Consider the following 72,089-nt stretch of genomic DNA (forward strand, 5'->3'; position numbering starts at 1 on the left):
CCGAAAATGCTTTTTTTCATTTTTAAAAAAGAATTCCAATGAAATTCAAAATGTTGTGAGAAAATTAATAACATTCTCTCATTGATATTTGCCAATATTTCATTAACATGAAATCCCTTTCAGAATACGTCTATAAATAATTTCGTACAATATTTTGGAAACATATTTTGATTTGAGCGGTGTTGAAAAGATGCAAGAATGCATTTCTAGCGGAGAATGGAAATATAGTATCAAAACAATGGTGATGTGAATAAAATGCTGGTAAATACAAATAATTTACGGTATTCACTGGATTCATTAATCAACGTCGACATGTTTAGTTTTGTCAATGTCCGGTTCTGGATATTTTCCGTTGCGCAATCTTAAATAAGATGATCGGAACATTACAAATAATTTGGAGACTGACTTGCTTTAAGAATGTGTCCTGCAATTATTGGCTGGAACTCTTCGTGTCGCTGTCTACCAATAGGGAGCGTCGAGACTGTGAGAGATCGACCCTGCCCACCGTCTGGTAAACACAGAGCACAATTGAAGAAGCAGACGCAGCCTGGGGTTTCACTGATCGCACTGATTCAGGACAGCTACAAAGACATTTTGCTTTCCTCGCTTCAATATTTCTACATTGACGCTGTAAGTTTTGAAGAGTGGAATACATTCGTATATTGAAGCAAATGTACTTGCAGCAAAATGGCGAACGCATTGATGAACGGTGCATCATTCATTTTCCTTCTTTGCGCGTCGACCATGGTTTCGGCAGAGCTTCGCTACTCGATACCCGAGGAAACTGATCTCGGGACGTTTGTCGGGAATATCGCTGAGGATTTAAGATTAAATGTTTGGGAGTTATCGGTTCGGAAATGCAGGTTGGTGTCCGATCAAATGAAGCAATACCTGGAGGTAAATGAGGACAATGGCGATTTATTTGTCAGTGAAAGAATTGACCGAGAGCATCTGTGCAGACAAAGTCTTGCCTGTTCCCTTTCTTGTCAAATTGTGCTCTACGATCCTGAGGAAATGCACAGTGTAACCGTTGAAATCTTGGACATAAACGATAATTCCCCAATCTTTCCGAACGATGAATTCTCCTTGCAGATCAGTGAGCTCAGTACACCGGGTGCGCGCTTCCCGTTGAAGAGCGCGCGCGATCCCGATGTTGGTACAAATACAGTTAACACTTACGAGATCGGTCCAAACAAACACTTTAGTATTAAGGTGCAGTCAAGACGCGGAGGGAGTAAGACTGCCGAGCTGCAATTGGAAAACCCGTTGGACCGTGAACAGCAGGCAACCTTTCAACTCATGTTGACCGCCCATGACGGTGGTACGCCATGCAGATCAGGCACGGTTCTGATTATTATAGCTGTAGTGGACGTGAACGACAATGCTCCTGTATTCGTTCGTGAATCCTACACCGCAAACATAGCAGAGAACGTCCCAAAAGGAACACTGGTCACCACAATCAATGCTAAAGATCTGGACGAAGGCAGCAATGCTGAACTCACCTACAGTTTCACAGATCACGTTCCTCAATTGATTCGAGAGTTGTTCAGACTGGATTCGCAAACCGGACAGATCAGGGTTGAGGGAACGCTAAACTTTGAGAAATCCTCTTATTACGAATTTGATGCGCAGGCAGTGGACAATGGTTCATCTGCTTTGACGGCACACACAAAGGTCATCATCACATTATCTGATGTGAACGACAATGCTCCTGTAATACACGTAATCTCGTTTTCCAGCACTGTTCAAGAAAATGCGCAGCCTGGGACGATGGTTGCTACAATTAGGGTAACCGATTCGGATTCTGGGGAAAATAGCAAGATTCATTGCCAGATACCCAAAGAGTTTCCGTTCACCCTTCAAGCAGCTTCGAGGAATGACTATAGGTTGGTTACTCATGAAGGTTTGGATCGTGAAACAACCGCAAAGTTTAACATCTCTATTTCGGCCTGGGATAACGGTTCGCCTCCTCTTTCAACACAAAGATCTATCTTGATTCTTGTGTCTGATATAAATGACAACGCGCCTCAATTCACACAATCATCATATAACGTGTATGTCACGGAAAACAATGCGCCCGGATCTTCCATATTTTCTGTTTCTGCATTAGATTTGGACATTGATAAAAACGGTGAGGTGATATATACTGTTCAGGAGAGAATGACAGATCAGCGTTCTGCATCCAGATTTGTCACCATTAATGCAAAAAATGGCAACATTTATGCATTGTTTTCTTTTGACTATGAGTATCTGAAACACTTTCAACTCAATGTTCAAGCTCACGACTCTGGATCTCCCCCAATGAATAGTATTGCTACCGTAAACGTAATTATTTTGGACCAAAATGACAACATTCCAATAATTGTTTCACCTCTGATATTGAACGGATCAACATCAGTGGAGATTGTGCCTCAGTCAGTATATCCAGGCTATTTGGTCACCAAGGTAAGCGCGACAGATGCAGATTCTGGTCAAAACGCAAGACTTTCCTATCAGTTACTGGAAATCGCTGATCCCATTCTGTTCACTGTGGGGGTTCTCTCCGGTGAAATCAGAGCAACTCGAAGTTTGAGAGACGAAGAGCTGATCACAAACAGAATAGTCGTCTGTGTGAGTGACAATGGACAACCGAGCCTCTCCAGTACAGCGATAATATTTTTCTCAATTCTGCCCAACAGTACGGTACCACCTTATGAAAGTTCAATCGAGCTGCGAGAATGGAAAGGTATTCCCAACCTTAATCTCTATTTAGTCATAGTCTTGGGTTCCACATCTTTCCTGTTTCTGGCGACTATTATTATTTTGGTGATGCTCAAATGTAAACAAGATAGAAATATTGACGAAGTTTACAGATCGAGATTCTGCTGTTCTGATCCCATGAATTTGGAAAACGCTTTTAATGCGAGTAGTAATGTAACCGAAGATTCAAATCATGTTAGATCTGGTCATTCTGAAGGTTATCGTTACACTGTATGTTTATCACCAGAATCTTCCAAAAGTGATTTTTTATTTTTAAAGCCCTGTCATTCTACCTTGCCTTTCAACGAGCTGAGTGTCTTGCAGAACAGTAGACCATAAGAGTAGAAACAAAAAAAATAGATGCTGGTTTACAACAAAAGACACAAAGGGCTGCAGTAACTCAGCGGTTCAGGCAACACCTCTGGAAAACATGGATAAGTGAACTTCGGGGCCGTGGCGCATCTTCAGACCCAAGAAAATAACAGTTTAAAGTGGCGGAGAATTTACTCTCACTGAGTTCTATTTGTTAATCATCGAATTAATCCGTATGTTTAGCAGGCTTGGCTTAATGACCACGAATTACCTGGTGAACTGTAATTGCTTCATTCTGTTATTGCGATCTGTCAGATATTTGTTTGCCTCATTCTGCCGATTATGATATTGCGCATGCTGTAAATGCTGACAATTTTTGCTTTTTGATACACTTTTCAATACATTCGTGTGTAATCCATTTCTCCTCATGATACACATACACATTAAGTGATAGTGTTGTTATGTCATAGTTTCGTGCACGGATAACTCCAACGTTAACAAAGTATAAGCATGTAAGTGAAAATAAAGCCTACCTTCAAGGTGACACGAGAAAGCTCATTTTTGGGTTTCCTTCGTTTGGTCAGCAGAACATTGAATATTTGAGCATGGAACATTTAAAATAACTACATCCATACCGAACTGTTAAATACTATATAAAAATATTTCCCAGGTACTTTACATATTGAATATGACAGACCAATTAATTCCTCCATAGCTTGATTAGTACACATCACGTTCAATAAATGCACGGTATTCGCTATTCCTGGGGGTGTCTGCAGGTGTGCGGTGTGTTGCATTATTTTTCGTGATCTTACCCGCTAACCCTTTGCTCTCGCAAATAGCCGCAGGATATGAACTTGACAATGGTTGCCTAAAACATTTCCAGAACCTAATTTCTGTTTGGATATCACCATATTTGTTGACTATTGTCTTACTTATGCAGTTATAAAAACATGTCTCAACCATTGGCCGCACCATTCTCTCAATTTTCAACCTAAAATCGCTTCAGGAATTACCCTCATATTTATTTCTATAAGAATATCTCAGTACCTCATGTCTGTCTCGGCACTAAATCTCCCTTGCGACCTCCACTTTTCATCTTCACTCTCTTGCCACAAACTCTTGATGATATTGTTTCTGGTGCCTCGTTTACGTTTTGCATATTGCTGCACCACATGCCCCCAAAGAACAGGTTTATTCTCAATTTGTCAGCGAGTCCTTCGTCGAAGCTTAAAACAGTTTCTTGTTCTGTTATACAAGGACATATTTGCATGACATTGTATCTTCTCAAGGAAGTGCTTGTTCTGCGGTTATATTGGCATATAAGGCATAAAACATAGGAACGGAATTATGCCATGACGCCCATCGAGTCGACTAAGCCACTCAATTATGGCTGATCTATTTTCCCCTCTCAACATCATTCTCACGCCTCCTCCCCGAAACCTTTGGCATCCTTCGTAATCAAGAACATATCCATCTCGGATTTAAAAATACCCAAATGTCGGCCTCCACGGCCGTCTCTGGCAATGAATTCCATAGACTGATGACTTTCTATAGTGTATCATTTTATGCTGAGGCTATGCCCTCTGGTTCTGGACACTCCCATTACCTGAAACATCCTTTCCACGTCCACTCTATCTTGACCTTTCAGTATCCGGTGGATGTCAATGAGACCTACACCCCAATCTACCCATTCCTCTAAACTCCAGCGAGTACAGGCTCGAAGGCTACAAACTCTCCGCATACGTTAAGCCAATCATCCATGGGACAATTTCTTTCTCACTAATACACCACGCTGATTTAATCTCTCGTATTTGCAAATCATGACACGATTTATTGAAAGTACGTATCGTGTGCCTATAGATTCCCGCTGACTGGTTAGCACGCAACAAACGCTTTTCTCTGTCCCTCGGTACATGTGACAGTAAACTAAACTCTATTCAATAGATTTAAGTTTGCATTTTCTAAATCCACTCAGAAAACGAGATTAGGTGAAAACTGACAAAATTCAATTTGCTGGCAACCAAACTGCCTATGTTATTTTGCCAGTGCTGTGTCAAATACTACGTGCAGGTTGCATACACCATCCCGCTGTTTGGTTGTGGTCTGTGATTTGTTAAAATGCAGTATGAGGACAGGAAACAAACAAGAAGTCCGCAAAGCGAATCAAATAATGTCCATCTTATTTGTCCCCCCCCCCCACATTTGTTTTTTGAGCTGGCCGGCTCTGCTGTAATGTTATCTCGGTGTTCCTGCCTCATTTGCCACTCTTCGATCTGCTCTACCTTCCCAACATACTAACTTCGCTCTTCGCCTTAGTTCTTCAAACTTGATTTCATAGCTATTGCGCGCAATTATGTTTTTTACTCTAATGGCCCTCACGAACCTATCAGGCGTCACCTTCTGCCACTTTTTTTTTAGATTTGTGCCTTTCTCCTGAACTCTGCCTCTCCGAATTAAAAGTAAATTATTCTCTCACAAATCCAGTGAAAATCTACCCTAGATCTTGGTGAAAAAGGACGCAATGTACTGGAGTAACTCAGCGGGTCAGGTATCATCTCTGGGCAACATGGAGACTACATACAAGAGATGCGATTGTTTTCCGGATCGTATCTCTTTAGTCGCTCTGCGGCCTAACATCACGGAGCTGGAGGTCTTGCCTGGGACCAACCTTGAGTTCCCGCGGGGGGACATCATCTGAGCCTGCGATCTCTTGCCTGGTGTCGACGCTCCAATGCAGCCTGCGGACTTTAACATCAGGAGCTCGCAGTCTCGGGTTGAGACCGGTCGGGAGCTCCAAAAGCTGCACGAGGTTCGACTGGTCCCGACCGGGGGTAGATCGCCGGCGCGTGGGAGCTGAGATTCCTCCCCGATTAAGGAGCTTGATCGCCCCGACGAGGAAGGCTCGCCGCCGGCTGCGGGAATCAAGATCATTCCGTCAACGGAAGGTTAGAGCCCCCGACCGCTGGAGGGCAAAGAAGGGAGAGATTTAACTATTATTTCACCTTCTATCACAATGAGGAATGTGGAGGAGTCACTGTGGCGGATGTTCATGTTAAAATGTATTTTGTGTGTCCTGTTGCTTTTTATTGTTATGACTACGGCAAATGAAGTTCCTCGTATGTTGCAAAACATACTTGGCTAATAAAGTTTTATTGTGATTTGTGATCAATCGGTCTAAGTTTAATTTCCTGAGATGTAATTACTTCATTGTAACAAAAGGTATTTCCTCTCATGCAACCCTAAATCTATACACCTGAACAAAGTTTTTCCCCCCATCAGAACACAGTTTGATTAAAAAACTGTAAAATGTTATATTGTTCTCACATCATGATAAATAAATATGGGCGGTTGTTGATGTCACGGTTGTAATGATGAGGGCCTAATGATTTTGTCTAAATAAATACAAGCACATTTAGAATAAGGTGAAAATGCAAAACTTCCTCTTGTATGCTCGTGTCTGAAGATTTCCGTTGCACAACTTTAAATATATTTTTTTGCTAGCCATCCAGCTTTAAGACCATTTGCTGCAGTAATTGGTTGGAACACTTTGTGTCGCTGTCTACCAATAAGGGACCGAGACTCTGCAAGAGATCTACCCACCTCTCTCGCGTGATGAGCAGAGTAGCGCCAGAGAGAGAGAGAGAGAGAGAAAGAGGCAGTGCTTGCATTTTCTCCTCGCCTTCAGAAACAAAAAACGCTGGCTGAAATCTATGTTTCGATTTGGAGTTGTATTTTCACGGATAACCGGCGTGTCATCTTCGAAACACAAATCGCTGCCATTCAATTGCCGGTATTTACATTTTTTTATAGCAAACGTATTGTACAAAAATGGCGTACACATTCTGTTGCGGGTCGTCTTTTGCTTTCCTGCTTTATGCGTTGGACCTGGTTGCAGGACAAATACGCTACTCCATTCCAGAGGAGCTGGATATCGGGGCCTTTGTTGGTAATGTCGCAGAAGATTTAAGCCTAAACGTCGGTGAATTATCGGCTCGCGGGTGTCGACTGGTCTCCGATGAGAAGATTCAATTAATTAAGGTTAATCAGGAAAATGGCAATTTATTTGTTTCTGAGAGAATCGACAGGGAACAGCTATGCGGCCGTAGCTCTACTTGCTCTCTTTCTTTTCAAATAACGCTCGATCATCCTGTGGAAATTCACCGCGTTCAGCTGGAAATAATTGACGAAAATGACCATTCACCTACTTTTGCAAAGGGTGAATATGCTCTCCGGATTATTGAGGTAATTGCGCCCGGGGCACGTTTTCCTCTCGTGAGTGCGCACGACCCAGACGTGGGGAGAAATAGAATCACCGCTTACGAGATCAGTCCCAATGAGCACTTTACTCTCAAACTGCATACAAGGCGGGATGGCAGTAAGGTTGCTGAGCTGATACTCGTGAAACAATTGGACCGTGAGCAACAGTCAGTGTTTCATCTTGTACTGACGGCGATTGATGGTGGTACTCCGCCGAGATCCGGCACTGCTCAAGTTACAGTGACTGTTATGGACGCAAATGATAACGCACCTGTATTTGATCACGAAATATACAAGACTAATATAGGGGAAAACGCACCTAATGGAAGGCTCGTGATACAGATACATGCCGGCGATTTAGATGAAGGCATAAATGCTCAGCTGACGTATTCATTCACGAGCCACACTTCACCAACGGCTCGAGATTTGTTTAAATTGGATCCGATAACAGGAGAGATCAAAGTTCATGGAGTCCTCGACTTCGAAAAATCAGATATATTTGAACTTGATGTCGAAGCTGTGGATCAAGGTGCATATGCAATGACCGGTCGTACACAAATTATCGTGGAGCTAATTGATATGAATGATAACAGCCCTGAGATTGAGATAACGTCAATATCCAGTGCCGTCCCCGAAGATGCACTGATTGGGACCCTGATAGCTGGAATCAGCGTAAGAGACGCCGACGTTGAACAAAACGCGCAAATTTGGTGTGAGGTTAATACGGATATATCTTTTAAGCTTCAAATGACTTCAACTGATAGCTATAAATTGATTACAAACGGCCCTTTGGATCGGGAGTTTATTGCGCTTTACAACTTATCCATTTCGGCACGTGACAGAGGTTCTCCTCCTCTTGAAACAACCAAAAATATATTAGTTTCAATTTCTGACATAAATGATAACGCGCCAAGGTTTACGCAGTCTTCGTATAACGTGTTTGTGACGGAGAACAACATTCCTGGTGTTTCCATATTTGTGATTACAGCTTTGGACCCAGATATTGATCAGAATGGTGACGTCTCCTATACGCTGCTGGAATATCAGGCAATAGAAACTCCAGTGCCTTCTTTAGTTATGATTAACTCGAAGAGTGGGAATATATATGCGCTACGTTCCTTTGATTATGAACAACTGAAGAATTTCAGGATAATTATTCAAGGTCAGGATGCAGGATCACCTACCCTGAGCAGCAATACCACCGTTAATATAATAATCCTGGACCAAAATGACAACGCTCCGATCATTATTTCTCCCTTCGCAGGCAATTCGTCGCCCTTGGAGATCACGCATCACTCTTTATGTTCAGAGTGTGTGGTTGCTAAGGTAATCGCAACTGATGCCGATTCTGGCCAGAACATGCGGCTTTCCTATCATTTGTTACACGCCAGTGATCCTGGTCTGTTTAATGTGGGGCTGCTCTCCGGAGACATCAGAACAACCAGGAGTTTCAACGATCAAGATAGTACGATGCAAAATGTTGTCGTCATGGTAAAGGACAATGGAGAGCCGAGCCTCTCCAGTACAGCTACTATATTATTTACTATCTTGGCGAATGCCACTGACTCAAGCGCACATTCATTTCTAGGTAACCAATCCAGAAACCCTTCACATCTTTCGAACTTGAATGGGTATTTGATCATCATTTTTGGATCCACGTCCATTATATTTCTCGCGACCATTAGTCTTCTCCTGGCATTGAAATGCAAACAGGACAGAAACTCGGGTTTTAAATCTTTCTGCGGACGGAGGAATGCAAGCGAAGTGCTTCGAAAGAGAACTACCCAAAGTGAATTTATCGGTCATTGTGAAGGCAGTCGGACCCTTCCCATTTCTGAGGCATATCACTATACTGTCTGCCTGTCACCGGAATCATCCAAAAGTGATTTTTTGTTTCTAAAACCTTGCAATGCATCCTTGCCTCTCGATGAATTCAGTGCCCGCGAAACTAATGTAAGAATATAGCAAACATTGAAGATAACACTGACATACGTCAAAATTTTCTGTAATCGCTGCTCACTGTCATTCTGTTTACCTATGCGCATGATAAGCCCACACGGATATCGGTAGTAAAACTGATTGCTGCTTGCTATATGTTAGTGTCCTGGACTTTGTACGACAAATATTGTTCCCATACATGGCTGTCTGCTTAATGGTATTCATGCTTTGCCAATCTTCACTCTTATCCAGAACCAGTTTATCGCAATATTCGCACGTGTAGCCAATGCCAATATTAAAACGTGTATGTGCGCATAAAGCTATTTAAGTAATATGCTCAAGTTTTTGGTATGAACTTGGCATTTGTCATCTGATGTGTATTATTAGCATGTTGTGTGCATGTCTCAGCGAAACAGATCTGTACGGGATAGATAGAATTGAAGCAAGAATTAATTGCGATTTTTATTTCTGGATGCAAGAATGAGCATGAATTGGTCAATATTTATATTACTAGGCCTACCTTATGTTTTATATAGCCGCTAGCATTGTCAAGATTAAGAAAACATCTAAAAGTAATGTAACCATAATCCTTTGGTTCGTGTAAATGACAGTTGTTCTAGATACTTGAAAAATAAAATGTTAAAATGTTTCATAGATGTAGCGGTTCGATGTCGGTGCTGTCAGATACTGTCATATACCAACACATAATACATTGTTACGTTTTGTCGTCGGAAACGAATGGGCAGAGATCATATCGATGAAATAATCATAAATTATTTTAAATGTCAATGCCCAATTCGTAAAATAAAACCTTTAATCGATGAATCAAAAGATGCATCGTAGAGTCTTCGGTGAGGATCTCTGACTGACGTCCTCATCCAAGAAACCATCGATCTGCATCTCAATCCTTGACATCTCACCTTCCTTTGCGTTTACAATTATTCTTGATTGATTCTGTGAAAGGTTTTCGATTTGTAATTTTTAGAACAGTTGATTTGACATTATGGCACATTGGTCGATCTAGGTAACACCCAACGTGAAGGAGAATTAATGCTGATAATTGATAGTCCAAGATGGAAATGCACCAATGAAGTATAAATAACGTGAATGTTGTTTACTAAAGAAGTTATATTTCAACTGTAATACTAAATGTAGTTGGAAGAATGGCCATATTGCTGGAATTATGACGGACTGAAAGAAATGCAACATTTTGGAAAATAGCAAAGCATAATAAATAGTTGCAAAAGTACGCAAAATGCAAATAATTCTTAGTGTTACGACAAAAAGACTATTAGCAGAAATCAACGTTAAAAGGTTAAATGTAACGGCATAGGCATCGTTCTGCCATAGATCAATACCATAACTTTACGCTGTTCGGCGTTGCCTTTAACTTTATTTTAGTTTGCCTATATGGATGGACTACAAATAGAAACATGGATGAGGCTTTAAGATAGGCACGCAGACATGCAGGGAATTGAGTGACATGGATCACATGCAGGGTGATGAGATTAATTTCCTTTGGCATCATGTATAGCAGTAACACTATGGTCCAAGACTGCTGTTCTCTATTCTATTTAAATATGGTAAGAAAACACTTTGTTGTCCCCTTTGTCCATGTGTAAGACGTGTGACATTACCGGCCATTGTGATGGAGACATGAACTCGAATCCCAAAACAATTTAAAGTAATTTGTATTCAATTAGGTAAATATGGAATAAAACTGACATCAGTATTTAAAAAAAAAAAGATAATGGATTGTCGTAAAAGGCCACTTGCTTCATTAACAGGCATCACTTGCAGAATTCAGCCCAGGGGTATTATTGATTATTATGTGTGAGCCATTCTTAGGGGGTGGTGGGGGGGAGGGGTGGGAGTGGTGGGAGGGGAGAGGGGGTATCGGGGTTGACGTCTGTATTAGAAACGCGATAAATTATTTAAACTGTTCGTATGTATTTGTAAACACTGGTGTAACGAACACCATTGTCTTCAAAAATTTCAGGCTACTGATTTATATGGGAGACCAACTAAGAGGTAATGACAAGTCATCTTTTCTATTGATACTTGTACGAAAATACAATGTTAAATAATGTAACTGAATTGCGCCGAAACCAGCCATAAAGCGTAGGACGTCCTCAGTGTTGTACCATTTAAAAACACATGGTGGAACAATAGTTAAATGTTATATTAAGATTAACGGAAGATTGCATGGAACTCCCAGGATGAGATCAGAGGATGGATCCAAAATGGCCCTCCTGCAAATAAAACGATGGGCACATTTCTATTGCCAATCATATTGAAAGAGTAGGACTGTGAGATCTGGTCCACCAAAGAAGCTATTTGAATATTTAGTGTTGGACGTGAGCTGTCAAAATTATTGATTGTGCAAATCAAACATTCAAGCCTCACTACTTCAATGAAACATCCAACAACTGGCGAACATCCTTCTGTTCCATTCCCGAACCGATGCTATACCTTGATCACTTGATTTTTTTGTATTGCATTACCGGGCAATGTTGCCGCTTTGCAATAATAATAATTACTTCCTGGAACGCATTTTTTTTTACAACGGTTTGCTTCCAACTACGATTGGGTAATGCGTGTCTGTGGATTTGGATAACGCCACGGTCTGTGACGAGTGGCTCTTAATAATGCGTAAACATCACCCAGCCACCTTGCGACCTGGGAGACAGAAGCAACTGCATATATTGGAATCTTAAGTAAAACAGAAAGAAATTGAGTAACTCAGTTGGTCAGGCAGCATCTATGGAAGGAATGGATAGTTGACGTTACGGGTCGGGGCATTTTTAGAGGGGGAAAATCGGAAAAGAGAGGTGGGGGCGGAATAAAGCCTGGCAAGGGATAGGTGGACATAATTGTGGGGAGAGGCGTAGTGATCTAGTGAAATTTCTGATTCAAAGACCTCCTTATAAAGAAAAGTACATCATCCCACCCGGGTTGTCCATCCCTGTGTATTCCACGAAGGCCAATATTCATATTCTACTTCCTCCAGGAATTCCAAATTACAGTTCTGAAATTGCACTTGAGTTCCTCCAGTAGATGTTCCATTTCTCCTTTAACAATGCAGTATCTCTCACTATTTGCCTATGCTGATTCCTTCAACTCCAGTGCCAATACGTCCAAATCTCCCTCGTCACTTTACTCTTTGGCTATTCGCTTTGTACTAATCTGCGTATGCTCACCTAGCGAACATCCCCCATTTATACGGAGTTGCTCAGATCCTTGACGAATTCGCCCTTTTTAATGTTTAATACTCCTATCTGCGTTTCGTCCAGCTGTCCCACGGCTGCGCCTTATGTCTACCTGCCTTAGTTCGCAAATTGCTTATCCTTTCTCGGTTTCAGTTATTTTTCTTCTGTACTCCTGGCTGACACCTTCATGTCCGCTTGCAAGTATTCCCATGTCAATTCTAGTAAGAAATACAAGTCAAAGAAGCTAAAGAAATACAATATTACGAGCACGCGTATTTACCTTGTGCCTCTGCAAAGGCTTTCCTCCACATTCCCGCATTGCTCTGGCATTCGAAACCATACACCCCTCTCCCCCACCCCCACCCCCCACCCACCCCCCGTCAAAAATATACTTAAATATACTAAAATATACTAAATATTTACATATACTTCGCCAATCTCCGTCGTTTTCTGTGATGCTTCGTAATCCTGTCGTCATTGCCCAATTTGTTCACCTAATTTGACTGCTGAGCTTGCTGCGTTCGTAATGTGTCATTGTCGAATACCGGACGATTCCCCAACACTTGTGACTGGCAATACATTAACAACATTGCCATCTTCCTGACAATTTTGCACTGCATGTCCTCAAACGTCGCAGAAATCCAACAGGCAAATTCGTACCCGTGCAAATCAAGAAAGAGATCTAATGTGATGCTCCATTATCAGCAATGTGATCGAAATTGCGGCCGCCAATACGATTGAATGGCATTAACTCAACATCATCCTGAACACATGCCTGGTTTGGATGTTGACAGGTGCACCGTACTCTAGATTTCATCACAACAGCTGCACTGGGGGTGGACATCCTGAAAGGCTAATCCAGTGGCACAATGTAAGCAGAGTTCACAAATAAGAAATATGGTATTAGTGCGATGCTGCTGGACAATGGGTTGTCAGGTAGCACGCAAAAAGGAGTAAAACACCATTTGTAGGTCCTGAAAGATTTCCCAGCAACAAAGTTTTGTTGTAAGTGACTTTAATTCTCCCAATATTGCCCGTGTTCGCAGCATCCGGGGGGGATTATTGATAGTCGAACCAGGTAAGGGACCATGCTAGACGTTTAATTGACAAATGTGGCTGGAGGGGTTGGGGAGGGGAGGTGATTACAGGTTCAGAGGGAGATCGTTTAGGCAACAGTGATCATAAATCGGTACATTCCCTGGTAGTTATGGATAAAGATAAGAATGGAAATCGGGGGGAACTGCTAGATTGGGATGTGACTGCTCACAATAGTTTTGTTTTGAGAATCGTTGGAGCGTCGATTAAGGTGTCGCGGTTTCTAGGTAAGTTCATATTTGACACATTGGAATTCTTCAAATGCCAGCAGGTCAGAATTGGGGCAAAAAATGTTCATGCGAAGAAAGAAAAGGAAGATAAAGTGCAAAAAAAGTGGTTAACAGCAGGTGATATACATTCACTGCCGAGGGGAAAACATATGTAAGAGCTGGGAAGCTAAACTTGGAAGGGCCTTTGCAAAATATAAACATAGATCGGGAATCAGAAGGAATAAAATAGGCTACGAAATGGCCTTCGCTGGGAGGATCAAGGGCAATTCCGAAGCATTGTATGGATACATTACACAAGAGCTAGTTAAAGGGTGCACCACAGAAGGGCGAATAATATAAATTGTGTTTCCAGCCGGAGGAAGTAGGAAATCATCCTCTCCTTCAATGTCTGTAAGACGGAATGAGGTAGTTATGGACTTCAGGGAGCGTGGTGGAGCACATGCCCGAATCGGCATCAATGGCGCCGATGTGGAAAGCTTGAGAGCTTCAAGTACATTGGTGTTAATATTACCATCGATCCGTGATGGGCCAACCACTTTGAAGAGACAGCCACGAAGGCACTTCAATATGTCTACTGCCTTAGTAGACTGAAGATATTCGGCATGTTTCCAATGACTCTTACAAACTTCTACAGATGCGCATAGCCATGCTCACTATCCATAATGGGCTTTATCAGATGTGTGTAAATTCACCGCCGCGAAATGTCGCTAACACTGATAGATTGTTCACAGCTGAGATTATCATTGATAACATGAATGATAATAAACCGATATCTAATTGTGCGCTTTACTTAAAAACGCCCGCAAACCTGCAATGCTGATAACGATCAATGCGGATGATGTTAAGGAAAGCACTAATAATAATAATAATAATAATAATAATAATAATAATAATAATAATAATAATAATAATAATAATAATAATAATAATAATAATAATAATAATTATAATAATAATTATAATAATAATTATAATTATAATAATAATAATAATAATAATAATAATAATAATAATAATAATAATAATAATAATAATAATAATAATAATAATAATAATAATAATAATAATAATAATAATAATAATAATAATAATAATAATAATAATAATAATAATAATAATAATAATAATAATAATAATAATAATAATAATAATTACTTTATTCGTCCCACACGGGGAAATTTGCAGGGTTAAAGCAGCAAAGTGGATAGCAAAAATAAATAAGCATTCATTAAAAAAATAAAATAATGGTAATTATCTTTATTTACTAGTCTGCTGGGAGCAGTGCTGATCGTGCAGTCTGACGGCAGCAGGAAGGAAGGACCTTCGATATCTCTCCTTCACACACTTGCGGTGAAGACGTCTATCACTGAAAGAGCTGCTCAGTGCAGTGACAGTGTCCTGCATGGGGTGGGCGAAGTCGTCCAGCAGTGATGATAGCTTTGCCATCATCCTCCTCTCTCCCACCGCCTGCACTGAGTCGAGGGGGCATCCCAGGACATAGCTGGCCTTCTTGACCAGTTTATCCAGTCTCTTCCTGTCAGCTGTTGAGATGCTGCTGCTCCAGCAGACCACTCCTTAGAAAACGGCTGATGCCACCACAATGTCGAAGAAGCTCCTCAGGAGTGCCCCCTGCACTCCAAAGGACCTGAGTCTCCTCAGCAGGTACAGTCTGCTCTGGCCTTTCTTATACAGTACATTACTATTATCAGTCCAGTCCAGTTTATTGTTCAGATAAACACCCAGGTACCTTTAAGAGTCCACTCTCTCAATGTCCATTCCCTGGATGTTCACCGGTGTCGAGGGGGCGTGGCTACGCCTGCGGAAGTCCACCACCACCTCCCTGGTTTTCCCCGCGTTGATCTGGAGGCGGTTCCGCTGGCACCAGTCCACAAAGTCCTGGGTGAATTCTCCGTACACCCTCTCATCGTCATCTGTGATGAGGCCGACGATGGCAGAGTCGTCAGAGAACCTTTGCAGATAACAGTTGGCTGAGCTGTGCATGAAGTCCGCAGTGTAAAGGGTGAACAGGAAAGGAGCCAAAACTGTTCCCTGTGGAGCCCCTGTGCTGCAGACCATATTGAGATAAAACATATTTTTGCATGGCACATGTCTCAAAGAGTTCCGGAATTGATCTGATTTAATTAAAAACCTTGAAAGGAACAAGTTAAAGCGTAGAACGCTGATTAGCTGGATTAGGTCCATATAAGATTACAGAATACGTTAATGTTTATACTGATACATGTATTGGAAAGGCTAAAAGAAAGTAAAACATAGTTGACATGGAGGAGTTGGGACCAGAGCTCAGTATCTTGTTCTCTGTGACTCTAATTTCTTGGGGAATATTCCTTTTTGGTTAGGAAGGCAGTGAAAAAGATAGCTTATTAGCAAAGTTACTCACTTTTTAATGTTAAATCATGTACAATGCTACAATATGTGATAAATCCAAACCAGAAAAAAAAACGTTCCTCTTTAATGCCGATGCATAGTGTTCTGGCTATTTGATGAAATCATTGCGTAAAAATGAAATCAGTGCGTAATTGTTGATGGAATGAAATATTACTCGTCGTGCCAACTATATGGAGGCCTCGGGGTACTGCTTTTAATCAGTGCACCCGATACAGAAAGTGCGCGTTTTTACATTGTGGCTTTGGGCACATTACAATTGCAATTACTAGTCACCAGCGTCAACAGAGAAATAGGAGATTAAAACCAGTGGAGGTGCTGCAGAATCACAAGTAGCACCATAACTGTGGGTTGAATGTTAAATTAACTCAGAAAATATAAGATGACATTATATCTTCTGACGCGCTGACCGGTTTGAAGAACGGTCTTGACCCGAGAGGTCTCAATCCTTCTCTCCTTAGATGCTGCCTGTCCCGCTGAGTTACACCAGCATTTTGTGTCTATCTTCGGTTTAAACCAGCATCTGTATTTCCTTCCTACACATTACACATTAACGGTCAGGTGCCTAGACGAAAAGGTTATTCAAGTCTTTAAATAATCCGCTTTTCGTTTCTAAAGATGTTGTTTTATTTTATTTGTAATACAAAGTAAGGATACAGATAAAAATGATAAGAATGATCAGAGAACACTTTGCACCAAGGTAACCATTGGTATTCTATTTAATCCACAGAATAGAGCACGATGGGGTAAACAATTCAATTATTTGCAGTCGCTTTTTGAAGAGTTTTCCAGTCAAAATTTCACGTATTTTCTGTAATGGGATAATAAACCTGGCCAGTGATATATAGTTTAATTATCAATAGTAAGAATAAACTGCTTTTCTAAAACCATTTAGCTGTCAATCTTTCTTCATAAAATTCAACAGCACAGATCATTGTTTGTGCCAACTATTTGTTGCAAATTCTTGCACATTTTAAAATCGCTCAAGGAAGACAACATATTAGGTAAATTTACATCAGATAACGAACCGTCTTATGGGTGAACTTCAAGAATGTAATTAAACTGTTTTACCAATTAACTGGTTACTGCCACTGTTTTAATCTACTCTTGGAAATTAACCCCTATAGTTTGACTATCCGCCTCGATAACCATCTCTGCCTTTAAAACAAAAACGAAGGTAATTGTATAAATTGCGCAAAAATAACGACATAATTTAATATACCTATCATTTAACGAAAACCGAGTATGTTTAACATGTGGCTGGTAATATATTGTTCAGTTCATGAAATTAGCGGCTACGCAAAATATACTAAGTCTCGTTGGAATAAAAGAGTACAACGCTATGTCTTTTCAATTGTTATATCTCCCAGAATCTGCAATTAACGGCAAGCATATTCAAGGTAAAAGAATGAAGCAGATGCAATAAATGTCTGGGACAGCTCGCAGAGTTGTATTGCGACGGCAGATGAATGTAAAAATAGGACGTTGCACATCGGTTATGTGGGACACTGGTGAGAGAAAGTCGGTAGGGCAGTGTTTACTGTTGGTTTCTATGTTTGGTGAATGTTAATGCACAGAAAGCAGTTCAAGGAAGGCTTTCGGGCCGTATACCTGGAATAGGCTGGACATTTGAGGAAATGTTATACATCTAGACACACAAGACGCCGAAGGGGTGAAGGTGGAGCGGCGGAGGGGGGGGGGGGGTGAGGATGAGTGTCTCGACAATATAGATATGAATATGATGTTTAATAATGTATGAGACTCCGTAACTGGGAGTCATTGCGCAGAGCTGAACACTCGTGTAGAAATGAAAACAATTTACTTTCTCTCAAGTATTCGCGAGTCCTTAGAATTCCTTCCGTAAAACTGGAAGAGATAAGTAGGTTATGGATAAGCAAGGGCGTTAATATGTAATGACCGTAGACAGGAATGCGTGGTTGAAGCGGCAAACTAGCCAGCCATGATTTTATTAAAAACGTAGTAGCTCTACAGTCCGGGGGCCTACTCCCTGTATTTCATATTCATAAGCAACAAACACGTTCCCGGGTGCATTGCTGAATGGCTGAAGATTTAGTCTAAATTAGATTTTTCTGGGTATCATTCTCATCTTTTTTGCAAACTTCACGTGTCGCACCACTTGAGAAGACCTAGGCCATGACATCGTGTCAACTAATAATTGGCATATGGTACATGTGCAATCCTGTATAAAGCGTCTGTTTGCCTTTCTTTTGTATCATATCTTATTCACTCTCAATTGAATTTGATTCAGTGAACTGTTTCTATTTGTCTGCAATTGTAGATAAAATGCATGTAAATATTTATGGAACAGGCCAGCTTTAAGATCAGTTGTTGCAGTTATTTGGGCGGAACACTTTGTGTCGCTGTCCACCAATAAGACGTCGAGTCGCTTTGAGTGATCTACCCCTTTCTTTTAGCAGGGAGACGCAGGAGAATCGAAGAGAGACATGGCTGTGTATACGTCTAAGCATTGAGAACATGTTCTGAATAACACTCTGGTTGCGTTTTAGTGTCTCGGCGCATTGGCATTTATTTGAACGTACGACTTATTTGACTCGGAGTACAGAATAATCTTACTGGTTGGTACAATTTTTATTCATTATAAAGCAAATTTCATCCTAGAACAATGGCGACTGCAGCCAGCGGCGCGGTGAATTTTATCTCTCTGCTCATTGTGTCGGGCCATGTTGCGGGACGAATTCGCTACTCTATTCAAGAGGAGCTGGAGCAAGGGGCATTTATTGGTAATATCGCCGAGGATTTAAACATTGGGATTTCGGATTTGTGGACAAGAACGTTCCGTCTGATTTCCGATGACACGAAAACATATCTGGCTCTAAACCTGGAGAATGGAATTTTATTTGTTCGTGAGCGAATTGACAGGGAACAGGTTTGTGGCAAAAACTTTCTTTGTTCCCTTGCCTACAAAATATCGCTGATTAATCCTCCGGAAATGCACAGTGTTGCCGTGGAAATAATTGATGTAAATGACAATCCACCTCGCTTTTCTAAAGGCGAATTTTCCTTACGGATTAGTGAATTACTTGCACCAGGAGCGCGCTTCCCACTTGAGAGCGCGCACGATCCGGATGTGGGCACAAACTCTATCAGCACTTACCAGATTAGTCCAAATGAATACTTTGATCTCAACGTGCAGAAAAGAAGTAATGGAGACTTAATCGCCGAATTATCATTGGAAAAATTGCTGGACCGTGAAGAACAGCCCGCCTTCTATCTTGTACTAACGGCCATTGATGGTGGGATTCCCCAGAGAACTGGCACTGCTCAAATTATCATCACTGTTGTGGATGTGAATGATAATGCCCCTGTATTTGACCATGAATTATACAGAGCTAACATACGAGAAAACACTCCCAAGGGTACGTTGGTGACGAAGGTGAGTGCTGTTGATTTAGACGAAGGTACAAATGGTGATCTCGTGTATTCTTTCACCAGCCACACGTCACCATCGACTCGAGAATTGTTCAACTTAGATCCTGTAACTGGAGAGATCAGAGTTGATGAAATAGTAGATTTTGAAAAGGCACATATTTATGAACTTGGTGTTGAAGCTACGGATAAAGGCCCATCCGCACTAGTAGGGCATACTATTATTATGGTTCGATTAATTGATATGAATGATAATCCACCCGAGATAGAGGTAACGTCTTCATCCAATACGGTTCCTGAAGATGCGCAAATTGGAACAATGTTAGCCGAAATCAGTATAAGTGATCCTGATTCTGGCGAAAACGGGCAAGTACAGTGCGGGGTTGATAAAAACATACCATTTAAACTTCAAAAGGGTTCAAGCAGCAACTATAATTTGGTGACGAGTGATACTTTGGATCGAGAAATGGTCTCAGTTTATAACATCTCAATTTCCTCCTGGGACTTAGGTTCTCCTCCCCTTTCATCAAGTAAGCATATACTAATCACCGTTTCCGACGTAAATGATAATGCACCGAGGTTTACCCAATCCACATACAACGTGTTCCTAATGGAGAATAACAGACCTGGTGCTTCCATATTTTCTGTTACTGCATTAGATGCAGATTTCGATCTGAATGGCATGTTAACGTATTCGATGATCGATAGCGCGATTCAAGATGTTTCAGCAACACATATTGTTACAATTAACTCAAAGAGTGGAATTATTTTCGCAGCGCGTTCTTTTGACTACGAAAACCTGAAGCAATTCAAGATCAAAGTTAAAGCTCAAGATGCTGGATTCCCCAGGCTGAGCAGCACAGCCATTGTAAATGTTATTATTTTGGATCGAAATGACAATGCACCAGTGATTGTTTCACCTTTAATGTGGAACAATACAGCATCATTGGAGATTGCTCGTCAATCGTTATATCCAGGATACTTGGTCACGAAGATAATCGCAAGTGATGCGGATTCAGGGCAGAATATGCGCCTTTCCTTTCAAATTTTGGAGGCCACCGACAAAAGCCTATTCAATATTGGACTACACTCTGGGGAAATTAAGACTGTGAGAAATTTTAAGATTGACGACGCTACCAATCAAAGGATGGTAATTCAGGTCAGGGACAACGGACAGCCGCGCCTCACTTGCACAGCCACAATCATTGTATCAGTTTTGGCGAATATTACTGAAAAAATGTCCTCAGAATTGCACCAACGTAGGAATGTTAATCAATTTTCCGGACCGAATGTTTCTTTAATCATCATATTTGGATCAACTTGCTTTATCTTTCTTGCCATCATAATTTTGCTGCTTCTACTAAAATGCAAGCAAAACAGGACCAACAACGTGGATGAGACCAGATGCTGCTTTCCCTGCAGAAAGTGGCACTCGACTGATGCTTTTAATCAGAGAGCGGTTCTTCGTGAAGGGTTACATTATAGTGGAGCTGCTCCAACTCTTCCCATATCTGGAACTTATCACTACGCAGTTGGCCTATCTTCTGAATCTTCTAAATGTGATTTCTTATTCCTCAAACCTACTTTGAATTCCAATGACGTGAATACTCGTAGTACCATCGGAAGAGAATGACATACATCACGGTTTGTACTGCGAGTAGGTTAGAAAATTTATGTATCCTGCAATTCTAACCAGGCTTCACCGATTCAAATAATATGACAGAAATACTTTCTATATAGCATAATGACAATGACTATGGGTGACTTAACCAACATAGCAAATAAATGCAGAGTAGGAATATGTCAGCAAATGCAAACTTTTAAATCGTCATTCTGACAAGCTTCACTCAATAACCCTTGCAAACTGATTTTCAGCAATCCCAAAGGAATGAATCTACATTGAAGACAGCATTGCAATATAAATGTTTTTAAAACTAGTGATCCTGATCAATGAGGGAGATGGGGTGTGACAGTGAGCGAGGATTGTGTCAGTGAGAGGGGTGGCGTGCGTTAGTGCGTGAGTGTTAGAGAGAGAGAGAGAGAGAGAGAGAGAGAGAGAGAGAGAGAGAGAGAGAGAGAGAGAGAGAGGAGTGGGGTTCAGAGTTTTGTGATCAAGAAATATCTTGAACACATTACTGGATCGGTGCTAATACTAAACTATTTGGTAAGAGTGTCACTAAATACAGAGATGATACATAATTACAGGAACTAGAAATTGGGGAAGATATATTAGACGTTCTAATCTCCCTGTCTCTCACTGACATATTCCAATTTCTTTGTCACTCAATTTTGCTCTATCTATCTCGCGTTGTTACACTCCACTTATCTCACACTGACACACTCCATCTCACTGTCACTGACACCCTCCATCTCCCTCCCACTGTCATAACCTATTTCTCTCCTTCAACGCTCTAGATGATGCCATCTCTATCATTCACTGACACACTCCAACCCCCTCTCTCAGTGATACATTTCTTTTTTCTCACTCTCTCTTTCTATCTTTTCTCTCTCTCGCTGTCTCTGTCTCCGTCTCTCTCTCTCTCTCTCTCTCCTCTCTCTCTCTCTCTCTCTCTCTCTCTCTCTCTCTCTCTCTCTCTCTCTCTCTCTCTCTCTCTCTCTCTCTCTCTCTCTCTCTCTCTCTCTCTCTCTCTCTCTCTCTCTCTCTCTCTCTCTCTCTCTCTCTCTCCCTCTCTCTCTATCTCTATCTATCTCTCTCAATAACGTACTCCACGTCTCTGTTATTGACATTCTACATCTCTTAATGACATAATCCATCTTTCACTGTAACAACATCTCTGTCTCTCACAGACACACCCCATCTCTCTCACTGACACGCTACACGTCTCTCTCACTGACACTATCTCTCCTTCATTGACACAATCCTTTTCTTCCCCATCGACACAATCATTCGATGTTGGATTGCAAAATATGTCATCGTCCGTAAGCAGGTGCAGTGTATTTTTAGAGTATTACTTCCTGCGGCCAATATGGTACCAGAGATTCATGCTAAATGTGATTGTTAGGATACAAAATCAGTAGGAAGCTTCGTTCTAATGTCGATTTATTTTTAGAGTTGTTGGCACATCCAGAAACCTGCAGGGACATTGTTCCAGCTCATTGCGGAAGAGTCATAGATGTCATGGGGACATAGAGTCCTACAGCGTGGAAACAAACCCTTCGGCTCAACTTGCTCACACCGACCAACATATCCAATCTACAATTGTCCCATCTGCCTGCGTTTGCCTCATATCCCTCCACTATTGTCCCATCCATGTACCTGTCTCAATGTTTCTTAAGCGTCGCGATGGTCCCTGCCTCAACTACTTCACCCGGCAGCTCGTTCCATACACCTACCACCCTATGTGTGAAAAAGTTACCCCTCAGGTTCCTATTAAATCTTTCCCCCTCTCACCTTAGACCTATGTTCCCTGGTTCTGGAATCCCATACTCTGGGTCAGATCTATTTGCCTCATGATTTTGTACACTTCTTTTTGCAACTTAGTTACAGTAAAGGATTTAGCGCATCAGTAGATCACCCATTTGTTGTGGGATGGCTAGCTTGCTCTTTTAGTCATGCAATTTACGTGACTGGACCAGATGTTTCTGATCAGTGGCGGTCACCTAGATGTCAACCCATGGAAATTTTCGTGATGTCTCTGTTATTGAATGTTGCACGTAAATGGCTAAATGATAGACACAAAATGCTGGAGTAACTCAGCAGGACAGGCAGCATCTCTGGAGAGAAGGAATGGCTAAATGATTTCTGATTAAGGATGGCCTTTTTTTAGTAGAAGCAAGGAACTGCAGACGTTAGTTCATTCAATATATAGACACAATATACTGGAATAACTCAGCAGGTAAGGCAACAGCACTGGAGAAAAAGTTTATAAAAGATAAAAAGTGGGAACAGCACCTTGTATTTCGCATGGTTAGCTTCCAAACCAGTCGTATGAACGTTGAAATGTCAATTTTTAAGTAAACTATACTAAAACTCCCCTCCCCTTTGCCCTCTTCGTCCACCGTCGTCTTTAAGCAGTTCCACTGTTCACCACATTGTATCCCTCTTGAGATCACAGCTCCCAGAGCCAACAATGGGTCTACCAGGGCTCCATCCTGCCCTAGGTAATTTGTTCCTGGCCTAGATTGGGCCTGCACTTTTCTTGCCTCCAGCTGTTCATTCCCAACATCGCCCCCCCCCCACCTCCCTACTTTCAGTCTGAAGAAATCTTGCGACCCGAATTTTGCACATTTGCTCTTTCCCCAGAGATTTTGCCTGACCCGCTGAGTTACTCCAGCACTTTGTGTTCACCTGACATTTTTAATGCTTTTTAATACAGTGTTGCTTAATTCTCTGTCAACCATTTTTGAAATTTATTTTGAAATTGCGGGAATGCTAGCACATACTGTTCCAGCGATTGAGCGATATTGCCCAGAATTGACAATTGTGCACTGGCCAGGGAACCTACCCTTCATTTTATAATGGAAGGAAGGTTGTCAGTCAAGAAGCCGGAGATGCCTGGGCCATGTACACAATCGCACGGGGAGTTTCGATGATTTAGCGACCTGGATGATTAACCTTTGATACAAGTATTGCCGTATTACATTACGCAAGTATTGGCTCCAACGACGGGAACATTTGCCCTTGATTATCTTGACTTCAGTTTACCGGGGGCTCTTTATACTGCACCCAATACAGTAATGCTTTGATGTCAAGAGCCGTTAGTTCAACATCTTCTCTGGAACTCCAATTTGGGGTGCAATTCCTAATGAGGACTGCAGTCTAGTTGTTCTGATACATGCTGGGTATCGGTGGTCAGGATATTATTGAGTAAATTTTTTTAATAGTGATGTCAATGACATTTTCCATCCGTTTGGTGATGATTGGGAGTGAGCTCATTGAGTAGTAATTATCCAGATCGGATTTTCCCTGTTTTTTTTTATCACGAAATATCTTGGCAAATGTCCGCATTATCGGACAGATTGCAATATTGCAGCTACAAGGGAACAGCGTGGCGAAAGATGCAGCTTGTTCCAAAGTACAGGAACTATTTGCGACATCGTCCGCCCTATTTCTAGGATCGGGCTTGGTTCCACGCCTTTTGCAATATCCTGTCTTCTTCGCCATTTCTTGATACTGCATAGATTGAATCGCATTGCCAGAAGATGGTCCCTGCATGATGGGTAACTCAGCAGATGTCTAAGGTATACACATGTTAATTACTTCTGGCTGAGCAACATTTCAACTTGCGTCAAAATAAGTGTGTTTTAATAAATTTATGTTTCTCAGTTAGTTATTAGTTTAGATTGTTTTAGAAATGTAAAATGTAAGGAAAGGAAGGCCTAGATATATGCATGCACATTGTTAGTGTCAAAAACATTGATAGTTTAGTTTATATCCTGTTCTGAATGCTGAGATACATTGATTGGTATATAGGTTCAAGAAGAAAGGGGTTATTTTAATTATTTATAATTCACTCACATTTAACGTTCGATATTGCCATCTTGTCTGGTACACCACATTTAAGGAAGAATGTAAAAGACCTACGTATGGTGCGACATTTACGAGAAGGGCCCCAGAGAATATACATTTAATTGTCAAGTTTTCACCGGATTAAATTAAATCTCCCTCTATTCAATAAAAGGATGGTGTATGATTTAATAGCAGGTTTATGGAGAGGACAATCCAATTCAGGAAACGGGGCTTCCCCTCTTCCATTATAGATGAGGCTCTCACTAGGGTCTCTTCTGCATCCCGCAGCTCCGCTCTTGCTCCCCTCCCCCCATTCTTAACAAGGACAGAATCCCCCTCGTTCTCACCTTCCACCCCATCAGCCAGCGTATCCAACAAATCATCGTCCAACATTTCCGTCACCTACAACGGGACCCCACTAGTGGCCATATCTTCCCATCCCCTCCCCTTTCTGCGTTCCGCAGAGACCGTTCCCTCCATAACTCCCTGGTCCACTCGTCCCTTCCTAACCAAACCACCCCATCCCTGGGCACTTTCCCCTGTAACCACAGGAGATGCAACACCTGTCCCTTTACCTCCCCCTCAACTCCATACAAGGACCCAAACAGTCCTTCCAGGTGAAACAGAGGTTCACCTGCACCTCCTCCAACTTCATCTATTGTATCTGCTGCTCTAGATGTCAACTTCTTTACATCGCAAAACCAAACGCAGGCTCGGCAATCGGTTCGCTCAACACCTTCGCTCAGTCCACCTTAACCAACCTGATCTCCCGGTGGCTGAGCACTTCAACTTCCCCTCCGACTCCCCGTCTGACCTTTCTGTCCTGGGTCTCCTCCAGTGCCATAGTGAGGCCCAACGGAAATTGGAGGAACAGCACCTCATATTTCGCTTGGGCAGTTTGCAGCCCAGCGGTATGAACATTGACTTCTCCAACTTTAAATAGTTCCTCTGTCCCTCTCTTCCCTCCCCCTTCCCAGTTCTCCCTCCATCTTCCTGTCTCCACCTATATCCTTCCTTTGTCCCGCCCCCTGACATCAGTCTGAAGAAGGGTCTCGTCCTGAAACGTCACCCATTCCTTCTCTCCTGAGATGCTGCGTGATCTGCTGAGTTACTCCAGCATTTTGTGAATAAATACCTTCGATTTGTACCAGCATCTGCAGTTATTTTCTTACACAATCCAATTGGAGATACTTCACGAAATATAATAGCAGATTCCACGTATAGCTAACTATTCAAGGGTAGGGGAATGTTGGGAAAACAATTTACCCAATGAGCGATTATATGCTGACTGCAATTCACTAACAGTGGGGCATATTGCGTCACCTATGGAGTTTGGGTTGAAAATAATGGGCATGATTGTGGGGAAGTGCATGAGATAGAAATAACTGCTTTGCTCGGCAGGGAAGCAATTCATATGTCGAATTAAATCCATCTGTACCTCAGTATGTCTTCGTCCTCTGATTCGAATTTAAGCAATATATTCTTCTTAGATTTTATTTTCGTTTGGTGGAGTGAGAGCACAATTGAAACTGATTGGACAGCTGCTTGGAGATTGGAGGCAAAGATGAAACAGGCGAGACTCCGGGATGGTGTGCTGCCTCCTTGGTGCCAGGGTCCTTGACGTCTCGGAGAGGCTGCACGGCGTTCTAGAGAGGGAGGGGGAGCATCCGGAGGTTGTTGTGCATGTTGGCACAAATGATATAGTTAGGACCGTAGCAAGACGAAGGAGGTTCTGCAACACGAGTTTAAGGAATTAGGTAAATGGCTGAAAAGAAGGACCTCCATGATAGTTATCTCTGGTTCGCTTCCAGTACCTCGCTCTAGTGAAGGAAAGAACAGCAAGATAGGCGGAATGAATGTGTGGTTGAGGAGTTGGTATAGGGGGCAGGGATTTAGGTATCTGGACCACTGGGATTTCTTCCGGGGCACGGGTGATCTGTACAAAAGGGACGTTAACTGGAGGGGTACCAACATACTGGCGGGCAGGTTTGCTAATGCTACACTGGTGGGTTTAATCTAGATTGGCAGGGGGGTGGGATCTCTTACAGGACAGAGGCAGGTGAGAGATTGGAAGTTGGTATGGAGGGTGGTGAGGGAAAGGTTAGAGGACAGAATATCAGGTGAAAGGCGGAGAGCGAGAAAGGAGGGTTGGTTTAAACTGCACATATTTCAATGCAAGGGAACTGACGGATAAGGCAGATGGGCTTATGGCATGGATAGGTACGAGCGACTGGGATGTTGTAGCCATGACTGAAACCTGGTTAAGGGAGCTGGCAGCTCAATGATCCGGGGTACTCGAGCTTCAAGAGAGACTGATGTGAGGGAAAAAGAGCAGAGGGCTTGCATTGCTTTACCCCAGTTGCTCTTCCCAATCACGTGAGTATTTAACACTGGATCTAGTCTTGGGTGATTGGGCAGGGCCATTTAATGAAGTGTTTGTGGAAGTGCCTTTTGGGACCAGTGACCACAGTTCGATTAGGTTTAAGATATTCATGGATAGGGACAGAGGGGGGCCACGTGTTAAAATGCTCAACTGGGGTAAAGCCAAGTTTGAGGGTATGAGAGAAGGTCTCGCTCAAGTTGACTGGAGCAGGTTATTTGAGGGGAACGAAACATCAGCCAAGTGGGATGTTTTTTAAAAGTGTGCTGACAAAAGCTCAGGATATGTGCGTCCCTGTTAGAGTGAAGGGCAAAGCAAGCAAACGTAAGGAAGCTTGGCTGACGAGGGAATCGAGGCATTTGTCAAAAACAAGAAGGGTGCATGGGACAGGTATAGGCAGCTGGGATCAAGCGCATCCCTGGAGGAGTTTCGGGAACTAAGCAGTAAACTGAAAAAGGAAATCAGAAGGGCAAAAAGGTGCCAGGAGATAGCTCTGGCGGGTAGCATTAAGGACAATCCCAAAAGATTTTTTTAATGCATAAGGGGGGAAAGGGTAACTAGAGAGAAAGTGGGACCTCTCAGGAATTAAAGCGGTCATCTCCGTATGGAGCCACAGGAGATGGGCAAGGTCCTCAATGAGTCTTTCCACTGTATTTAACGTGGAGAAAGACAGTGCGACGGAGGAATTCGTGCAGTCACTGGAAGTCTCTTGAGAGCAGTCAGTGTTACCGTCGAAGAAGTACTGAAGGTGCTATCATGTACGAAGGTACACAAATCTCCAAATTTGCGCAATAAGTATATATCAGCTTGAGCACCATAATGTTTGGAACACATGGCTACACAGGTGTTTGTAATTGCTCGGTGTGTTTAATTGCCTCCTTCATGCAGGTATAAGAGAGCCCTTAGCACCTATTCTTTCCTCCAGTCTGTCCATCACCTTTGGAAACATTTATTGCTGTTTATCAGCATGAGGATCAAAATTGTGCCAATGAAAGTCAACAAAGCCGTTATGAAACTGAGAACCAAGAATACAACTGTTAGAGACATCAGTGAACCCTTGGCCTTACCCAAATCAACTGATTGGAACATAATTAAGAAGAAAGAGAGCACTGGCGAGTATACTAATCACAAAGGGACTGGCAGGCCAAAGAAGACCTCCACAGCTGATGACAGAAGAAATTTCTCTATAATAAAGAAAAATCCCCAAACACCTGTCTGACAGATCAGAAACACTCTTCAGGAGTCAATTGTGAATTTATCAATGACCACTGTCCGCAGAAGGCTTCGTGAACAGAAATACAGAGGCTACACTGCAAGATGCAAACCACTGGTTAGCCGCAAAAATAGGATGGCCAGGTTACCGTTTGCCAAGAAGTTCTGGAATGAATATATTAGAGTGACGGCAAGAGCAAAGTATGGAGGAGAGAAGGAACTGCCCAAGATTCAAAGCATACCACCTCATGTGTGAAACATAGTGGTGGGGGTGTGATGGCCTAGACATGTCTGGCTGCTGAAGGAGCTGGCTCACTTATCATCATTGATGATACAACTGCTGCTGGCAGTAGCATAATGAATTCTGAAGTGTATAGACGCGTCCTATCTGCTCACGTTCAAACAAATGCCTCAAAACTCATTGGCCGGCGGTTCATTTTACAGCAAGACAATGATCCCAAACGTACTGCAAAGCATCAAAGCTAAAAAATGGTCAATTCTTGAGTGGTCAACCCGATCTGAACCTAATTGAGCATGTCTTTTATATGCTGAAGAAAAAACTGAATGGGACTAGCCCCCAAAACAAGCATAAGCTGAAGATGGCTGCAATACAGGTCTGTCAGAGCATCACCAGATAAGACACTCAGCAACTGGTGATGTCATCATCATATATATACAGCCGGAAACAGGCCTTTTCGGCCCTCCAAGTCCGTGCCGCCCAGTGTCCATGAATCGCAAACTTCCAGCAGTCATTGCATGCAAAGGATATGCAACAAAATACTAAATATGACTACTTTCATTTACATGACAATGCTGGGTCCCAAACATTATGGTGCCCTGAAATGGGGGGCTATGTATAAATACTGCTGTAATTTCTACATGGTGAAACCAAAATGTATAGAAATGGCCTTTATTAAAATCTGACAATGTGCACTTTAACCACGTATGATTTTTTCTATTACAAACCTCAAATTGTGGAGTCCGAAGCAAATAAATAAATGATGGGTCTTTGTCCAAAATATTATGGAGGGCACTGCATGGCAACATCTTGGAGTGATGTTAGGGAGAGCAAACCGAGAAGAAAACCTGGCCAAAGCACTGAAGAAGATGAAGGGAACTGAAAACGAATGCCGGGGAATTTAAAAAAAAGAAAAATAGAATGATGTTTTAGCAAGAAATGAACAGGTTCATATTGCAAAGTATATAACGATTTTAAAAAGAGCGGCGCTTTGTGTCTGAAAGTGAAGAGTGTTCACAATGAGATGCATTAAATAAGCAAACGTAGATGTAAATGGCTGTGGTATTGCAGCGATTACAGAGGCATGTTTAACAATTGACAATCGGTGACAAATGATCATCAAGGGATATCCAATAACATGGCAGGCAGAATATGAAAAAAGTAGGTAAAATAACACAGAGTTACGCTAGTCGGAGAATCTCGAAATTGATCCGGCATTGATACTTTCAATAGCCATGAAAGAAAATTTTAACATTGTGATTTAGCCTAAAACGCAATGCCGTTGCCGTGGTAACTCGAATGACGGTTATATTTAGAATTAACTTATTGCTTTTGCACGAATAGTTGCAAACGGTAAAAATATTCAGGTAAACAACGATGTATAATACCGTCGCATCCATCACTCGGAAGAATTTTATTTACGCACCATTAAACGCAGTGATGTGAATGCAGTACAGCTTTAAGAAATGTCTGGTGCAATAATGGGTAAGGACTCTTTGTGTCGCTGTCTACCAATAAGACGCTCAGGCGTAGAGAGAGATCTACCTCCCCCTCCCCCAGCATTGTTGAACTCGGAAGAGAAGCGAGGGGAAGGCAAAAGCTGTCGGGTGATATCGCTGCGCTATGCTGCACAGAAAATCTCGGTGCGAGTTTTATTGAATATAAATGTAATACCCAGAGTTTTGTGACCAGAATTTTGTACTTACTTACTTCTACTAAGATCCAGATTTAAGCGAACGACTCGTGAAAATTCTGGGATAATTTCATTAATCTAACCCAGAACAATGGTGACAGAACTCCGCCACAAATTGTCTTTTCTTCATCTTGTGTGCGTCTTGCACCTTGTTTGCGGACAAATTCGGTACTCCATTCCTGAGGAGCTGGAGCTCGGTGCCTTCGTTGGAAATATCGCTGAGGATTTAGGCCTAAGCATTCGAGAAATGACCGCACGAAAATTCAGACTGGTCTCAGATGACACGATTCAGTTATTGAAGGTAAACACACATAACGGCATATTGGCTGTGAAAGAGCGAATCGACAGGGATACTCTTTGCAGCGATAGCTGGACTTGTTCTGTTTCTTATGATGCATCTTTAGAAAATCCATTGGAGGTACATCGTGTTAACGTGGAGATATTGGACATAAATGATAACGCGCCGAGATTCACGGAAGATAAGTACCGTTTATATATCTCTGAATTAACCTCAATAGGCACTCTCCTTGCTCTTGAGAGAGCGCACGATGCAGATTTGGGAACAAATGCAGTCACCTCATACAAAATTAGCTCAAATATGCACTTCGGTCTGAAGCAACAGAAAGCAGACGATAAAATTGCAGAGTTGTTGCTAGAAAAACCCTTAGACCGTGAGAAGCAGTCGACATTGCATTTAATATTGACGGCCATTGACGGTGGAATCCCTCCGAGGTCTGGTACAGCGGAAATTGTAATCACTGTCCTGGATGTCAATGATAATGCGCCAGTATTTGTGCATCACATATATAGGGTTAATGTTGTAGAGAATGCGCATTCAGGTAGCTTGGTAACCACGATACATGCTACCGATTTGGACGAAGGAGCGAATGGTGAAGTAAAATACTCATTCAGTAACCATGTTTCTGAAAATATTCGAGAGTTGTTCACTTTAGACTCTGAAACTGGACAGATTTTTGTGAAGGGTCCACTGGACTATGAAGGAAAAAATATTTACGAGTTTGAGGTGCAGGCAGTTGACAAAGGGGTACCGTCATTAGGTAGGCGCGCCACAATTATTATTGGATTAACTGACATTAATGATAACGCTCCGGAAATAAGGCTGACCTCGGTATCCAGCAATGTTCGTGAAGATGATGCCATCGGGACCGTAGTCGCTATAATAAGTGTTATGGATCGTGATTCTGGCGAGAATGGGCAGGTACGTTGTCGAATTCCTACCAATATCCCGTTTAAACTTCAGAAGTCTTTGAACAGCCAATTTAAGTTGATAATTAACGGTGCACTGGACCGAGAAAGTACTCCGTTGTATAATATTTCTATAGCGGCATGGGACACAGGACTACCATCTCTTTCAAGAAACAAAACGTTGTTAATTTCCGTATCAGATATAAATGATAATATGCCGATGTTTACACAATCGCCGTACAGTGTGTTCCTGATGGAAAACAACCCACCAGGCGGATCTATATTTACTGTTACAGCTTTGGATCCTGATTTGGACAAGAATAACGAGGTGTCTTATTCACTTCTGGAGAGTTTAACTGAAGATGTTTCTTTGCCTGGTACGATTACCGTTAACTCGGAAACTGGATGTATTTACGCACTACGCTCCTTTGACTATGAAAAATTGAAGAATTTCCAGTTCCAAGTTCAAGCTTCTGATGCTGGATCTCCTTCAATGAGCAACACTGCTACTGTGAATGTCGTAATCTTGGACCAAAACGACAATACTCCGGTTATTGTCTCGCCTTCAAATTGGAACAGTTCAAAAGTGACACAGATTGCAACCCAGTCAGCTTATCCGGGACTCTTAGTGTACAGGGTAGTTGCAACTGATGCAGATTCTGGGCAGAATGCACGCCTTTCCTACCAACTTTTGGAAGCGACAGATCGCACATTGTTTAGTGTGGGGTTTCCCTCTGGAGAAATCAGAATCTCTCGAAATGTTAAGGATCAAGATAAACTTCAACATAGACTTGTAATTCTGGTGAAGGATAACGGGCAACCCAGTCTGTCAAGTACAGCCACAATTCTTCTTGCATTCCTGCCCAACGCTACGGAAAACTTCTCTGAACTAACAAATAAGCCAATCGATCCGGTTTATTTTTCAGATGTAAACTTTATGTTAATCATGGGTTTGGGAGCAACATCTTGTATATTTCTATTGATAATAGTCTTGCTCGTTATTCTGAAGTGTAGACAAGATAGCAATGTGTATGGATACAGTTCCAGAATCTGTTGTTACGCCGGTGACAATTCAGCTGCCGACTTTCATCGCAGAGCTGTCCCAAAACCAGTATTAAGTTATGCTGCTGGGCAGACACTGCCTGTTCGGGAATCGTATAATTATACAGTTGCGCTCTCCCCTGATTCATCCAGGAGTGATTTCTTATTTTTAAAAACGCCCCATCCCACCTTGCCTCTGGATGATTTCAATGCTCGTGATTTGAGAAAATAATTCTCAAAGTCAGTTTCCTTATATTTTAGGTGTATTCGCATTTCAAATTCCATGGAACGCACAAGAATGTTCACTGTAGGATTTCTAGATATGTTGGCCGATGCAGTTTCTGTGTTTGGATAAAGTAACGCCTATAATTGAGCTTTCTTAAATTTAAAAGAAAAACTAAAGCAATTATGTTTGCTGAAGTTGGCAAAAGGTATCTTGAAGATTTTAAATATGCAACTGTTGATCAACAGAAAATCCAATAATCATCCAATTAAATGAAGCGGGCCAAGAGTGATGTACTCATAAACAACTCTCTTAGTTTTTAGCAGTAACTTTGTGACAATTGTTAAACTTCGATTTCCATATTGCTTACGATTAAGTGATTGACATTTATGTTGCCCCCTATTATTGCAAGGTTTGATATACTGAGCTTTTGTGGAATCTGACAAGATCTGGCTCACAGCTCCGGCGGTATAGTTGAGCAGTAGTTATCAATGCTGCCTCACAACTTTAGATACCCGATTTCAATACTCTCCTTCTGTTCTGTCTCTGTGGAATACTCAAGTTCTTCCTGTAACCTCATGGGGTCTGGTTTCCATCCACACGTTAATGACTTGGTGGTTGGTAGGCTAACAATAACTTGTTTCATGTTTATTTGCTGCCAAGATTATCGATGGGGTTTAAGGATTGGTGATGCGTGTAAGAAACTACGCTTAACGTAGATAGGTGCATGTTTGTCGGCGCAGCCACGAACGGTCGAATAGTTAGTTTCACGCTTTGTGACTGTGACTCTAGTTCATAAGTTCATATATTGTAGGAGCAGAATTAGGCCATTCGGCATATCAAGTCTACTCCGCCATACAATCACGGCTGGTCTATCTTTCGCTCTCAACCCTAACCTCTTGTCTTCTCCCCATAACATTTGACACATGTACTAATGAAGAATATCAATCTTCGCTTAAAATATATATAATATGATAAAAATAATATAACAGTAGTGAACTTTGTTTCTTTTTTTATCTACTTATTTCGTCTCACTGGACGGCACTACTTCTCTGTGCATTGTATAGGCCAATGGATATTATTTCTAGACTTATTTCTGCCTACAGAAAAGACAGAATCTATTGCTGATTTCTGGATATCTCTCTTTAAGGGGCTTAGGGCATTTCTTACAGCAGCGGTGGTGCGCCCATTGTAACGGACCGCAGGTCGACCCAAATGCAGCATACGGAACCAAGGAAGTAGTTTTAGAATGAGCTTTATTTCTACCTGCTCGTGGTCGGGGACAGAAGACTGAGGCGTTCACCAGGGCTACGACGAGGCATGAACGTCGGGAGCAGGCAGGGTCGGCAACGGGAAATCAGTCCAAGAGAGAATGCTGGAGAGTCTTGCATGAGGGCTAAGAACAATCTGGCAAAGAGTGTGTGTGCAGGAAGGGTTTATATGTTGGCTTGATTGGTGATCTGGAGCAGGTGAGTGAACCGGTGAGGGGAGTTGGCTTAACGTGGTGGGCGTGGCTGGCAGGTGAGTGAACAGGACAGACTGTGACACCCATGGACATTTTAACTAGGGACTTCTGAGAGGTCGACCACAAATAGTTAATTATAGTATCATAGGTATGCACAACGTAAAACTTGGCCCTTATGTGCACTAAATCGACAACATTTCTGCCCTTAAACACCCATCCTATATGCTCACTTTATGACTACATTGTTCTCATCTGCGACTGCCTGTGTCTGTCTAAATGCCGCCTGATTCCATTATCTCTTTGGGCTATGCGCTTCATCATTGTCAATCAATATCTTCCTAAACCAGTTCATTTTAAATCTAATTTCAAACTAGTGTCCCTCATACTGATATTAGGTACAATGACGCAGCTGGTGGAGCTACTACCTCACAGCGCCAGAGATCCACGTTCGATCCTGACTTCAGGTGCTTTCTGTGCGGAGCCTGCATGTTCTCCCTGTGAACGGATTGGTGTCCCCCGAGTACTCATCTATCCTTCTGCATCCCAAAGATATACGTGCGTGTATGTTAATCTGCCATGATAAATTATCTCTGTTGTGTTGGCAGAGCAGAACTAGTGTGAACAGGTGATCAATGGTGGGCCTGTGCCTATTTCCACGTTGTATCTTTAAACTAATCTAAACTAAATCTATGGCCTCATATTTGATACACCCACCGTGGCAAAAAGAAAACTTAGCCCTCGCTATGCCTCTCACGGTCATATCTCCATCTGTCAGATTACCCAACGACTTCCGTGGCTTCAAGGCAAAACAAGCCGAGCCTATTCAGTCTTCGCCACAGCCAAAGCCGTTAAACAAGGCAAAGGCATGTATCTCTCAAGTCGCTTGAGTTCAATCGCATATGTTCTAAATTGTGGCCAACGGAACCGCGCACAATACAAGTGCGGTCAAAGCAGTGGTTTGTAAACTTGTAATAGATCAATTATTATATCCTATGACAGACCTCTGAAAGGGAAGCATGTCACATGAGTTTATCATCCTACGCATCCGTGTCGCAATGCTTAGGCAAATATGGACATGCTCCCCCGTGTCTCTCTATTCATTTATATCGATCATACCCTATAATTTCCTATATATTTCATATACCTATGGTGCGTCCCGTCATCTTGCACTAATCGGGATTAAATTCCATCTGCCAATGCTATGCTCATTTTCTAACACATATCATCCGACTCCGTCTATCTATGTTATAACAGTTAGTGTGCTACGGACTTCAACAGAAGTCAATCAGTCTGACGAAGAACCCCAACCCAAAACGTCTTCTTTCCATTGCCTCCAGAAAGGCTACCTGACTCTTTGAGTCCCTCCAGCATTTTATGTTTTGCTTGAGATTCCAGCTTCCGACGTTTCACACGTCACGCTTGCATTTTATAATTATCAAAGTAGCGATATCTTACTTGACGCAATGTTTGCATGCTATTGTGACCCGGGGCAATTTCTGCCTTTGCCGTTGTAGGTTTCAAATGTCTCTGTATGTATGTGTGCCCATGCGTGTGCTTTGCAGGGTCGCGTGGAAGTAACATGGGTCTGTTGCTGCAGTGCTCTCTATAAATGCTAAAAATGCAGTATTTGCTTGCTGTGCTGATTTGTCTTTCAGTTCTGGTGTTATTGCGTGCTTCAAAATGATAGTTGAAGCCCATCGATTCAATGCAGCGAGCAGCTTCACCCACTTGCACTATTGGCTTGTCATTTCATGCACTATAGTGAATAAATTGATCAATATATTTTGACCTCTGAGTCCATGGGCAGTTCTTGAGCACGCTGAGTAGAGGGCTCATAGTCGTAATACCACAGGGTGATATAACGCGAATAGAGCCATTCGACCCATTTAGTCCACGCTAACGACATTGCACATTTACGCTAATTCAACACTTATCGTATTTTTAAAGTAAACACTTCCTACCTTCACATGAACTTCTCCAATATTCTACTGCCTGCACATTATGAACGATTTACATTGATGCCTACTTTCATCCCTTTGGGATATGGGAGGAAATGGAGTACCGGGAAGAAACCCACATGTTCTTAAGTAGTACGTGCAAATCTGTGCACACAGTACCGGAGTTCATGATTACAATCGACTCTCTGGTATTGCGGGTCTGCGCTTCCAGCACTCATGAGTCCTCATCCTCACATAAATTCAGCTACACTGTACAGAAAATCCTCTGAATCGAGAACTTCATTGCGATTCATTTGGATCAGGTAAGAGAGGAAGCGGGATAAGCCTATATCCAAATGGCAATAGCTGTTGGATCGAGACGATGACATCCATGCATTAGCCTTTCGGCATAAGCTTCTGGGTTTTAGTTACCCTGGACATTCCCGTCATCTTAATCCCTACTTTTTTTTTATCTAGACTTGTTCAGTGCACGAAGATTGTGTGATCCTGACAGCGCCTCATGGAATATAATTCCATGTTCTTCACCCACGTAATAAGGAGGAATAAATTGATTGTATCTGATTATATTTTTGGGGTCAGTTTGTTGTTAATATGCGAGAACATAATATTGCACAATGATAAATTGCTGGACTGGTAAACGAATATCATAGGATAATTATTTAACAATTATTTTAGGTAACAAAAAATAACCTGCTCCACAATCCGAAAACGGCTACGGTTAACCTGAAGAACGGTCTCGACTTGAAGAGTCACCTATTCCACAGTCATTCTTCCTCACTGGGTATCACTTTGATTCATCAGTGGTACATTACACTTGAATCTAGGAATGTTTGAGAAGGGTCTGGGATATTGGCCGACCTAAATAATTATGTGAACATGACAATGTCAGGTTGTTCCTGGACCAATCTGTATGATATCTCTCCCAATTACACTTCGATCCCCAAATGCGGTGAATTAATATTTTCAAATAATGGTTGCACTGCGAACATTTCGACATATCCCAGTAGTTGGTCTGTCCAGTTTAATAATTAGTGTGCAACAAGTTAACGGTTTTGCCTCGATGGTATATTTGCAGGACCAGAGTCTATTAAGCTGTAACGGACGTTATTCCAATTTCACACAGAGATATAACCATAAGTTTGGACGATTTCCTTTTTGAGTGGCATTTGAGTGGCGAACATTAAGCTGGAGTTTGCCATTTATTACAGCTTAAACTGTAATTTTAAACGAAAGGAAAATTCCACAGCCTACTTAACGAAATAAACGTGAATTGTCGGCATTTGAATTCTGATTTGAGGTTGGCACTTGTGCTCGGTTTCAGAATTCGTGTAACAGCAACATTTTCTCCCAATTTCTATGTTGTTGTAGTTGTGCGTAAAAATGAAGTTAGTAACAGTTGTGGAATTTGCTATCCTGCCCTAGATTCATAATTCAAAGACCACGGGAAGTTTTGTCGAGCGAATGAAACGTGCATGTGATTCAGCAAAAGGAGGGCACGATAATTCAACGGCGAAGTCAAGGTAAACCCAAAATATTCAATTATATCTGAACCCACAACGGAACCCGGGCTAAGTGCTACGTTAGTACCTTATCCAAGTGTCTACGATTCACTGCTGAGGACAAAGTTGCATATTCAGATTGGCAAGTGAAAGCCAATAGAAACTATATACATCATCTAGAACATAAACATAATAAGATAGTAATCATTACTAGCATTGAATAAATAAATAAATAACCATATTCCGTAACTTAATAGAATCAGTCAATAGTTCAAGATACTAATGTAGGACAAGTTAATACAGACAAGTAATATAAGAATAGGGATACGAACATTGATTGAGCAAAGAATAAGAACAGAGGTGATGAGCATCCTAAGTTTGTTGCGGCTGGGAATTGCGCAGATCATGAAAATCAATACATTAAAACAAATGGGTCATTTTAAAAACATGTGTATTCTCAGCTTTCAACAGTTACAATGGTTTCAATGGTTATTGTAACGTGTACCGGGTACTAGTGAATGTCATTTTTTGCACACAGCTCCACAAGGCTATTCCCGTACGTAAGCGCATTCGCCCCGGTCAGTAGAGTATGCACAGAACATTCCACCTAGCCCATTTGCAAGAGTCGCCAATTTGGCGCCATTTAATTGTCCCAGGTGCAGCTGTCCACAACTCCCGTTGCTGTCGTCGCCTCTATTTCCATGGTCCCGCGATCCGATGTCCCTCTTCACGCCTGCCCCTCTTTCGTCCTCGTTCCCCAGTGGGCGTCTCCCGCAGCCGATCACGGGGGCGTGGAAGGTAAGACTTCCCCCGGTGCTTCTTTCCAGGCGTCCGCTTTCGCCGTCCCCTTCCACCCACTCTCTGATTCCAGATCCATGGGGTGAGCAGGGGCCGAACTCAGCGACCTTCCCTCTCCGAGTGCGCCAGTTAGTGCATCGGGATGTTGGCGGTTTTGGAAAAGCCAGCATAAATTATCATCCCTGACTATTATTGATAATTGGTGACCACTTCCTTGATCTTCTGCAGCTCCTCTATTTGAGAGACTCCCATCGATCCGTTGGCCATGGAGTTATAAAATGTAGTTCCAGTGACAGGGAATGTCTCGTAATATATATTTAAATCAGCGTTGTTTGCGACTTGAAGGAAACCTGTAAGGGATAGTGTTCGTACGCATCAGCTGACCTCGTCCAGGCTAATTGCATAGCATTTAACATATCCCTGTCAACCGCCATCAAGCATGGAAGGCTATGCATGAGGCTATAGCAGATGCATGACACCAACAGTATTTACAGTCCTCCCCACCCCCCCTCCCCAACGCCCAGGCTATTCTGAATTAATTACAGCGCATTTGTAGGTGTCATGTTCTATACTTGCTCTGCACAGCTGCTGAGAAGAATGGATGTTTCTGATAACTTATGACATAACAATCGGGCGATTGTGTGTCATGGATAGTATCGGTTTGTTGGAGCTTGACTCATCCAGTCAGATAAAGAGTTTTTCTTTTATGCCCGTGACGTGTACTTTGCAGAAATGGCTTCGGAAGTCAGCGGGTAAGTCACTTCACCATTGAACACATCCTCCGACCTACTGTGTGACTACAGCAGTTAGATGGCTGATCCGTAAGTTTTCCTAATCAATGGCAGACCCCAGTCTTACTGATGCCGGGAGCTTTCGCTGCCTTCATGTCATTGAAGGACAATACACGCAGCAGTAGTCATTGCCTGATTCCTTCGTGGCATGAAATGTATTTACCACATGTGATAACACCTGAATATTGCCCAGGTTTCATTGCATGCAATCATGGGCTGAGAACATGTAAACGGAAGAGCATTTTAGAATCATCAGAAATATCCTTGCTTCTGGGCTTTTGATGAAACGATCATTATTTGATGAGCAGCAGTCGCTAGAATACATGGATTCAAGGAACCCCTTACTATAATATCTTGAAGAATTAAACTCTGACAACTCCATCAGATCCGTTTGTGAAAAACCTAGCTGAAACAATATTACCCATTGGTCCCCGTTGACTTTACTTTTGCCAATTTGTCTTGAAAGATGATGAGAGTGTCTTTCCTGGGGAAACGTGAGCGCTGCATCTGAAAGTAGGCATCAACGGCGAGTGTCGGTATTATCAGGTCCGACTGCCTTAGGTTCCCTGGAGTTTCCAAATAATAGGAGTTCCCGCAGAAGCTCTGAAAATTCTCGGATTGTTTGATAGAGATTGTTTGATTAGAGAGCCTGGAATAAGTTGCGGATATGTAGAATTGAATTGCATGAAACATTATTTGCAGATCAGCTTAGACATTATGGTTCTCAGTCCCTGGATGCCCCGGATGCTGATTTGTGGAATAAATTCATGGTTAAGACAACTAAATCTTTGGACGAGAAGAAATTTGTGGGAACGTGGATGCGATTGCAATGTACGCTTTTCGCTCTGGATCATCAAATTATTTTAATTCAATGACAGAACAAAGACAATTCATCTGTTCTCATTTGAATGTACTATTTCTTGGGTCATTGTACATTCGATAGTGTGTTGCTTATGTATTAGCGGGTCGACACCATTTATTGATGCTTGAATGTCACGCTTGACTGCAAGTTTTGGCAATAACAGTTTCTCAGTTGTGAGTGGTATTGGTTTAAATATATGTCGAATCACGAATGAACTATACTAGTATGCATTGTTTGCTTTTGAAAAAAATGCTACAGGCATCAACGAGGTTGACTAGGTAAACATCTCGCTGTCTTTCTATCGAATGTTGTAATGGATTGGCATTGATTCGTTTAAGACGAAACTATTTATGTGCATAGATGATATAGGAGAAAAAGGGCACTTTGATGGAGTGAATTAACTAAACTTGATGGAGATTGCTACGAATGGTGGAAAATGAGTTCCGTCGATTTCGTAATTTTAAACGATTGTACGTGGGCAGCACGGTAGCGCAGCGGTACAGTTGCTGCTTTACAGCGAATGCAGCGCCGGAGACTCAGGTTCGATCCTGACTACGGGTGCTGCACTGTAAGGGGTTTGTACGTTCTCCCCGTGACCTGCGTGGGTTTTCTCCGAGATCTTCGGTTTCCTCCCACACTCCAAAGACGTACAGGTATGTAGGTTAATTGGCTGGGTAAAAATGTTATAAAAAAAAATTGTCCCTAGTGGGTGTAGGATAGTGTTAATGTACGGGGATCGCTGGGCGGCACGGACTTGGTGGGCCGAAAAGGCCTGTTTCCGGCTGTATATATATGATGATATGATATGATATGATACACCCGTCCGCATCATTTGAACTTCGAAGGGTTCCAGAAAGCGGAACAAGACACAGAAGCAATAGTAAATAGTAATAACCAATATTCTCGGATTACCAAAATTTTAAAAAAGCGTGAGATTTTAATTGATCATCACCAATGATCACCGGGGTTGCTTGAGATTACCCACATATTATGCATTCATACTGGAAGATTCGTGGGGAGAAGGAAATCTAAATATGTGAGCCTCATGTGTATTTCCCTTCGTTCAAAAATACAGTGCTTGGTATAAGAGATATAGATAATACTTCCCAGTAATCTGCCATATTATTGGGAACTCGCCGTTGCAATATATTTATGCTAGATAATGAAATAGAAAATATTAGTAAACCACACAGTAATGCATCTGTTACGTTTATCACCCAGACGAGTGGAGAACTGCTCCTGCTGCGAAAGATATCTTTACGTACTTCGTACGTGGGGATAATCATCTATCCGATTACCAATATTGCCCTTTAAATACAGAATGCAAAAAAGCGCCTGCATTTCCAGCAGAGGGCAGCTCTGTCTGCATGGATGATGATTTCCCTAAATCAATTTGTGTTCAGGGCAAAAAAACTAAAATAATGTAACTGCGTAATGAATCCATTCCAAATAACTGATTCCAAAATTACGCACGATCATTATAGTTATGAAACAAAATGTCGCAATTCTGCTTCCAGTAATTCCATTCAGCACCTACTATACCCGAACCAATAGCTGTGTAAAATTTGAAATCAATGCTGTTTTTTTATTTTCCAGCACCGATCACCACCAAGGCTCTTCTGTGACGTGAAAGAAAAGCGGTGACATTTATGTGTTCTGAGTCTGTCTCAGAAAATGCTCACATGCGGTGTTTTCTCTATAACACACACACACACACACACACACACACACCACATGCTACACACAAAACACATACACACACACACACACACACACACACACACACACACACAAACAAACACACACACGCACACACACACACCCACACACAAACATACACACACACACACGCACACACGCACACGCACACACACACACACACACACACACACACATAAATAACGCCATGTGTTTACCCGGGTTTATTTCAACATCAGAAAATTCGGACGAATAGTGAATAGTGAATAGTGTGAATTCGTTCTGGACACCTCTGTTCGTCCACATGGGAGTTATGCCGCATTAAAACTGCAAAAAGCAATGTAACATTGTAATGTTAATATAAGCAAGATACGACACTATGCAAACCACAGAAGGTGATGTGTTTAACTTGCGTGAGGTTATTAAATATTTTTTTCATTGTTTTTATGGGCGGCCGTATCTCCGGTAACGATTCCTTCGTTAAGTGTCTAACTTCATATGTATGCTGGATCTAAACAACGCCTTCCGGAAATATGCGACGGAGGTTTTACACCGATGGATGTAACATGCGATTTTCCGCAGATGGCGAAGTTTCAGTTCGATTTATGGAACCGTTTTTGTTTTGAATGTTGTACCTGCTCACATTTATAACAATTGTCCAATCAATTAGTTGGATAAACCCAATGGTGATATGTTTAGACATAAATTTTGTTGCACCTGTGCCTAATAATTACGCTGTTTTTAATTTCATTTAATATGCTTTTGCGAAAGTTATTTATGAAAATCCGATAATCGCGCGTACCCTTGATTTTTTAATTGAGTACGCTTACATCTGAAGTAAAGTCTGCTTTAAGAAAACCACGATGTTGCCAGTGGATGTGTCTCTTTGTTTCGCTGTCCGCCAATGAGAAGCGATGACGCTGCAAGGGATCTACCCTCCTCCTTAATTATCAAACACAGAGTGAATCTCCGGCAAACAGACCCGGTGATTGCGTTTACTGCATGCAGCTGTGATCAGTAAAATCGGTGAGATCGTTTAAAATTTTTATTTTGTGTTCAGAGTTGATATATTTATGGGAGATCCTCATACTGGTCTAAAACCGTGAAAAATCGAGTGTTTCCGATTCGGATATCAGTAAAATACATATACTCTAACAATGGCGAACGTGCACGGCACAGAACTATATCTCGTATTGTTACTTCGTCTCGCCGATTTGGTTTGCGGACAAATAGAATACTCTATTCCCGAAGAACTGGATATCGGTGCCTTTGTCGGAAACATTGCTGAGGATTTGGGGCTAAATATTCGTAAATTATTAGTCCGAAGGCTGCAACTGCTTCCTCGTGACATGAGCCATTATTTCGCGGTAAATACACAGACCGGAATTTTATCTGTCAGCGAGCGAATCGATAGAGAACTGTTTTGCATGGAAGCCTCTACCTGCTCCATTTCGTTGGATCTCGCGGTGGAAAACCCTGATGTTATATTTCCAATTGAGGTGGAGATATTAGATATAAACGACAATTCGCCGACGTTCCCAAACGACGTCATTTCTTTGCAGCTGTCTGAATTACTTGCACCAGGAGCGCGCTTCCCCCTCGAGAGCGCGCACGACCCGGACGTCGGTTTAAACTCTGTCGCTAATTATCACCTGAGTCTTAATGAATTTTTCAGCCTTAAAGTTCAGACAAGAAAAGATGGTAGTAAAATCGCTGAAATTATTTTAGAGAAGCCTGTAGACCGCGAAAGAAATCCTTCTTTCGACTTAGTATTGACGGCTGTGGATGGTGGGATCCCGCACTGGTCCGGTACTACTCGGGTTCTTATTACTATTACAGACATAAATGATAATGCACCTGCATTCGATCGAGACATATATAGTGTTGACGTATTGGAAAATGTACCCCTGGGTACACTGCTGATAAAAGTACACGCAATTGATTTAGACGAAGGATCAAACGCAGAGTTCAAATATTCCTTCAGCCATTTCGCCTCACAAAAGGTACGAGCGTTGTTCAATTTGGATGCTGAAACGGGAGAGATCAAAGTTGCAGGCCAACTGGATTTTGAAAGGGTATGTGATTATGAACTTGATGTGCAAGCTGTGGACACCCTGCCAAACGTGGGACATGCCAAAGTTCTGGTTAGTGTCGTTGATGTGAATGATAATGCTCCCGACATTAAGCTGACTTCAGTAAGGAAAGTGGTACCAGAGGATGCAGTAACAGACACTGTAATTGCTGTTTTCGCAGTAATGGACAGGGATTCTGGAGAAAACGGACTCGTTCGGTGCCAAATTCTAGTGAATATTCCATTTAAGATGGAACCGACTTTGCCTAATCACTATAAAATTATGACCAGCAAGCAACTTGACCGTGAAACAATCTCAGAGTATAACATATCGATTTCAGCATGCGATGCTGGCTCGCCCTCACTTACTACAATTGAAACCATCACTGTTTCAGTATCTGATATAAATGATAACGTCCCACGTTTCTCCAAATCTTCATACGACATATATTTAATGGAGAACAATGTTCCGGGCGGTTATATTTCTTCGGTTACCGCTGTGGATCCTGATCTAGACGACAATGGAAACGTGGCCTATTCTATTCTGGATAACAAGCTCGAAAACGTACGCGAAGCTTCCTACTTTGCAATAAATTCGAAACGCGGGAGCATAATTGCTCTGCGTTCTTTTGACTATGAACAAATGAAGAGTTTCCAAATGACAATTTTAGCTCGTGATGCTGGATCACCGTCACTAAGCAGCACTGCTATTGTGAGAGTTATTATCTTGGATCAAAACGACAATATTCCTTTTATAATTTCGCCAGCTACGTGGAACGGTTCCGTGGCTTTCGCCGTTGTACCGCGTTCTATATACCCCAACTACTTAGTCACCAAAATAATCGCAAACGACGAAGATTCAGGGCAGAACGCGCGGCTTTCCTACGAGATTACCGAGGCTACTGATCTAAGTCTTTTCACCGTTGGTCTTCACAATGGAGAAATCAGAACTACCCGAACTTTCACAGAAGACGATGGCCCTACACTGAAAATTGTGGTCTTAGTGAAGGACAATGGTCAACCAAGTCTTTCAAACATTGTTACAATCAGTTTATCAATCACTTCGAACAGTACTGAAAGTCCTTCCGAGCGTACAATTCAACAGAAAAATGTGGAATATTTTCCAGAACTCAATACATATTTAATATTAATTCTAGGATCAACCAGCCTCTTGTTTCTTCTAATAATCATCTTATTGGTGGTCTTCAAATGCAAACAAGATCGAAGTAATGCTATTTACCAGAGCTCCACAACGTATTGTTGCTGTATGCGGAGAAATTCCGACGTCGCATTTCAGAGAAGACCTGTCCCAAATGAATCCCTAAATTATTATGGAGCTGGGCAGATGCAGGCTAATTCCGATCCTTATCAATATATGGTTCGATTATCGCCGGAATCGTCCAAGAGCGATTTCCTGTTTCTATCGACTTGCCATCCGACATTGCCACTAACTGACATCAGCACTGATGATGTAGCTATTAAGTAGACTGTTGGAGTGCAATTTCACTTTTTGACTGATGGGTTAAATGCAGAGAAATACTTAATATAATTCAAATTATAATTTTGTGTGTTGTAATCATTTTTCCTCGTGGCTCTCCATTGCCATTAGCAATAGTCATTGACTATCTCTGAATAATGTTATATCTCGCCGGCTTCTTGATTTAAACTGCTGTACCTAAGAATAACTGTTCGCCTTATAATGTTAAACGCTTGGCTTCATAGTTTTTGCAGAATGTATTGGAATAAATATTGGCCTTTATGCATGAGTACAAAATAATATCATGGTTAACATTACAGGACGGTTCCCATTGCGTCACAATGATTCAGAGATGATCCTCCCTCTCCTCATACATCTTATTGCATGTCCTGCTAAGATATCCGTCTTTTTTTGAAGCAGATTCAACGATTTGGCATCAACTGTGTGTGATGTAGAACACAACAAGATCCTTATGCGAGCGAAACATTTTCCTCGTGGCTATCTTAAATGTGCTACAATGTCTCTTAAGTGACGACTGGTCTTGTAGTTTCTAAAGAAAGCACATCCAAGGAGATTTACAAATGTATACATTGATACTGTTCTTGGGTGGGTTGAACCGAAAGAATCTATCGCCGTAAGCATAAAGGCAGGACATAGACAAAGTTGAATTAACACACTCAATGAAAAGAGCAGACAGATTTATAAATAGATAATTCAATGAGTGGCGAGACTGATAATTAGGGACTAGATCGTAGATGGAAAAAAGAAAACCGCATAGCATTTAACAAGAAAATTATTCAATCAGAAGAGACAATTTGGGAAGTGGTATTAACCCCTGCCCACTTTTGGCCAGCATGCAACTTCACTTTGTGACTGATGGGTTAAATTAAGAAACTGGGAAAATATTTATTATAATTCAATAGAGAAATGTGTGTGTTGTACTTATTCTTCATATTGTTCTTATTAATAATCATTAAATCTCCCCGTGTAATTTGGTATCTCGCTGACTTCTGTACCACACCTGCTGTACCTAGCAATCAGTACATAGTACGACCATTGCAGTATTTTCCACGTAATTGTGCCATTTTTCTATTAGGGGATAAATCTTTTCCTTCTTTCGTGAGGACTAGAAAATCTTCTCGGTAGCATATTGCTGCTACCATAGTGGTTTAAATGATTTAGAGAAGATTTGGGGGTGTTGCGATGTAAGGGATGAGGACTTTCAGTCATGTCGACCCTCGAGCGACCTAGGATGAGCATCCTCCTCGTAGATGTTTTGACGTTTGTTCGGAAATCTGACTGTTTACTTCTCAAGTAGATTCGACGGCTTGGACTGGACCGTTATCTCGATAGAGAACGCCACAGGATCCTTTTGTTATGATCCCCAGAATTTGTCCTAAATTTACAATTGCGTCTCTTAAGTGACTTGGCTTGTGCTTTCCGAATAAAGCACATCGTAGTAGATTTAAAGATGTGTACATTGATGCTGTTCCTGGTTGGCTTGAAGTGGAAGAATCTATGGATATTCAGTAACTAGTGAACGTTGAATTCCGATAATAATGAAAGGAGTAAAATGACAAACGAATATTAAATACAATAAGTGGTGGAGTTCTAATTACATGTGCTTGTGAGATCGGGGGATGGTGGAAAAGTAAGCATTCCATCATTTTAAAACGTACTTGATTCGACCTGAAGAGTGGATCTGGGAGGTGGGATCAACCGGTGCTCAATTTTTGGCCAGCATTTGCATGAAAGTGCAGTAAATTCCGATATTTCTATTGTGAATCTTGTGAATTTCTTAATTTGAAGTAAAATATCTTTTGAAGGGAGGGGTGACATTCAATTCCCCCTTTTAGCATAAAACCAATTCTAAGAAGATACATTTTGTGAAGAAAGGAATGTTCATTACAATATGAATTGAAATCCAACAAACGTTTATGTTGCAGGTCTAGTTTATTGGCATATACACAAGCACAGTGAGGTACAGGTACCAAAAAAACTTGCTTGCAGCAGTATCAGAAGCACATAGAATTAGATTACACGCAATACATAAATTAAACGTACGGTATCCTCAGTATGTAAAGATCAAATGTTCACGCGTGTGCAAAATTAAAATCATTTCGTTGGGCCTTCCTGAAGCACCGGCATGTGAGACGACTGGACGTGATGTGGTTTTCTGTCACACCCGTTTAAGGCAATCTACAACGAATAAGGGTACGGAATATTTTGGGGTAGCGAGATGAAATATCTACTGGACACCTAACTGAAATTTTGTGCCGAAATAAATATAATAGAGACGAACGGAGTTTATAAGTTTTTTTTTTAAATTCTGGGAAACATAAACTGAAAATGTAATGAAGAATGATCAATAAAATATTTAAGAAATAATTGAACAAGTAACTGACGATAAATTAGCCTACAATGCCGTGCGTAAAAGACAGTTTCATGCACTATAGCAATAGCCAGCCGATGGAAACAGCACGCATACATAGAACTGAATATCTGACTAACAACTGAATTGGCGGCACAGCGGCAGCGGTAAAGTTTCTGCCTGACCGCGCCGGGTTCGGTAGTGACTACGGCTGCTGTCTGTACGGAGTTTATAAGTTCCCCCTGTGACCGCGTGGGTTTTCTCCGGGTGAGGGTTTATAGGTTAATTATCTTCTGTAAAATGTCCTTCTGTGTAGGTTATAACTCGTGTTTGGACGGTCGTTTGTCCGCGCGGACTCGGTGGGCCAAATGGCCTGTTTTCACGCAGTATCTCTAATCTTGAACAAAACTTATCCCAATTTTTCTGGAAACGGCCGACTCCGCTTCCAGATGATGAAAACCACCACCTAGCTACTAATCTCAGGAAAAGCGGGCCCGTTCAGAGGGAGTTCTTGACCTACTGAAGCGACCGACTAGAGACCCTGGGACGACTCAGCTTACTGCTACAGGAAAAGCACGCCCTTTTGAAGTGCCCTTCCGGCCAAACACACATGTTACAAAAGTTTCTGACTGTCAACCGTGTCCATGCAGATGATACATTACTCTTCCAGTCTCTGAGTACTGGTAGTTCCACGTGAACTCAACAACCCTTGGAAATACAATTCAACGAAACATTTTTTCCTCTCCCTCTCAGGCTCCTACTCTTTCTTTCTGTGTTTCTGCACCCCCACCCCTCTCTCACACACAGAAACACACACACGCGCGCGCGCACTCACACAATTGCGCTTCATTCTATTTACGGCGGCGCATCATTCCACAAAGATGCATGCTACGTCTTATCAGTTGTTTTGCCTTTGGCAAAACCATATAAAAGGAAGAAGGAATTCCACTACTTAGATTAACCATCCAGATATGAAAGATTTGGATTATTTTATGTATTTTTTTACTTACAGGCGGTGATACAAAATCAAATACAAAAATGAATATATAAATGAAATCAACCGGATATGGCTAAATTGCAAAGAACAGGACGTCATACTTTTACTACTGAATTCAGTATCCACTTTCCCGTCCATGTCTCCATCCATATCGTGCTGTAGCATTTTGCATTTTTCTTCAGTAGACATGTTTGTATTAGGTTAGATTATTGTCATATGCGCCAGGTCCAACGAGGTTCCCTGCAAACACGGTGCTCACTGAAAATAGAATATACAAAGGATAATGAAAAATAGAACAGTAAATATAAGGATGTGTGAAAAACGGCAGAATGTTAAATAAATTGCAGGGCAAATCCGAATAGTGAAAAAGTACACGTAAGGTTAATAACAAAATAACTAAATCAGAAGAAGATAAGAACAAGAGGGCGGGTGGCAGCTCCATCCTGAGAAATGATGGGGAAATGATGATAAGCAACAATAATAATTTCCACCTGTTTGCGATCTGCTGGTCAACATGTCCAGAAGCCAATTGCATATGGAGGCAATAAGTTCAGATGTTTTGAGGTGATTTTATTCATTATTATGGCACTGAAGTCTGAGCTGCAGTTAACGAAGAGCATCTTGCCAAAGATGTACTGTTGGCAAGGCGATTCATGGCGCAACGGAATACAAGGTAGATGGCATACTCTGCAGACATGTTTTCCTGCAATACCATTCGTTTATAGCATTTCATTATGTTCAGTTTTAGAGTTAACGGGCGGTAGTCATTGAGAAAGGTCACTATTTTTCGTGGGTGCTGTCATGGTGGAGGTTACCTGAAGCAGATCGGCACAGAAAACTGCTGACGTGGGGGGTTAGAGACGACAATGAAAACTATGGCCAATTCATTGGCGCACAATTTCAGAACCAGTGCAGGAACTCTATTTAGGTCGTCCACTTTCCAAGAATTTACTCTTATGCAAGCAAGCAGACCTGACTCTGCCACTGCGGTGTTTCGTCTTAAACTAGCAGCGGGGGAAGGGAGGGGGGAGAGTGGTGAGAGGGGGGGGGGGGGGGACGACGACACGTTAAGTTGAAGCTTTGTCTGCCTGCTAACCATTGATTTAAAAGCCATTAAGCTCATCACTAGAAGTGAACCATTGCAAGTAACCTCCATAACTTTGGTTTGGAGCCCGTGAACGTCTTGACGGCTGGCATTTACATGACGAAATTGATTCTCTGGGTTGCTTCGGAGGTCTCCCATTTATCCCCGAGAGCCTTGTGGAGATCATACGTAGCATTCTTGTCCAGCGCAGTGTGATCTTTCTCGATTGCTTTGGGTCTGGGTCGTAGGAGAGAGTGAATTTGCCTGTTCATCCACGGGTTATGGCTAGGGGAAGAGGAGGGAGGGGGAGGAGAGAGGGGCGAGGGTGAGGGGGAGGGGGAGAGGGGATGGGGAGGGGGAGGGGGAGGGGAAGGGAGGGGGAGGAAGGAGGAGGGAGGAGAGGATGGGGAGTGGAGGGGGGATGGGGGAGTGGGGGGGGAGTGGGGGAGGAGAGGATACTGCACGAACGCAGGAGAGGTTTGGGCCCAACGGGTCCACTTGGTCTAGTTGTCTATAAAATTCGATGCTATAATATGACCTCGACTACATCACCGAATACACATCCACAATGGTGTACGCACAGTACTGAGCCAACGTAAACAAACATCTTTAACATTAAATTTGAAAAGAGTAGCTCCTAATCTGAAAAATGGGAATCTCCAGGGACACGGAAAATGTGAAACAGATGTAGAGAGTAAACCGCATTAAGTATTGGCTGCTGCTAATTAGTATATTTATCTCTCTCGTGAAACAAATGTCAATTTGTGCATCCTTAACACGTCTTCGTTCAGTTTAAGGTACCATTGCAATATTATTAAACGAGACAGCTTACATCTCATACAAACCTGACCACTTCCGATATTGCGCGAATCTGCTATTCGATAAAATACAATTAGATGCACATGAAAGTAAGTGGAAATTCGCATTTTACGCCTGTTAATTCCCGGGATAAAGTCTATGGTGAGAATGTCAGTTTTACTTGCCTATCATTTTTATTGAATTAAAGGTGCAAAAGGTGCAAAAGGGAAATGTCACTGTACCAAGGTACATGTAACAATAAAGTACCATTGAACTATCGAATTGATTAGTATTCAGGGGAAGCAATTAATTCAGTCCAATCAGTAGGAGTACATCACAAAATATGATTTTTTGAGTGAATGAAGCTCCATCAACACTTCTGGAATTTCCCCAAAATCTGCACGCTTGATGTGGCTGGTGATCAAAAGATTAACTATCCACATCTGATTTTCCAAGTCCTGCTTCTGAGGAAAATATGTTTCAATTTTTTTTAGACAGCAACTGCAGATGGTCGGAAATTATGTCCTTCGGTGTTTTCTCCAGATCAGGTTGCTTTTCTTCCCAATCACACTGTTTGAGGAAGATTTCCAATGTGGGAAATTGGAGAAATTGCCTTTACGAATGTTAGTATGACACATGGTGATCTTCATTTTCATGGCTTCCATTTTCCCCAGGACATCGAAGATGTCACATCCTTTGCCCTGAAGTGACAAGTTGAGCCGAGTCAAATGTTCAAAAATAGCAGCCATGTAACACAATTTGGCCAGGCAAAAATTATTGTTGAAATGCATTGCTTTCACGTCACCTTGCTCAGTAAAAATACAGACAGTTCATTCTTCAGGGACAGTACTCTTTCAATGATTCTTCCACGTGATAACCATCGAACCTCAGAATGTAGGAGGCGAATCATCTGATCTGTAGACATATCATTGCATAGCTCTGAAAGCAGCCGACATTTTGTTTGCTTGTGGACGAATAGCATTGACAATTTTCAGCACATCTTGCAACAATTCTTCTAGCTCATTTTTCTGGTCATTGCAACAAGTGTTTCAATCGTGTTGTGGCAATCTCTTTGTTGTGATGTACATTTCGACGTGGAATATTAACTTTATATTTGGCTGAAGCCGTATTTTTATAGTCTCAAGAAGGATCCCGACCCGAAACGTTATCATATCATATCATATCATATATATACAGCCGGAAACAGGCCTTTTCGGCCCACTATGTCCGTGCCGCCCAGCGATCCCCGCACATTAACACTATCCTACACCCACTAGGGACAATTTTTACCTTTACCCAGCCAATTAACCTACATACCTGTACGTCTTTGGAGTGTGGGAGGAAACCGAAGATCTCGGAGAAAACCCACGCAGGTCACGGGGAGAACGTACAAACTCCTTACAGTGCAGCACCCGTAGTCAGGATCGAACCTGAGTCTCCGGCGCTGCATTCGTTGTAAAGCAGCAACTCTACCGCTGCGCTACCGTGCCGCCCATATCTACCTATAAATATGTAATACACACATATTTAAATGTTATTATCAATCCTTTCATATTTTTACTTCTTAGCACCGTTCGTCCTGTGATCTCAAACAGAACCAAAATGTTTATTTTATTAACGCGCTAATTCAGAGGTTTCCTGACGGCTTTCTATAGGGGTGAGTATTTTTTCAATATTGCGAAAGTGACAGAATTAAAAGCAATTTAACTTCAGTCAGCTCTTGAAATTTATATTCTACAACACTTAATTATATTGGAACCATCCACATATTTTCAATATTGTCGTTGATAATTCTTTTACGGAGATATTACGTGTGAGAGTTGTTAAAGTCAAAGCTACAAAGGGAGAAATATTGTCAATTTTTAATCCATTAGTTTGGCCAGTATCCAGTTGCAACCAAGACTCATGTACTAACTTTGACCAATAGTTTCAAGAAGGTCACGGTTTATTGGAATTTATTGTAGTTATAGGCTGAGACACTTTGTGTCGCTGTGTACCAGTGAGGTGATGAAATCTAGCCAGAGCTCCACTGCCCATCCTCGCATTCCAGGGCGTAGACGCAGAAGCATTGCTGATGCTTAACGTGAAACAAGCCGCCGGTCTCTCAGCCATTCATTCCGCGACCTTAGTCGTTTAATTTATATGCAATTAACGTTATTCATCTTCAGGAAGCCGGTGCATCTTCCAAAAAAATCATATCTCAGCAGGTATGTTACAAGCAGCGTGCAGACGGACGCTAAAACGATTTATGACACCGTCCATCTTTCTTCTTTGTGCCTGGATTCTCGTTTCGGGTCAGCTTCGTTACAGCATTTCCGAAGAGGAAAAGCATGGAACTATCGTTGGTAAAATCGCAGAAGATTTAGGGCTAGCCGTGGAAGAACTACTACGTCGCAGATTTCGAATTGTTTCTGATTCACCAACGCAGTATCTGGATATAGATCTAACGACTGGAATATTATTTGTGACTAAAACAATAGATAGGGAGGAACTGTGTCCGGAAAGCCTGATCTGCATGCTGCCTTTAGAAGCTCTAATTGAACTTCCAGTGGAACAGTATCGCGCAGAAATCGAGATATTGGATATTAATGACAATTCTCCCAGATTCCCGGTTAGTGAAATACGTTTGGAAATCACTGAATTCGCGATACCAGGAGCGCGCTTTCCGTTACCAGATGCGCACGACCCTGACGTCGGGGTAAATTCCATTCGCACGTACCAACTGTCTGCGAATGACCATTTTGTATTAGATGTTCAGATCCGCGGGGAAGCAAAAATCCCGGAATTGATATTGACGAACACGATCGACCGAGAGAGACAATCGCTACATCGGTTGTTGCTCACAGCTTTGGATGGTGGATCTCCGCAAAGGACGGGCACGACCAATGTAATTATTATTGCGTTGGACGCTAATGATAATGCCCCGGTTTTCCAACAAACCTTGTATGTTGTCGGGCTAATGGAAAATGTGCCATCCGGCACTCTGGTAATTAAACTTAATGCAAGCGATTTAGATGCGGGATCCAATAAAGACATTTCTTATTCTTTCAGCGGATATAATAAAGCGCGGGTGAGTGAATTATTTGCCATTAATCCTATATCGGGGGAGATCACAGTTAAGGGAATTTTGGACTTCGAGGAAACAAAGAATTATGATCTTGATGTGGAAGCGAAGGACAAGGGTTTGCACCCTTTATCCACACACTGCAGGATCCAAGTGAACCTCAACGATGTGAACGATAACGCTCCTGATTTTGCTCTAAGTACTGTTCCTAACATAGTCCGGGAAGATACGTCGACTGGAACATTGTTAGCTTTAATCAATGTGAGAGACAGGGACTCTCATGCAAACGGACACGTTGATTGCAACATCACGCCAAATCACCCGTTTGCCCTTAAATCATCCTTTAAAAATTCATATAGGTTGGTGACAGATGATATATTGGATCGAGAGCTAGCTTCTGAGCACAAAATCTCAATTATTTGCAAGGACCGGGGATCTCCTCCGCTATCCACCACCAAAACGTTTATCATACATATTTCAGATATTAACGATAACGCACCGATATTCCAGCTGTCTCTATACACAGTTCACGTTATGGAAAACCATCCACCCGGGAATTCCATCGGAAGGGTGTCTGCCACGGACGGTGACATAAACCTGAACTCCTTCCTTTCTTATACGATCCTGGAGAGCGAGGTGCAGGATGCGCCATTGTCTTCCTATGTCTCGATCAACCCTGAAACAGGCGTTATCTATTCGCAGCGGGCATTTGATTACGAGCACCTTAAAAACTTCCAGTTCAGAATTCAAGCGCAAGACAGTGGAATCCCCCCACTCTCCACCAATGTTACTGTGAACGTGGTTATCCTTGATCAGAATGACAATCCTCCTGTGATAAAAATTCCAGAGTCATCGAACTATAGCATGACAGCTATAGCACGATCCGAAAGCCCAGGATACCTAGCGATCAAGATTATTGTTTCCGATGCCGATTCTGGTCAGAATGCACGCCTTTTCTATCATATTATAGGCGCCACTGATCCTGGACTGTTTACAATCTCACGTAATTCAGGAGAAGTTCGAACAGCTCGCTATTTCAAGGACACTGATGCCATCATACAAAAAATCATTATACATGTGAGAGACAACGGCCATCCTACACTGTCCGCCACGACAACTGTTACCCTCTCAGTTGGTGAACAGATCGCTGAAATACGTTCAGAGTTTGGAGAGACAAGCGCGCATTTACAGAATTCATATAATTTACCCTTTGTTATCGTCATTTTTTTGGGACTATTATCATTCATACTTCTGGTCGTTATAATTGCCCTATCTGTCGCAATTTGGCCGATGAACAGAAGGCCAACCTATGGCAGGAGAAGATCTTGTGCGGCATGCTGCGACGTCGGTGATTTGGAATCCGAGCGCCAAATACGGAATGCTCAACTCAAACTGCAGTTTGCGTCTGATCCAAAAATAGATGCAAATGTCCTGGAGGTCCGAAGGGGCAGTTCGCTAGATACATACCACTGCAGAGTTCGCTCGACAACACAAGGAGATGCAACTGCGTTTTCGACACCGTTCTGTGTAACAACAGCAGAATCTAATGAGAGGAATCCCGGAATACGCGTGGACAAACTTTACGCGCAAGAAACCAGTGATCAAACTGATAAACGTAGAAAAGTAAGTAGCATCTTCAAGTAGTAACAACCTACATACAAATATCGATTTCATAAATACACCGCTACTAATCCAGAAGTGACCAACGTATTTGTGCTTGTGGGTTGCAATATCTTTACGGTTTGTGATCAATGTATTGATTATCGTTTGAGGCTATTTCAAGAAATAGAATGGAATAATATTCCATAGGTTTACATCAAGATACCCTATGATAGATCACTAGGGATCTGAATCATCTCGTAATTAAGTGTAGCGAGATATTGTTCTCGTTCGCGTACAGTTGAAAAAATAAATAGAATATGGCTCGGAGATTAGGAGGTATCACAAAATCCTGGACTAACTCAGCAGGTCAGGCAGTATCTAGGAGAGAGGGAAAGGGTGACGTTTCGGGTCGAGACCCTTCTTCAGACTGATGATGGGTCTCGTCCCGAAACGTTACCCGTCCCCTCTCTCCTAGATGCTGCCTGACCTACTGAGTTACTCCAGCATTTTGTGATACCTTTGATTTGTACCAGCATCTGCAGTTATTTTCCTACACAACTCGGAGATTAGGATATGAGAAACAAGAGAAAATGTAACCTATTTCGCAATACTTGGCCTATATTGTAAATCAGTCTCTTCAGTCCCAAGACTGTTTATATAGCATGATATTAAGTTACATTTTAGTAGTCGAATAAATACAACGAATGGTAAAATTAAAAAAAGAAACCTTTGCGCTCTGACGTATTGTTAGATGTCTTCATTCAATATATGTTTAATTCTCTTGACAAGACACAAAACTCCTTTCTTTTTTGTTATTAGTTTTTGCATTTATCTGTGCAACGTGGATAATATTGAACATGATACTTATTGTCCATTGCCAATAGTCCTTGAGAGTTGTTGTGAATTATATTCTAAAAATGCTATAATTCATAGTGAAGTGTTGCATAATTTTGACTCAGCAACAACAAATAAATGGTGAGATGGTTCGTCACATTACTGGTACTCATTATAATTCTATACCAATAACATTTTTAATCGCATTTCACATTCTCTGCACTACTTTATTCTTCACCTGATCACTTTCAGCCAAAGCAAATTATTTCCACAATCTGCATCCCGAGACAAAAGCGTGATGGAATATTTATTCTTGTCTGACATCATTCATGAACTTCAACAAGGTGCATTACAAAGGCTCCATCTTGACTGGTTTGCTGACCCACCCATCACCCCGCTCCAGAATCCTATACATCGTTTCGGGCGGGACCCTTCTTTACACGTTCAGAGTCCCCAGAAGGGTCTGGATCTAAAAATACGCCTGTCCATGTCCTATAGGGATATTGTGCCTGCCCCTCTGAGTTACTCCAGCATTGTATTCTCAGCCGTAAAGCATCATAGCTCTCACCGCTGGCGCAGCTTTGTAGTTACAAATGCACAACGGCAAATGATATTTTGTTCAATAGTTTGATACGTTCTTGTATTTTGACGTGGGTTGCATTATGTTTCACCATGTTGTTTTCACCTGCCCCCCCCCCCCCCCACCTCACCCCCCCCCACCTCACCCCCCCCCCCCCCACCTCACCCCCCCCCCACTTCACCCCCCCCCCACCTCACCCCCCCCCCACCTCACCCCCCCCCCCCCACACCTCACCCCCCCCCACCTCCCCCCTCCCCCCCCCCCCCGCATCCCAAAAGAGAAAAAACAGTTCAAGCCTCATGTGCCGTTCAGTTGCCGTCTCTTCCAAGTTGCTTTCGTAATTAGAAATGTGGTTTTAACATTTGTTTCTCTGTATCCCCTTATTAAGTCGATGCACACATGTGCTCTTATTTATGCTAGAACAATTGTGGATAGCATTGTGCAGAGGAAATCCATGTCTGTTCAAGCTGTCTGAATACAAATGATACAATGGCATCTGCCAAACCTATAGTCTAGATGATGCTTGCATAGTTCTGGTTCATGAATAGTAACATAGATCAAATCCATCTGCCTATCTTCCAGTCAGTCTATTTTCAATCAACAGCAGAGACGAGAGATATTTCTGACAGTGGGAAACATACCTTAGTCAATAACCGTGCCCATACTGACGCCAATTTCGATTTCAAAAGGACACTTACAGTTTGGGGTTGATCAGGACCTTGGTCCAAATATGGACCACGGATCTGAAAGCAAGGAGTGACACGATCGTCATCTCATTCCATGTAAATCATTGGATTTAAGCCTCGTGCAATATAAGATTACAGTTTTCTTTTGGAGAACAGCCAACACAATTCCGTGAGCACAGCAATTCTCAGCTTCTTTAACAATAATGTTAATGTCGATTGCACCACGCTCAATTCCATTCAGAGCATGTCGTCACCCGAATAAATACTTGCGTATAATGGTAAATTCCAGACAATATGCAGGCATCGGTTGATGGGTAGCAAGCAGTAATTACTCCGCGGAGGTTTCGGGCAACGGGCAGTTCCAAGCAAATATACCCGTATATCCTTGATATTCAATCGCTTTACCATCGTTTATTTCCTAACCATGAACATTTCAGGAGGTTAATATTCATTACAAACGCCACCGGAGCATCCAAATAACTACCGTGGCTCGAAGAACACGTCAGAGGCTTGGACTCACAGAGGTCTGATATGCACCAAATTCGCATTCCGCAAAGCACGATTCAGGACTATGTTAAAATAATAAATTTTCACCTGATATAGTGCATCTGCAACACCACTCGTCAATCTCAGCATCATCCACGTAAAGTTACCTGCATGACAGATAACTCTTCAATTTTCCTACATATTTTTTTCACTGTTTGCCGGTGTAAAATGTCTGAAGTGGGCACCCTCTACAAAAAGTAGTGAAATTGTCCGCATAGGCTACATGGACCTTAGACTTTAGAGATACGGCATAGAAACAGGCCGTTCGGCCCACCGTTTCCACGCCGACTAGCGATCACCCTTTACACCAACACTATACTTTGCACGCGGGACATTTTAGAATTTACAAAAGCCAAGTAGCCTGCAACCCGGTACGTCTTTGGAGTGTGGGAAGAAACCGAGGCAGTCGGAGAAAACCCACACAGTCATAGGGGGAACCTACAAACTCAGTACAGACGGCACCGTAGTCAGGATGGAACCCGGGTCTCTGATGCCGAAAGGCAGTAAATATAACGCTGCGCTGCTGTGACAATATCTTCAAAAGGTAGTCCATAGCATGCCATTTGATCTCGGATATCATCTACCCGATCACAAAATTAGAACTGTACTTTCCTACGCTTGCTTAAATAACAATTGAGAAGAAATCCGCCCAATTCTGATCAGGTAAATCGACATGGAAAGTTATAGACAATAGACAATAGGCAATTGGTGCAGGAGTAGGCCATTCGGCCCTTCGAGCCAGCACTGCTATTCAATGTGATCATGGCTGATCATTCTCAATTAGTACCCCGTTCCTGCCTTCTCCCCATACCCCCTGACTCCGCTATCCTTAAGAGCTCTATCAAGCTCTCTCTTTAATGCATTCAGAGAATTGGCCTCCACTGCCTTCTGAGGCAGTTATGTTTTTTTCCCTCCCGCCAAATTTTCCTGATGAGATTTTAACGAATCAATAGACTATAGAGAATAGGCGCAGGAGTATGCCATTCTGCCCTTCGAGACAGCACCGCCATTCAATGTGATCATGGCTGATCTTGAGATGGTAACGTCTGGTCTCTCGTTGGATAAGAACTTCCACGTGCGAAAGTAATCAGCGCTGAAAAACTTGCAATTTTATATTCTTGCACGATACAACATTAAAGAAAAATTTATCATTCTAAGAGTTGAATCATATGACCGTATCCGTTCGCATGAAAATGCAAAGTAGCAAATACTTCTGCCGCAAAATTAACGCACCCGAATATCAAATGTTAAGATGCACAAAATGTGCAGAACAACGGTGAACTACAGTGAATAGTTCTGTGTTATTCTCAAATAAACGTTGTATATTTCAGTTATTAATTTAATTATTGAACATGATGCTTCGTTACATTAGAAATCGAAAAGTGCGGCAAGTTGTACAAGAAAGCTCATTTGAGATAAGTATAGTAATTTAAAATAATGCAACTTTCTCCAGCTGACAACAATCAAGCTGAGAAGGCCCCCGACCCGAAAAATCACCTATCCATGCCCCCCAGAGACGCTCCCTGACCCGTTGAGTTGTTCCAATACTTTAGGTTTTACTCAAAGCGTCTGCAGTTCCTTGTGTCTACAATAAATCGAACATCGGATAACATTTCCCTTATCTCTTGTCAATTAAATGATATGGTCTCGAATGGATTTCTTATCCAACAATAACATTTCTCGTGCAGAAGCAAAGAGCTACAGATGCGTGATAATACCAAAGATAGGCGCAAACTGCTGGAGTGTCTCAGCCGGTCAGGCAGCATCTCTGCGGGGAAAGGAAGGGCGACGTTTCGACTTGGGACACTTCTTCAGAATTAACTTTTCTTGGTAGCGTTTAAAACTGCTTGGACAAGTGATTGAAAAGTTAGAATTTTATTATTTTACATGGTGAGTCATAGTCTCGGTGCAGTTATAGGCTGAGACTCTTTGTGTCGCTGTCTACCAATAAGGAGGTGAAATGTAGCTGGTGATCCACCACCCATCCCCCAATCTTCAGGAAAGAAAGCAGAATAATGGCGGCGTGTGTACGATCGCAGAACAAAACATCTCTACAGATTACCTTAATTGTTCATCTTATTTCCTACATTAATTAACTTATTTCGGATGTGATCCAGAATATTACCAACCAGAACAGTTTCAGAGCGTATATATACTCCAACCTGCAAATGAAATGTTACAAAAAGACATTTTCCGTGAGCTTAAAAATTCAGCGATATCATCCATCTTTTTATTTTCTGCGTTGAATCTGGTTTTCGGGCAGATTCGTTACTCCATTCCTGAAGAAATGGAACACGGGGCCTTCGTGGGAAATATCGCAGAAGATTTGGGTTTAAACACGGAGGAGCTATCACGGCGTAAACTCAGAATAGTGTCGGTCGCGTCGCTACAGTATTTTGATGTAAATCGCATGAATGGGATTTTATTTGTGAATGCAAGAATTGATAGAGAACAAATATGCGGCCAGAGTGTTAACTGTGTATTGCTCCTGGAAGCGGTAGCTGAAAGTCCCGTGGAGCAGTACCGTGTGGAGATTCAGATTTTAGATGTAAATGATAATTCGCCCATCTTTCAGAACAAAGAAATTCGTTTAGATGTTACAGAATTCACGCTGCCTGGAGCTCGCTTTCCTTTAGAGCGTGCGCACGACATAGATACGGTAAATAATTCTATTCGTACGTATCAGCTCTCGACAAATGAGCACTTTAGTTTAGATATACGAAGTCGTGGAAAATGGAAATCACCCGAATTAATAATGAACAAATTGGTCGACCGAGAAATAAAATCGAGCTACCATTTGTTGCTCACGGCTTTGGACGGCGGATCGCCAAAAAGATCAGGTACGGCTCATATATCTATTACTATCTTGGATATCAACGATAATCCGCCTGTTTTTGACAAATCGATGTACACTGTTAGCGTGAAAGAAAACGTACCATTAGGCACTTTACTAATTAAACTAAACGCTACTGATTTGGACGAGGGACAGAATGCAGAGATAACCTATCTCTTCAGCAGTTACAATGAAGCAAAAATAACCGAAATATTTACGATTAATCCAAAATCCGGAGCTATACACCTAAAGGAAACTTTGGATTTCGAAGAAGGAAGTGTGTATGAGATGGATGTTGAACCTAGGGATGGAAATGTGCAGTCGCTATCTACACACTGCAGCGTGCGCGTGGAGATCACAGATGTCAATGATAACGCTCCTCTGTTGACTCTAAATTCTATTTCTGGCACAGTCAGTGAAAGTGATCCGAGTGGAACTTTAATCGCATTGATTAGTGTGACAGACCAGGATTCCAATAAAAATGGATATATCGACTGCTCGACTCCATCCAATGTCCCTTTTGACTTGAAATCTTCCTTCAGTAATTCTTACAGACTTATCACAAGTGCACTGCTGGATCGTGAAACCACTGCTCAATATCGAATAACTGTTACTTGCAAAGACCGTGGGATCCCACCGTTATCTACCAGCCGGACAATTGTGGTAAATGTCTCAGATATAAATGATAACGCGCCGCGCTTTACGCAGCCTTCGTACACGGTCTATGTGACAGAAAATATTGAGCCCGGCAGCTACATTGGATCAGTGACGGCTTTGGATCTTGATATTAACAGGAATTCACAGTTGTCTTACTTTATTTTGGAAAATCAGGTTCAGTCAGTTCCATTGTCATCCTATCTCTGTATCAACACAAACAACGGAAGTATCTACTCGAAACGACCATTTGATTACGAACAAATTAAAGGTTTTCAGTTTCACGTTCGAGCCCAAGATGCCGGATTACCGTCACTTTCCAGCAATGTAGTTGTGCAGGTAATAATCCTGGATCAGAACGACAATCCACCCTCTATAATATCATGGGAATCTAAGAGCAACACTAGTTTGCGTGTGCCTCGAACTGCAAAACCGGGGCATTTGGTAATAAAAATCTTTGCTTCCGACGCAGATTCCGGTAAGAATGCACAACTTTCGTACCAACTGAATCAGGCTAGTGTTCCTGGTCTTTTTAAAGTTTCGCATAGTTCGGGAGAAGTAAGGAGTGTTCGGCATTTCAAAGATGGCGACGCGACCACACAAAAACTAATTGTCCAGGTGAAAGATAATGGTTACCCACCTCTTTCTGCTACGACCACCTTGACGTTAACATTAATTGACGAGGGTATATCCTATCAGCCTGACGTGACAGAACCTCATCAAGATTTAAAGGAAACGCAGCAGATAACGTTTTATATAATTATATCGTTGGGAGCAACATCTTTCATCCTGTTGGTGGTTATTATTATTTTGGTTGTTGCAATTTGCCCGATTGGCAACAGTACTGCTTCAGGCGGTGCTTGCTCTTTTGCTAACTGCTGCAGCACCAAAGAATGGGAATGTCAGAATTCCAATGTCAACCTTCAAGTTACGCCGGATTTCCACATCGTTCCCAGTTTGCTTGAGGTTCGAGGCAACGGATCTCTTTCGGGAACGTGCCGTTATAAGATTCGATCCGCACCTGAATACGGTGAAATGGTCTTCGCACCATTCAGTCCACAGATGGCAATGGTTACTGGAAAGGAGACGAGATATATGCTGCCGGATAGTCCAAGGACGAGGAAGAGCTGTCCAGACCAGGTGAGTGATATCCACAATGTGTAAAACGTCAATATTAAAACAAAATTGTCTCCAAGGCAGAGATGTAAGTTGGCTTCCACACACCGACCCATTCTTTTGTATATCCGCCAGTTCCTGTATTTCTGTGAGATTTGCAATACCTGAAATTTCTTAAACAGATACCTGCACAAAATGTCTGATTTTCCGATCCACTCATTGTAATTTGTTTCTTTGCTGACGTACAATTATCTTGGTGAACAAAAAGAAATAGATTTGTGCAAGTTAGTATTACAACTAACCTTGCCTCTCAGGTGCGTCTTTGAAGTGATGATGTAATTTTAGTCCTGAAACAGTACAGATGAATATTACAATCTTGGCGATGCAAAATAAATATTTCTGAAGTTCATTTTCTTGCATAGAAGAGGGAATTCAGAAGGAATTGAACGAGGACATATTGGCAATGTTCGCTGAAAGTGCAATCATTTCCCCTTGTTTCCAGGGTTATCTAAATTACATTAGAGGCAATTCAGAACACCCTGGGATAGCATTCGATCAGTTGTTAGTAACTGATTATTTTATAGATACTCATAAAACGTCTAATAATATTTTTTGTTTGTATAAATACATAGCTCATTGGGTGTTAATGGCTTTTAGTTGGCAAAAAAATCGCTACCAGATAACAATGAGGGTGTATTGGTAACAAGGTTTTTGCAGCGCTGTTTAAAATAATTTTCATTTCGTACCGTAAAATAAAAGTCTCCAATATCAATGCGGAGTAAAAAACGGGAGCTGCAATTAGGATTAATGGCGATTAATGTGAACCACGTCATCATATTGCGTTGCAGGCTCTGATAATCCAATCATATAAAGGGAGAAACACTGGAAGTTTACGCATAGGTTTATTTAGTATTTTCAGTTGTTGGTATAATTGGGATTAAATGGTAATCCATTTTCTTGATCAAAAATACAAATAGTGCTATTTGATTCCTGCGAGGCGCTCGCCACTTGTCCCAACACAGAGCATTTCGGGACATGTGAAGCCCGAACCAGTAATTGCGGTGATTCTGACGGAAGATACTCGCGCTGCGTCAGGCTTGCAGGAAACAAAATGTGAAAGCGAAGTGGAGGATACTAATGTAGGGATTTGCTTTAAGTGAAGCATCAGGCATCTGACGCAATGTTGGTGCTGCATGAATCTTCGCACGTACTCTATCTTAGTTCCAACGTGTGTACTTTTTATACGCCAGACTTTTGGAGAATTGGCAATTGAATCACTCAACCTAAATGTTGATTGTCCTCTTGACCATGTTTTAATAATACCTACCCATGACCGGCCAGTACGGGGGAACTGTGGTCAATCTTATTCTCATCAGCACCATCACGGACCTCACCATTTCAGGCGATATACCCTCTAATGCCTCCAAACTTACGTTCCCCAGCCTCGCACGGCCCGATTTTACATCCTACCTAAAATCCATAAACAGAACTGTCCCGGCAGACCCATTATTTCTCACTGTTCCTGTCCCACCGAACTTATTTCCACCTACCTCTACTCCATCCTATCCCCTCTGGTCAAATCCCTCCCCACCTACGTCCAAGACATCTCATATGCTCTCCATCTCCTCGATAACTTCCGATTTCCTGGCCCCCACTCCCTCATCTTTACCATGGATGTCCAGTCACTCGACACTTCCATTCCCCACAAGGATGGTCTTGAGGCCCTCCGTTTCTTCCTCGACCGTAGAAACATCCAATCCACATCTACTAACACTTTCCTCCACCTAGCAGAGTTGGTTCTTACCCTTAACAACTTCTCCTTTGACTCCTCCCACTTCCTCCAAACCAGAGGCGTGGCTATGGGCACTCGCATGGGCCCTAGAGATGCCTGCCTCTTTGTCGGGTACGTCGAACAATCCCTGTTCCGGTCGTACACCGGCCCCATCGGGGGGAGATGTAACATTTTCCCTTAAACTCTTTCATGTTGGCATCAAGGCACTCAAATATTTATTTAGTTAAATTATCATTATACTTTCACGTTTTCAATTCCAAGAACTGCTTCCCTTGCGTATAATGACTGCACTGTAGGAGCCAATTCATACTGAGGGATTGATTTACTGTCTCTCTCCTTTCAGTCTATGAAATTGATCCTCAGGTCCCTGCGTTTAATTGTCCAGCCCACTCGAACTATTACCTATTAAGCGTGGCCTTTAATAGCATGTCATATTCTGTACCGGCGATTGATAACCAGAAAAAAATCTAAATGAAGTGACAGGTTCAGATAACCAAAGTTTGAAATGTCTTCAAATTGCAACATCAATTTTGCGCTTTCTTTATTCGTATTTTGTTGTGTCATTTGCTGCTGTCCCAGAATATTTTTTCACCCTTTCTAGCGTTTATCATTCTTACTCCTTCTCGTTCCCTCTTCATTTATCTCATTCTCTCCTGTCTTTCCTCTCCTATCAACTCACCCCTGCCCTCTCCGTCTATTTGGTTCATTTCACCTTTCTTGCCAAAATAATCTTCCGTAATATTTCACCAGCGCCCCTCCTCTGCCACCACTATAATTGGTATCATTCTCTTTCTCATGATCTCCAGTCTACTGCAAACAGGCCCACTGTACTATCAAACCTTTCATATTTTCTGCAACACTAATCTGTTCTAACTTTTTTATGTTTCGCAATTTTGATAAAAGGTCATCAATCTCTAAAATAATAATTGTTTAGCACGCTATTTAAAGTTTTTCAGCCATCATTGGAAGCAGACAATACTTTATTTGGCCTTTTGAAAAATCACAAGCCCCTAAAAGGAGGGACATATGTCGCTCACATCTGACCCCTGAGTTCTGCACAGGACATTTGAATAGTGTTGCAGACCTTTGTATAAACGATTGTTGCGGGTGCTTTTTATTATTCTCCAGTGTTCTGAAGGGTTCGCGACTTAAAACGTCACCCCCCCCCCCCCTTACCCCCCACGTGTGCTTCCTGGCCCACTGAGTTCCAGCTGCACTTTGTTTTTGTACTCCTGAAATAAACAAAACATTACATGAAGTTTAACAAGTTACCAGAGATTTCCAAATTTTTTGACAGCCCTTTGACAACAGATCAGTGTTGGCTTCACTAGTATACATTAAATCACTATTGGCTGCTTAATGTACTTCCAACTTATGCTATAACATCTTCACCTTATCGTTGGTGAACTCGTGGAGTCGGATTGTGAAGTGTAGGCAATGGAAAACATGACCCTCGTGGTAGTGATGTCAATGAGTCGGGAATTCAACTTGATTATACGTTAACTGTGAAACTGAGGAAACAATGTCCTGGGATGCGATGATTCCCATGCAGCAAACAGCAAACTTCGTCAGCTGTGCTGACCTTACCTGTCATTGGACATTTCTAATATTTACATTTGGATTAATTGCCTTTATACAATCGTAGGTTAACGCAACGTGGATGTCAAGGCCAGTCACGTTCGAACCTCATCCTTAATGCTTGGATTAATAATGTAATGAACTCTGAAACTGAGTGATACTGTTATAGACCAAAACAAACCCTGACCTGTGAGTTGTTTGTGCTCCAGTACCAGTTTCATGCAATTTTTTTGAAGATGGGCGATAGGCACTCGGAAGTGACGAAAGATGATCAACCCTGATGATTGAAACAGGACATACATGCTCAGTTTCCACATTTACAAGTGCATATATTTGTTGCCATAGTGGAGGAACTTGAATGGACCATGACTATCTCTGGAATACAAATCCTTGGCACCATATTCTGGACTTTATCTCAGCCAATGGACGTTTCTTCATCGTTCGGGCTCAATAATTCTCATCCCTAGACCAGTGCATTCTATTATCTATATACTAAAACTCTCGTTTGTTTGTTTGTTTGTTGTTCCTGAACTACAGCCAAAACGGTACATGATAGCGCGACAATTTTAGGCCCACCTTATTCACCATCATCCCTTTGGTGCTAATGGAAGAAGTCTCATTGAAATCGGTGTTATATCGGAGAGAGGGAGGGAGCGAGGAGGATGGAGGGAGGGGGAGGGAGGGGGTGGAGGATAAGGGGGGTTGAGATGGATGGAGTGGGGGGAGGGGAAGGGGGTGGAGGGGGAGGGAGGGGGAGAGGAGAGGGAGGGGAGGAGGGGGAGGTGTGAGGGAGGGGGAGGTAGAGGGGAGGGAGGGGGAGGAGGGGAGGGGAGCAGGGAAGGAGGGGAGGAGGGAGGGGGAAGGGAAGGGGAAGGGGAGGGGGAGAGGAGGGGAGGGGGAGGGGAGGGGTTGGGGGGGGAGCGGGGAGGGGGAGGGGGAAGGGAGGGGAGGAGGGAGGGGGAGGTGGGAGGGAGGATGGGAGGGGGAGGTGGGTGGGGGAGGGAGGGGACGAGGGAGGAGGGAGGTATGGGGAGGGATGGGAGGAGGGAGGGGAGATGGAGAGGGGAGGGGGAGGGTGGAGGGGGAGCGAGATGGGGAGGGGAGGGGGGAGAAGGGAGAGGGAGGGGGAGTGAGGGGGCGGGGGGAGGGAGGTAGAAGGAAGTGGGGGAGTGGGGGAGGAGAGGGTGCTGCACCAATGCAGGAGAGGTTTGAGCCCAACGGGACCACTTGGTCTAGCTGACTATATAAATGTTATAGCAAGTACAATTATGCAACTATTTTTTATGTGATATAACCTATCCATATGTTACAAAATAAAATGATTGTTTTTACCATATTCAATTAAATTGCAATTGTAGGATCGGAAGATAATTATTTACTGGTTCAGCTGAATCACAGCATCGTTACCAATGGTAGCAGATTGTAATTTATGACGGCAGGTTTAAATTAACAAAATGAACTCGGAATGCAAAATCTGATTTCGTTTCGGACAATATATCTACAAACTGAGAGATTAATTGTGAATGGTCACTTTTCTCAAGTGTGCCATGTAAGAGAAACATTAGTGTACACTGCAGCTGAAGAGCGAATATAGCAGTTTCATACATTCATGGAAGCAAACCGTCTATATTTCAGCAATATAATAAAACAAAAAGAAAATTTCAGGATAGCTTCAATCTAATATCAGCAATAAAGTTGCGATTTCAACGGACTTCGTTAAAGATGACAGTATATTTCAGTTCGGGAACTACGACGGAACACATTCTTGCATTGCTTAGAAATATGGGGGAACAAACTCAAAGGACGCGAAATGCATTTGTTATTTAATCAAATAGGCATTAATATTCCCAACCCTTGCCTGCGTTTCGTTGCACGATAGCTTTTGATGTTCCTATCTTATGTTCAGGTAATGGTTGAAATACCAATTTGATTGTGCATCATAGAAAATTCAATTCAAAATCTTGGAATGATTTATCTTAATATATTTTAAAGTTTACTTTTTCACCAGAGTTCAGCGTTATTTGTATTCCCAGTGCAGTTATAGGCTGAGACTCTTTGTGTCGCTGTCTACCAATAAGGTGGTGAAATGCAGCTTGTGATCCACCATCCATCCCCCAATCCCTGAGAAAGGAAGGGGAACAATGGCGGCCTGTGTACGAACAAAGCGAACCTTCTCTGCAGACGACCACTCTTGTATAGTTTATTTTCCACATTGAATGGATTGCGCCGGGGATGGGACAGAATACGATCAACCGCAAACACGTTTTTTTAAGGTTTGACCAATCTACCCTGCTAAGGAAATGACACAAATGAGCGTTCTGCGTGTGCGTATAAAGTCAGGGATATCATCCATCTTTCTGCTTTGTCTGTGGAATCTGGTTTCCGGGCAGATTCGTTACTCCATTCCCGAAGAACTGGAACACGGAGCCTTCGTCGGGAAAATCGGAAAGGATTTGGGTTTGAGCACGGAGGAGCTATCAAGTCGTAAATTTAGAATAATATCTGTCGCGCCCATACAATATTTGGATGTGAACCGCGTGAATGGAATTTTATTTGTGAATGCAAGAATTGACAGGGAACAACTATGTAGTCAGAGTGATAACTGCGTACTGCTCATGGAAGCGGTGGTGGAAAATCCAGTGGAGCAGTACCGTGTGGAAGTTGAGATTCTGGATTTAAATGATAACTCTCCGACTTTTCCGAACAGAGAAATTCGTTTGAAGATTCCAGAGTCAGTAATGCCCGGGACGCGCTTTCCATTAGAACGCGCACATGATCTGGACGGGAAAAATAATTCGGTTCGCACCTATCAGCTCAATGCGAACAAACATTTTACTTTAGATGTACAGAATACAGGAAAGTGGAAATTACCTGCGTTAATACTGGAGAACATTCTCGACCGAGAAAAACAATCAGTGTATAATTTATTACTGACGGTTCTTGACGGTGGGACTCCAGAAATGTCAGGTACCGCTCATATAACTATTAATATCCTAGATGTAAATGATAATTCTCCTGTTTTCCAGAAATCTTTTTATAGTGCTAGTCTGAGGGAGAATGTGCCTCCTAATTCTTTAGTCATCAGACTCAACGCTACTGATTTAGACCAGGGTACCAATGGTGAGATCGTTTATTCATTCAGCACCAACAACGAGCCAAAAATAACCGAGGTATTTACCATTAATCCGTTCTCAGGGGAAATTCGTACAAAAGGAATTTTGGATTTTGAAAAATCAAATGTTTTTCTCATTCACGTGGAAGCTAAGGACAGAAGCATACATCCGCTTTCGGAGCACTGCAACGTGCGGGTGGAGATTACAGATGTGAATGACAATGCTCCAGAGATGACACTAAATTCTATTTCCAATAGCATCAAAGAAGATGTTCCGACTGGAACTTTGATTGCGCTTGTCAGTGTAACAGATCGGGATTCCATTCAACATGGAAACATTGATTGCTGTGTTTCTGCAAACCTCCCGTTTGATCTGAAATCTTCCTTTGTCAATTCTTACAGACTTGTCACAAGTGCATTACTGGACCGAGAAAGCGCTTCTCAATATATAATAACTGTGACATGTAAAGACCGCGGGTCCCCTCCACTATTTACCAATAGAACGATCATAGTAAATGTTTCCGACGTGAATGACAATGCGCCGCAATTTACGCTTCGTTCCTATAAGGTCTACGTAACCGAAAATAACGCACCGGGGAGTTACATCGGATCAGTGACTGCTTGGGATCCTGATACGGACCGAAATTCACGGCTGACGTACGCTATTTTGGACAACCAGATTCAGTCAATGCCGGTGTATTCCTATGTCTACATTGATCCCAACAATGGCAGCATCTACTCTAAAAGATCATTTGATTACGAGCAATTTAAGACCTTTCAGTTTCACGTTCGAGCAGCGGATGCCGGATTGTCACCACTTTCCAACGAAGTTGCTGTGCATGTGGTTGTTCTGGACCAAAACGACAATTCACCTACCATACTATCGCCTGGAACAAAACGCAATACTAGTTTTCATGTTCGCCGCTCTGCAGATCCAGGATATCTGGTGACACAAATTATTGCCTCCGACGCTGATTCTGGTAAAAATGCCCAGCTTTCCTATCATCTGAAACAGGCCAGTATTCCGGGTCTTTTCACGGTTTCACATAGTTCGGGAGAAGTAAGGAGTGTTCGGCGGCTCAAAGATAGCGACATCACCACACAAAAACTAATTATCCAAGTGAAAGACAACGGTTACCCGGCTCTTTCAGCTACGACCACTTTGAGCCTGACAGTAATTGAGGAACATATAACTCATCAGCCGCACTTTATTGAGCCGAGTCAGGATTTCAAAGGAACGAAACAGTTAAGTTTTTATATAATAATATCTTTGGGAGCAACGTCTTTAATTCTGTTGGTGGTTATCATCGTACTTGTGGTCATAATTTGCCCAAAAGGCCACAGTGCCGCTTCCGGTAGCGTTTCCCCTTTCGATAACTGTTGTTGCACAAGAAAATTGGAATATCAGAATACAAATGTCAACCTTCAACTTGCCAGGGATTCCCATCTCCTTCCCGGTATACTTGAGGTTCGCGGCAATGGATCACTTTCAGAAACCTACCGTTATAAAATTCGGTCTGCACCGGAGCCGGAGGAAATGTTTTTCACACCATTCAGTCCGCAGATATCAGGAATTACCGGAATGGATGGCAGATATACGTTGCAGTACAAAGCAACGTCGCAGAAGACCTGGTCAAATGAGGTGAGTCATGTGAACAAAATGTAACACGCAGATTTTACATCTACATCTCAGAGTGAGATATGCTTTAGATTTCAAATGCGGACCTACTATTGCGTTGATGGCCATTGCCTGCATTTTTTCCTTCTCTTTGTACCACTTCATATTTCTTTAGCGAAGCTATGGTCAGAATCACTGATTTGCGGGTTTGCTCATTGCGTTGTTGTCTAATTTGTTGCTCTTTAATTAACTGGGTTACGAAAACTAAGTAAACGTGTGGAAGTTCAACCTGTTCCCACCATTCTCATGCATTCGGCATTATTTCGATTGTGTAGATTAAGGTTTATTATTACCACCAGTATCGAGGTGAAGAGCGGTGATTTGCATTGCATCCAATCAAATGAGATAATATATACATATATATATTCAAGTCAAATTCAAGTACAATAGGTAGCGCGAAGAAAAAGATGAAGAATGTAGAATATAGTTCTCAGCATTGTAGAGCATCAGTTCCAGAGTAAAAGTTTAATATTTGCAATGAAGTAGGGAGGAATCAGTGTGTCCTGTCTGTTTGAAAGACCGAAGATAAATACAAAAACCTGGGGTAACTCAATGAGACAGAAGGAATGTGTGACGTTTCAGTTCGAGACCCTTCTTCAGACTGCCGCTCATGTCAGATACATATTGGATGCGTTCCATGGAGGCCAAAACATATAAAGGGTATCAATTAGCTTATTATAATATTAAATATTGACCAAAGCTGGTAGCATTGAATTTATAGAGCTTTGCCAGAATCTTGAGTAAGAAGGCATTTATTGTAATTTGCTCTGCTAAATATTCCATGTTTACTTAAGGTAAATTTAAACAGACAGGAAGTAATTTCCGGCAGTTCATCGCAACTGATAATTTTCAAAGTCATCAGGGACTTAACGTGATAAGATAAATAAGTAAGTTGGCAAAACTACTTTGAAAGGGGTTGTAATGAATTCTTAGGAGTGACACAAAATGCTGGAGTAACAGGCAGTATCTCTGGGAGCGGATTGGGTGACGATTCAGTCTGAAGAAGGGTCTCGACTCGAAACGTCACCCATTCATTCTCTACAGCGAAGCTGCCTGTCCCGCTGAGATACTCCAGCATTTATTGTCTA

At 42.1% G+C, this 72,089-nt stretch overlaps 4 protein-coding genes and 1 pseudogene across 5 annotated transcripts in view; all 5 read left to right on the forward strand.

Annotated features, from left to right (window-relative positions):
- Positions 1-495: 495 nt before the first annotated feature.
- On the forward strand, positions 496-9,794 carry LOC144599764 (uncharacterized). The gene is made up of 2 exons (XM_078411001.1): positions 496-3,075; positions 6,865-9,794. The coding sequence occupies exons 1-2, from the start codon at positions 688-690 to the stop codon at positions 9,274-9,276; spliced, it is 4,800 nt and encodes a 1,599-aa protein (XP_078267127.1). The 5' UTR covers positions 496-687; the 3' UTR covers positions 9,277-9,794.
- A 9,036-nt stretch (positions 9,795-18,830) lies between these two features.
- On the forward strand, positions 18,831-21,338 carry LOC144599765 (protocadherin-10-like). Its single transcript, XM_078411002.1, has one exon. The coding sequence runs from the start codon at positions 18,831-18,833 to the stop codon at positions 21,225-21,227; it is 2,397 nt and encodes a 798-aa protein (XP_078267128.1). The 3' UTR covers positions 21,228-21,338.
- Positions 21,339-30,643: 9,305 nt separating this feature from the next.
- On the forward strand, positions 30,644-34,040 carry LOC144599908 (protocadherin gamma-A5 pseudogene; annotated as a pseudogene).
- Positions 34,041-43,062: 9,022 nt separating this feature from the next.
- Positions 43,063-55,634, forward strand: LOC144599766 (uncharacterized). The gene is made up of 3 exons (XM_078411003.1): positions 43,063-45,681; positions 51,135-51,172; positions 53,095-55,634. Exons 1-3 carry the CDS (start codon positions 43,286-43,288, stop codon positions 55,632-55,634), a joined length of 4,974 nt encoding a protein of 1,657 aa, XP_078267129.1. The 5' UTR covers positions 43,063-43,285.
- Positions 55,635-60,277: 4,643 nt separating this feature from the next.
- LOC144600206 (protocadherin gamma-A11-like) overlaps positions 60,278-72,089 on the forward strand; it is a 220,562-nt gene continuing 208,750 nt past the window's right edge. Inside the window, exon 1 of one of the 2 annotated variants that reach the window (XM_078411696.1) lies at positions 60,278-62,865. In XM_078411696.1, the coding sequence (XP_078267822.1) occupies positions 60,412-62,865 (2,454 nt within the window). In that variant the 5' untranslated portion in view covers positions 60,278-60,411. Of the gene's footprint in view, positions 62,866-68,516; positions 70,966-72,089 lie in introns of those variants that run through there. The other variant, XM_078411698.1, reaches the window with a different exon arrangement.

Source organism: Rhinoraja longicauda, chromosome 14 (assembly GCF_053455715.1).
Source record: "Rhinoraja longicauda isolate Sanriku21f chromosome 14, sRhiLon1.1, whole genome shotgun sequence".
NCBI classification, from domain to species: Eukaryota; Metazoa; Chordata; class Chondrichthyes; order Rajiformes; family Arhynchobatidae; genus Rhinoraja; species Rhinoraja longicauda.

Bases quoted from the DNA above. Each gene is read 5' to 3' on its own strand.
- LOC144599766 (XM_078411003.1), top strand. From the start codon at position 43,286: ATGGCGAACGTGCACGGCACAGAACTATATCTCGTATTGTTACTTCGT. The intron at 45,682-51,134 runs GTAGACTGTTGG...ATTGAATTAAAG, and splicing joins ACTGATGATGTAGCTATTAA to GTGCAAAAGGTGCAAAAGGG. The intron at 51,173-53,094 runs GTACATGTAACA...ATTCATCTTCAG, and splicing joins GGAAATGTCACTGTACCAAG to GAAGCCGGTGCATCTTCCAA.
- LOC144599765 (XM_078411002.1), top strand. From the start codon at position 18,831: ATGGCGACTGCAGCCAGCGGCGCGGTGAATTTTATCTCTCTGCTCATT.
- LOC144599764 (XM_078411001.1), top strand. From the start codon at position 688: ATGGCGAACGCATTGATGAACGGTGCATCATTCATTTTCCTTCTTTGC. The intron at 3,076-6,864 runs TAAGAGTAGAAA...ATTTTTTTATAG, and splicing joins TCTTGCAGAACAGTAGACCA to CAAACGTATTGTACAAAAAT.